The sequence below is a fragment of the Gastrolobium bilobum genome, unplaced genomic scaffold, assembly GCF_033153095.1.
Source record: "Gastrolobium bilobum isolate Gb01-03AN ecotype WA unplaced genomic scaffold, APGP_CSIRO_Gbil_v1 utg9887, whole genome shotgun sequence".
NCBI lineage: Eukaryota > Viridiplantae > Streptophyta > Magnoliopsida > Fabales > Fabaceae > Gastrolobium > Gastrolobium bilobum.
This window is the reverse complement of record NW_026899295.1, coordinates 743047-799427: the sequence shown is the minus strand read 5'-3', so window position 1 is coordinate 799427 and position 56381 is coordinate 743047. Positions and strand designations below refer to the sequence as shown.

General features: G+C 33.3%; 5 protein-coding genes across 5 annotated transcripts; all 5 read right to left on the bottom strand.

Moving 5' to 3' along the window:
- Positions 1-1186: 1186 nt before the first annotated feature.
- On the bottom strand, positions 1187-4296 carry LOC133289281 (cytochrome P450 CYP82D47-like). Its single transcript, XM_061487177.1, has 2 exons — positions 3322-4296; positions 1187-1816 (listed from the first exon to the last, which is right to left on the bottom strand). Exons 1-2 carry the CDS (start codon positions 4294-4296, stop codon positions 1187-1189), a joined length of 1605 nt encoding a protein of 534 aa, XP_061343161.1.
- A 2897-nt stretch (positions 4297-7193) lies between these two features.
- Positions 7194-10856, bottom strand: LOC133289280 (cytochrome P450 CYP82D47-like). Its single transcript, XM_061487176.1, has 2 exons — positions 9897-10856; positions 7194-7823 (listed from the first exon to the last, which is right to left on the bottom strand). Exons 1-2 carry the CDS (start codon positions 10854-10856, stop codon positions 7194-7196), a joined length of 1590 nt encoding a protein of 529 aa, XP_061343160.1.
- A 12748-nt stretch (positions 10857-23604) lies between these two features.
- On the bottom strand, positions 23605-25405 carry LOC133289279 (cytochrome P450 CYP82D47-like). The gene is made up of 2 exons (XM_061487175.1): positions 24461-25405; positions 23605-24258 (listed from the first exon to the last, which is right to left on the bottom strand). The coding sequence occupies exons 1-2, from the start codon at positions 25403-25405 to the stop codon at positions 23605-23607; spliced, it is 1599 nt and encodes a 532-aa protein (XP_061343159.1).
- Positions 25406-44227: 18822 nt separating this feature from the next.
- On the bottom strand, positions 44228-46329 carry LOC133289316 (xanthotoxin 5-hydroxylase CYP82C4-like). Its single transcript, XM_061487232.1, has 2 exons — positions 45373-46329; positions 44228-44851 (listed from the first exon to the last, which is right to left on the bottom strand). The coding sequence occupies exons 1-2, from the start codon at positions 46327-46329 to the stop codon at positions 44228-44230; spliced, it is 1581 nt and encodes a 526-aa protein (XP_061343216.1).
- A 2384-nt stretch (positions 46330-48713) lies between these two features.
- Positions 48714-51857, bottom strand: LOC133289331 (probable transcription factor KAN4). The gene is made up of 6 exons (XM_061487246.1): positions 51359-51857; positions 51157-51233; positions 50907-50943; positions 50551-50665; positions 49009-49116; positions 48714-48837 (listed from the first exon to the last, which is right to left on the bottom strand). Exons 1-6 carry the CDS (start codon positions 51855-51857, stop codon positions 48714-48716), a joined length of 960 nt encoding a protein of 319 aa, XP_061343230.1.
- Positions 51858-56381: the final 4524 nt, after the last annotated feature.

Below are 56381 nucleotides of genomic sequence, written 5' to 3'. Positions count from 1 at the left end.
GACAATTCCCAGTAAGTGAAAATATAAAAATTGATAAAATAAATAAATAAATAAATTATAGGGAAAAAAATCTAAATAGTTGAAAATTCTAAGAACAAAAATTTATTTAAACCTAATTTGGTCAACATTATTTAAACCTAATTTGGTCAACATCAATCATGCATGAACTGAATAGCTATTTTGATAATAAAAAATAAGAACAATTTGAGAACAACTTGATGTATTTCCGCCTTACCTCTCAAGTTTATGTTTTTCGGAATGTTTTCTCTATACTGTATATGGAGATATTTTAAGAAAGTGTAATTGTTCCTTTTTTTTGTTTTTGCTAGATATGTTATTTCTTATTAAAATTCTTTTTCCCTTATAAATTAAGAGTTCTACAATATTTATTAAGTATAAATTCTTAATTTTTCTCGACATCATTTTAGGAATGTGGTACTATTTTCGTAACTTTGATATCTACCACAAACTTCCACCCGTAAACCTCGTGCACTTGTTTTCGTTATTTAAAATCTCAATTTATATTACGATTTTACTTTGATATATACACTAGAGATTCATGTAATCCCAATCCTCTGTCCCCCCCTCTTAAAGAATTTGCTCGTTGACACTCTAATGCTTGCATCACCAGTTTAGTTAGTTAGGAGTAGGTTTTTATTATTATTATTATTATTATTATTGTTATTATTATTATTTATAGAAGCTAAGATTGGCTTAATTAGTTAGAGATTAGTGATTAAGTCGTTCAAGTCTTTGCTATTAATTTGTTGCTTTGTGTAACTAGCTACGAGTTTTCACTCTCTCGTTAAGTTTGTCAATATGGTATAATACTCACCATGAAAAACTCTTTTAGTCTGCATTGAGTTCCCATGGGACTCGTAAACTCTTCACTCGTTTTCCTTCTCTGCTTTTCCACAGAAAATAATTTCGATTATTATTCAAACATGTATATGATATAGACTATAGTATTGAATTTAGACATGAGAGATACATTTAATCCCAATCCTTAATCTTCTCAGTGAAAGATTTTATTCGTTGAGTACTTGACACCTCCTAGGCTTCAACATATTTCTATAACTATAACTAACAATATGATCACACCAAATCATAAAACATGAGGGGAAAAACACAGATTGATAAGAATATCAAGTGGAGTAGCCCTAATACTTTCCATTATCTTGGGCATTTAAATTTCAAGGTAAGCATGGGCAGAGAGACGCGGAGTAAGAATGACTCGGAGCGGAGAGGCTTTGTTATTGGTTAACCCAACACATTCAAGCATATCGACTGGTCCTCCATCAGGAGTCACAATGTCAAACCCATGTAGCAGAGTAGCAAATGTTAGGTGCATCGTTTGAAGAGCGAATGAGAGACCAGGACATATTCTTCTGCCTGCACCGAATGGAATCAATTCAAAATGTTGTCCCCTGACATCAATGTCCTTGTGTGTTGTGAGGAATCTCTCTGGGCGAAACTCCAAGGGGTGCATATATAACAGGGGATCTCGTTGAATTTTTGAAATGTTAGTCAAGAGACGTGTGCCAGCAGGCACATGGTATCCACCAATGGTGCAGTCTTCCATGGACTCGTGTGGCACACTGAGTGGTCCTGGTGGATATAAGCGCAGTGTTTCCTTGAGAATGGCTGGGAGATACTCCAACTTCTGCAAGTCTGATTCCACAACCATCTTATCCTTCCCAATTTGTGTGTCTAATTCGTGTATGGCTTTGTTTAGAACTTCACGGTTGTTGAGAAGTAGGGAGAGAGCCCAAGTCAATGTCCCTGAGGTAGTGTCTGTGCCAGCTAAAATTAGTCCCTGCAAAATATAGTATTTTTTTTTTTTAATTTTTGTACTCCTATACCAACCCCGTTGAGAGAAAATGAGAAAATTAACGATGGTGAAATTAAATATTGAAGAGAACAAGCTTTAAGAGTTTGGAACAGTGACCATTTTGCCACGCCTGGCCAAACAAATTACCAGACTGCCACGCCAACAATAAATTTTCCCAGAATGCCACGTGGGATAATTCGCTACACTGTGTAGCGAAATATGCTTGCAAATAATTGGCTACACAGTGTAGCGAATTATGCCACGTCAGAATGCACAGTCAACAAAAATGACACGTTTCAAGCAGGTAGTAATTCGCCACCCTGTATAGCATATTATGTTCGCGAATGATTTTTTGACACGTGGCACACTTTTGCAGAAAAAAACTGACGTGTCATAATTCACTACTACTTAAAGCGAATTTGGTCTGCAATGTGACCACGTGTCACGAAATTATTGGCCATGAAATTCGCTACCAGTGGTAGCGAATTATGACACATGGCAGTCTGGTAAAAAATATTATTCGCGTGGTATTTGGATAAAAAATTTGACAAAACGTGACATTTTGGTTATTGTTCCTGAGTGTTTTATCTTCACATTCACACAAGTGAGTTGTAATTGTTATGAAGAGTAATTATAAATTTGTTACTTTTAAGTAGCCATGAGATACAAATATTTGTGTAAGTTCCACATATTTTAAGCATATGACTTTGTATATATTAAAAAATCTAAATTCGTATATAAGCTATGTTTAGTATTTATGACTTTGCTAAAAAATTATTCTTTCAAGTTACAAAGGGGTGAACCTCACCCTAAACTTTATACAAATCACACAACTATGAAAATTAAATTTGTAAGGATGCCGAGTTAATGATAAAAATAAATCAAATTTCACCGTGGAGGTAGACAAAAAAACACAAAATTCAAAGGAGAAACCAAATCGAGACACATAATATTGACCGCTAGAGAAATAAATTTAAAGTACAATTGATGCACCGAAAATTCAGTACATTTGTTATTTATTTTGTAATACGTGAACAAAAAGTATTACATTATCTGAAAAAAGAAAAAATTAAACGACAGTTGATCAGATGATGTGCTATTTTTTTTCACATATCACAAAATAAATGAGAGATGCAATTGCACTAAATATTTATACGATTCGACGACGAGGATTACATGTCTCTTATCCTATTTTTCTAAATGAAATTTGAAACTTCAACAAAAAGTTTCTCTTCGCTCAATTTATTTTTTCTGATATGCTATTTTTTTATTTTGTAACATGATATGTTATTTTTTAAGGGTTTTATTTTTCTTATGTTACTTAAGATAAATTTTCTCTCTGATTCTCACAACAAAGATGAGACCCACTTTATTATTTAAAAAAAAAAAATACAAAAATCGAGATATAAAATTTATCTTACGTTAAGAAAAATAAAATTCATTTTTTAATTATAGTAACAGGCAAGGAATTGACTCCTAAATATACATACCTGGCACGTAGCTTTAATAACAGTATCCGCATCACAACCGCCAAACTGTTCACCTTCGTCAACATTGGAAAGAAGCGCATCCATGAAGTCATGCTTGCGCTTCCATTCCCCTAAACCAGAATTCCTGTTACGTTTGTGTTCTTCGAGCCAAATTTGAACAAAGCTGTCTAACTCTTTTGCTGTCCTCTTCATTTCCTTCTCTTTTCCGTCCAAATCCAACCATCTCAAATACGGCAGTGCATCAGAGACAACTATTGAACCCATGAGATCGAAAAAGTCTCTTACTGCTTTCCTGATCCATTCGTTCTCTTCATGGTCACCATCACAATTCACCCCACCAAAACGTTTTCCTACCGTCAACCTAAACATAACGTTTAGGATTATGTCCCCGAACCATTTGTTCATATCAGTCACTGCATTTTCGGAACCACTCTTGTTCATCTTTAACCAATTATCGTGACTCCCTTTTATTGCTGCCTTCACCTCCGATTCGATGACGTGCTTGAGCATCTCTATCCGCTTGGTAGAGAGGAGCTCCATGGTGGCTATCTTGCGTACGTGACGCCAATAGGAACCGTAGGGGCTGAACCCAAACATGGAAAAGTTGTATCCCAACACTTCAAAGGCTACAGATTTAGGACGGCTAGCAAACGCTTTGTCGTTTACAGTAAAGCACTCTTTAGCCATTTCCCAATTGCTCACAATCAAAGTTCGGTGAACACCAAGCTGCAAGGTGAATGCCGGTCCATACTTGTCAGCCATGTTGCCCAAGGTTACATAAGGTGGTTGTGAACCACCTAAAAGGTGGAGATGCCCAATCAAAGGCAACGCACCGTTAGCTTCTGGTGGTGCTTTTCCAGCTGCAGCAGTGCGCCTTCTCGATATTGACGAAAGAACTAAGAGAAATAACAACAGCCCAAAGATGGTAAATGCCAATGGTACTGTTGATTGGGAGAGGGAATTTTGCAGGTCCATTGTGTTGGAAGATCTTGCTGTTTATGATTATGGGTCTATGCTATGGGCTTCTTGATATATTTTATAGAAACTAAAAGCAATTCGGTTGGCCACAGCACACAGACACTAAAATCCAAACGCTCAGCGATTCGGTCCCACATAGGAGGATGAAAAACGTAAGGCTACTGATGCCTTTGTGGATCATGTCAAACACGATCTTTATTTTGACGGCAAATAACAGTGTTAGATATTTTACATTGCATTTCCGCCAACATATAACCAAATTATGATTTGCCTCATCCACATTTAACCGTTGAAAGTCACCGTAAGAATAACAAATCTTATAATCAATATTAACAGTTGATTTTTGATATCTAATTGTTATAATTTATCGAAAATTAATAATTAATTAATGATAATAATCTAATTAATTACTGTCATTAGATGGATGGTTAAGATTCACTCTAAAAGGCAAGGAATTGATCCTATCTCTTTATATATATATAAGAAAAAGTATTTCTACGCCACTTTAGATAACATTATTTATGGGTACCTTTTTTAACTAAGTCTTCTCAGTAAGGCATAGTTATAACAATAAAATTGTTCTTTTTTTCCTTTCCTTAGACATTGTCAGCTGACATGGCGGAGAGAGAAAATACAATTTTTATGTCTTACTAGTCACACTTAGTTAAAAAGAATAGTTATAGACAACTTTATCTAAAGTGACTCCAGAATTGTTTAACCTATATATGTGTGTGTGTGTGTGTGCGTGCGTGTGTGTATGGAAAAACGTTTGTCCTTTTAAAGGATATAATTTTGTGTCATTTTAGATCTTAACCGTTGATTTTCGTCAATCAACGGTTATAATTTACCAAATCTAATTATATAATAAATTAGTAATTCGCAATAAATTATAATAGTTGATTGACGGAAATAAATGATTATGATATAAAATGACATAAAGTTATATCATTTAAAAGGACAAATATTTTTCGCTTATATATATATTTATATATATATATATATATGGGAAATCTACTTCTCATGTTGCTGTAAAAAAAATCTATTTCTGCCACCGATATTAACTGAAAAATACATAATTATAATATTAAAGTTGTTTTGTTTTTTTTCTCTATTCAGAAATTGTCGCTGACGTGGAGAGAGGTAAAATTATAATTTTCATATCATAACTATGTACTTCAGAGTACATAGTTATAAGACATAAGAAGATTTTGTTTGCAGCAACTAGAGAAAAATGGGAGCCTATATATATAGGGTTTATCGTTTTTCAAGTTACTTGAGATAACTTTATCTCCGTCTACTAAATCATAACCGTCAAAGATGGATCAATGATGTTAAAGGAAGAGAAAAAGAGAGAGAATTATAATCATTTAAAGGTGAATCAATTAACAAAATGACGTAATTTTTATGGTGGATGGAAATAAATATATCTCAAGCTGCTTGAAAAATATATTTTTCACATATATATATATAGGGAATATATATACTCCTGAAATACATAATTATGGGGATAGTTGAAGATAATTTTATCTCAAGTAATTGGTGAAATATTATTCCTATGTACAGGACAATATGAGAACCGCTCAACAGCTAGCGAGAGATAACTAATTGTGGACCATGCCCCTACACCTAACGGTGATCTGCCTAGACAACTATTAGAATATGAAAGCAACTCCCCTTCCGGTGTTAACCAGCTGATGAATTAGTATAGTGTTCCTTTCAAGATCTAAAGCATCATCTCGCCATTATTCATTGTCACTGTCTTGTTTGTCCACATTGGATCGTTTCCGGCCTCATTTCATGCACTCAATTATAATTATAAGCCATATTTGGCAAGCAGCCGTATTATCCACTGTCCCATAATAGTTGTGTACAGTTTTTCTTGTGTGATATGTCGGCAATACTATTTTTTTAACAGATTAAGTTTTATTTAAATATTGACATATTTAGGAAAATAATTTAAAAGCCGTTCGAAATTTCTCGAGTATTTTTTATTCTGATTATTGATTATTTTACACTTTGAATATAAAAGTATTTTTTTATTCTTCCACAAATAATATTCAAATTATGTCTAACTTATTTTGGGAGTTTGTTACATAAAACTAATTTCTTATACAATCCAAACAAAGAGGAAGAATATACTTACAACTTATTTTCGCTTATAACCTCTTATAATAATATCTTAACCGTTGATTTCTGACAATCAATAGTTATCATTTATTGCGAGTTAATAATTAATTAATGGATTTGATTTGCGAAAATAATAATCGTTGATTGACAGAAATCAACGGTTAAATTATAATTGTAAGAGGTTGTAAACGAAAATAGGTCGTAAATGTGACCTTCCTTTCAAACAAAACATATTTTCTTAAAATCAATTTTCTAAATTGATTTATATGATTCATACAAAATCAATGAACATAATTTATTATTAAATAAAGATTTTCATACTTAATCCAAACACACATCAAAATAATTAAGATGACAAAAAATACTATCCAACACTTTTATGTAACTATGAGTTTTCACTCTTTCACTTTCCCTCAGACTGTCATGTTGTCAACGTGGTATCATTCTCACCTTCAATTTTCTCGGGACTGGTACGTAAACTCTAACCTCGTTTTCCCTCTCTGATTTTCCTTAGAAAATTTATCGGATTCTTATTCAAACATATATAATACAAACTTGAATTTATACAGGGGAGATACATGTAATCCCAATCTGAAGTCCTGCCTATGAAATATTTTATTCGTTGAGTACTTGACACCTCGTAGGCTTCATCATATTTCAACAATTGTACCTAACAATATAATAATATCAAGTGCAGTAGCTTTCATTTTTGTTTCCCTACGTGGGAGGTAGGCTGTAGGCACAACACTCTCCATTATCTTGAGCGTTTAAATTTCAGCGTAAGCATGGGCAGAGAGACGCGGTGTAAGAATGACTTGGAGCGGAGAGGCTTTGATATTGGTTAACCCAACACGTTCAAGCATATCGACTGGTCCTCCATCAGGAGTCACAATGTCAAACCCATGTAGCAGAGTAGCAAGTGTTAGTTGCATTGTTTGAAGAGCGAATGAGAGACCAGGACACATTCTTCTACCTGCACCGAATGGAATCAATTCAAAATGTTGTCCCCTGACATCAATGTCCTTGTGTGTTGTGAGGAATCTCTCTGGGCGAAACTCCAAGGGGTGCATATATAATAGGGGATCTCGTTGAATTTTTGAAATGTTAGTCAAGAGACGTGTGCCAGCGGGAACATGGTATCTACCAACGGTGCAGTCTTCCATGGACTCGTGTGGCAAACTGAGTGGTCCTGGTGGATACAAGCGCAATGTTTCCTTGAGAATGGCTTGGAGATACTCAAGCTTCTGCAAGTCAGATTCCACAACCATCTTATCCCTTCCAATTTGTGTATCTAATTCATGTATGGCCTTGTTTAGAACTTCACGGTTGTTGAGAAGAAGGGAGAGAGCCCAAGTCAATGTCCCTGTCGTAGTGTCTGTGCCAGCTAAAATTAGTGCCTGCAAAATACAGTAAAAGCCTTCTTATAATTTTATACTACAATACCAACCCTATTGAGAGAAAATGACAAAATTTATAATGGTGAAATTTAAAATTTATTAGAACATGCATGTATGCAAGTGTTTTAACTTTACCTTCTAGTAAGTTTTCAAAATGGATGGAAATTTTCAAGTAAAAGACAAAATCAAACAAAGTCCTGAGTAATTTACTCAAGTTCAAATTGTATTTTCCGTCACTACTTTCCAAATCATATAATCTGAATAAATGGCAAATTCCTTTAAAATTGAGTACATTATCAATTTCATCCCGCTTGGTTCTTATTGTGTCCATATGAATATATCTATAAACGGGTAAACTCAATTTAACACATTAAATATAGCGGATTGAGTTAAACTTGCTTATTTTTTAATTTTTTTATCGGGGCATTATCAATTTATATAAAGATAAAAAAAATTAGGTTCAATCTTAATCATTGATCTCTCTACTCATATAATTAATATATCAAAGTCATTAAATATTTAAGTATCAATAACTAAAGTTGAATGTAGTTAACACTTACACACATGTTTTAAATTGATCCGCCTCTTTACTATTTTCTACGTTTTACTGATCAAATTGAGTACTAAATTTGCTAAGCATTAGCTGAAGCTTTATGGTGCTGTAGTTGTTCGATTCATTATATATTTTATTTTTAAAACTTTTCATAAGTTAATCTATTTAAAACATCAACTCACTTCAAATAAGGCGAGTTGTAATTATTGTAAGAGTGAATAGACCTAACCTCAGGCGGTATGGATAGACTTAAAAAAAAAAACTATGGCTTTTTTAAGAATATTTTGTTTAAAAAAAGTTAAAGTTATTTTATCATTGGATGAAATACATAAAAATTACTTTTAATAAAAAAATAATTTGAATGTTAAAATTAATAAGCACATTTTATATATAAAATTACTAAAAATAATTTGTGATGGTAGTAGTAATAGGGTGGCTTAATTGGAGTAGGATTGAGATAAAATTGAATTTTTATTTTAATTTTTAAGATTGAGATAAAATTGAATTTTCAAAAAATTATTTAACTTCCGACTTCTGTTTTTTTTTTCGAAAGCAAGGAATTCTGACTTTTAAAAAAAATTATTATTTTTTAAAGTCAAACGCACAAAATAATTCAAAAGATTTTTTTTCTTCTAAAAAACAGATTTTTTTAAAAAATAAAAATAAAAATCCGTTCAAACTCCCACTAATTGATCTTCCTCCAAGTGGATAGTCAGCTTTCCTTTCTTTAATTGCTCCATGCAGTCGGATAATTTTAAGATTTGAATTTGGGAATATACCGTGGTAAAAATAAATCAAATTTGGTAGAAAAAAACCACAGAATTCGAAGGACAAATTAAATCGACACCCGTGATATTGACTGCGACAGTTACTTGTCTTATTTACTTGTTTCTTTTCCTATTTCTCTAATTGGAAATTAACACTTTCATAAAAATTTACCACTCTTTTTATACAGAGAAAAATATTTATGTTATTATTGCAAATAAGTTATGTGTATTTATTTTTAAAATGATATTTTTATATTTTTATAATTTGTTTTTTTTTTTTTAAGATCAAAATCCTTTTTGTACAGATTTCGGATGACTATTTTTGGCTTTGGATCTTCCAAATCATTCCCGCAAGAGGTCCGGACCCATTTTTTTATGATCCTTCGATAAAAAGATCTTTAGAAAAATAAAAAAATTTCCGTCGAGCCATTTTTTTAGACAAGGACTCCGTTTTTTCCTCTTTTCGATGCATTTAACATACATTTCTCTATTCCAATCCCGAAAATCTTCTGACCATTCGGGAAATTGAAATAAATTTTAAAAAATTATAAATATAAAGATAATTATAACATTAAAATTATAAAAATATTATGATTTTTGCCTTAAAATAAAATCGTATTGAATTTAGTGCAGATAATATATTTACTAACTATTAAAAAAATGAACTCTTTTATATATGATCAATTTTTCGTAAATTTTTTTTTTTTTTAAATTAAAGTAACAGGCAAGGGTTTAACTCGTAAAAATACATACCAGGCAAGTAGCTTTGACAATGGTGTTTGCATCACATCCGTCAAACCCTTCACCTTCATCATCAACAATGGAAAGAAGCGTGTCCATGAAGTCATGCTTACCCTTCCATTCCCCTTCACCACAATTCCTGTTACGTTTGTGTTCTTCGAGCCAAACTCGAACATAGCTGTCTAACTCTTTTGCCGTCCTCTTCATTTGCTTCTCTCGTCCATCCAAATCCAACCATCTCAAATACGGCAGTGCATCAGAGACAACGAATGAACCACTCAGATCGAAAAAGTCTCTTAATGGTTTTTGGATCCTTTCGCTCTCTTCATGGTCACCAAAACGTTTTCCTAACATCAATCTGAACATAACGTTTAGGATTATGTCCCCAAACCATTTATTCATCTCACTCGCTGCCTTTTGGGAACCACTCTTGTTCATCTTTAACCAAAAACTGTGACTCCCTTTTATTGCTGCTTTCACCTCCGATTCGATGACGTTCTTGAGCATCTCTATCCGCTTGGTAGAGAGGAGCTCCATGGTGGCTATCTTGCGTACGTGACGCCAATAGGAACCGTAGGGGCTGAACCCTAACATGGAAAAGTTGTATCCCAACACTTCGAAGGCTACAGATTTAGGACGGCTAGCAAATGCTTTGTCGTTTACAGTAAAGCACTCTTTAGCCATTTCCCAATTGCTCACAATCAAAGTTCGGTGAACACCAAGCCGTAAGGTGAAGACGGGTCCATATTTGTCAGCCATGTTGCCCAAAGTTATATGAGGTGGTTGTGAGCCACCTAAAAGGTGGAGATGCCCAATCAAAGGCCACGCACCGCTAGCTTCTGGTGGTGCTTTTCCAGCTGCAGCAGTTCGCCTTCTCGATATGAACGAAAAAACAGAGAGAAATAACGAAAGCCCCAAGATGGTAAATGCCAACGGGACTATTGATTGCGAGAGGGAATTTTGCAGGTCCATGGCGTTGGAAATCTGGTTGGTTGGATAATGATTATGGGGCTATGATATGAGCTTCTTGATATAGTTAATAGAAACTAAAAGCGACGGGAGTAGATCTTTTTTACGTGAGAAAAAGTGGTCATGTGGTCATATTATTTGATCACAATCACTAGTTTAAAAGTTATGCACTTTTTTCTCTCGTATTTCATTATCAATGAGTGATTGTGATCGAATAACATGATCACTTTTTTACGTGAGAAAATTCAATCTCAAAGCAACTCGGTTGGAAGTAAAATGATGGCATTGTGTTTCCCGGTCTTTCACTTGTATGATTTTGCTTCCTAACTTGAGTTCATGACACGCAATAATTATTTAGACGGCACAGAATTGGATTCGAAATTTTATATTGCATGTCTGCCAAATGTAACCATGTCATGATTTGCGTCATACACACCTTTTTGCACATGTAAGGCAATAGTTATCCCTTAATACAAGTCGGAATAAAACTTTAGTACTGCCACAAGTAAAATTATAATTATACATTTTAGAGAATATAGAATATATAATTAAAATATTAAAATTATTTTTTTTCTTTTTTATATTAACTAACAAATTCATAAAAATAAATAATTTTAATATTATAATAATATTTTTGTGAATATATAATTATAATACCAACGGCACAGTGCGATAGTGCAAGCATGTGACGGTTATACTAAAGTTTTATTCATGTTTGCGTCTGATTTCTGTGCTCCTTGAGATCTACTCCATTACATTGGAGTCTGTATTCTGTTGCTTTGTAACTTTAATTGGTACTTGACCGTTGTATATTTTTGTATAAAAAAACAAATAATGTCTCCGAGATAAATTATGGCTCTAATTTTGCTGCACCACAGAACGTCGTGATCCGACTCTAGTGTGGGAAGCGCTCAACAGCGAGATACGACCAACTATGGCCATGACTCGCAGCCTTAAGCCGGGAAAAATTTATTATGCTTCTCTCTCATCATTTATTCAGTGATTCTTTATCATAAATAGAAATATTTCTTTCATTTTTATTTTTTTATTTTTTATTTTTTTCTTTCTATCCCTATTTTTTTTTTCGATTTTGAGAGGGACCCCCATATTTCCGCCCACCAAATACTCTCTCCTTAAGCTGACTCTCTGCGCCGGCCCACTTTGACCGTCCGTGTAAAAAGAACGAAAATAAGACTAGAAAAACGAGTACATCAACAGCCGCACGGGTCTTCATTACTCCTCTATGCCGCTTCTGTACTCTTTTTTTTCTTTCTAAATGAAAACATTTTGTTGAAATATTTAAGCAAGATAAATTTTATATTGGTTAGTAATAAACTAAAAAGAATATTATATAAGTGATAAGATTTATGAAACGAATCTTTTAAAATTTTGGATTCTGGGCATGATATTTAATTCACTTTGTATGACTGGTCTAGCTTATTTCATTGATAGTGATCTCCCGCCACTAGCTCGGGTTAGCATGATGATTGGACGAGACGAGTATTTGGGCTTGGGGTATTCAGAAAGAGGGGAATCAGCAAATCAATGTTGGATTTCATATTTGAAGATGATATTATTATATTATTCACGTGTAATGAATCCTGCATTGATTGATAATGAATTAAAGTAAAAAGTATATAAGTAGGAAGACCTATGAACACAATATCTTAGGGTTTGGATTGAGATATAGTGTTAAACTCACTTGATATGGTTGATATGGTATAACTCACTGGTGGTGGTTCCTTGTCATGGGCTCCCTTGGCCCGCCTATTGGGTTCGGGCTCGCCTTATGATTAGTTATACGCGAGTTGAGTACTTGGCCCCTGGGTAATCGGAGAAAGGGGAAGCATACTAATATGGATTTCCTACTTGAGGGAATAGATTGTTAGGATATTCAAGTGTGACAAATTTCACATTGGTTGATAATAGGCTAAAAAGAATTCTTTAATTAATTAAAGAATTAAAAATATAACTTGTAAGGAGAGATTTGTCACCTGTATGGCAGTATCTGACTCGAATAAGTGGAATAATTGATAAATCAATCAAAAAGATATTTAAGTGTGACAAATTTCACATTGGTTGATAATACGCTAAAAAAAATTCTTTAATTAATTAAAGAATTGAAAAAATAACTTGTTAGGAGATTAAGGTTTGTCACATGTATAATGTATGGCAGTATCTGACTCGAATCAGTCGAATAATTGATAAATTAATTAATGATATAAAATAATAATTAATTAATTAATAAAAAAGATTAATTTACTTTTAAAGTAAAAAAAAAATGTTTTTTATTAATTGTTTAAGATATTGTTGGTTGTTAGATACATTATAAAATTTTAAGCGTTAATTATTAGAATTGAATAATAATAATCAGATTATCTTGGGGAAAACTAATAGAAAATGAAACAACCCCCTTAAATTCCAAAAAAAAAAAACACTTAAGTATCAACCAGCTAATGAATTATTTGCGTGTTCCTTTCGACATCGCCCCTCAACTCAAGCACTGTCTCGCTCTTATTTTTATTTTTATTTTGAAGTTAAGTCTCGCTCTTATTTATTATCACTGTCGTGTTTCCGTATCAAAACGTTTAGGTAAATAATTTTAAAGCCATTGATGATTTGTCATACAAATAATCTAATTTTTTTCACAGGCTTTTCTTTTAGTATTTTTTATTCTGATTATTGATTATATTGCACTTTGAATATAAAAGTGCTTTTTTATTTTTTAGCAAATAATATGCAATTAATGTCAACATTATTTTGAGAATCTATTACGTAAAATTAGTTTTTCATACCATCGAGACGTAACATATTTTCTTAAAATGAATTTTCTAAACACAAAACTGACGAAGCGTGTTAAACTTATAGCATCTTGAGAGTAAATTAAACAAGGAGTTTTAGTTTGTATTTTAACATGATCAGAAAAACTTTTCTACACACACAATATTTTGTGGAACCCATACTTTTTAAAGCAAAAAAAAAAATATGACACCCAAAATAAATCTTTGTAACATTACACAATCACTTTTCTTACAACATAACTCTTATAAAACACATTAAACAATAAATACATGAGCTCAACAGAGTGTGTTTTTTTTTTTTTTAGCTGTAGTTATGTGGTGGGGTTGGATGAATTTTCATTTATGGTTGTTGACAACTTGGGCCAAAAAATTAATGTAATATTTTTTAATAAAATAATTACACATTTATTACAGTTTTAAAAATAATTACGGATCTACTGCACATTGTGACGCCCCAATGGAGCGTCACATGTGCGTCACATTGTGCACCCTATATATTCTCCTTCCACTCTTACAAACTCTTCACATCTCTTCTCTCATCTTATATCTCTTCTCTACCAAAATTCCTAACATCATACATACATAATCCTTCATCTTTAATTTAGTATTTGAATTTTATTTCTTATTCTATTTAAGAATGAGTTCAAATCCTAATTTTGTTCGTGTTGTATTATATTACAATGGAAGGAAGGTAGAAGGTCAACGAGGTGTCATGTTTGAAGGTGAAAAAGGGCCGACACATATCCAACGCAACGCAACCATTGGCGAACTGCATCAGAGAATTCGGCAGAAGTTAAGTCTTCAAGCCAACCAATGTATCACTCAGATCACGACAAGGTTATGGCAATGTGATAAATACATTAGTTTGCAAGTGGTTGACGATGAAGACGTTGAGATGACAATGGAAGAATTTTTCAACCAGTCAAGGACAGATTTTCTAAAGTAGTATGTCGACATCGCCGCAACGGAGAATGTTCCATTACCGGTGAGGTCAGTTGATTTAAATTATCCCCGTCTTCCATCAACGTCTGCCGCCCATGCGTCTCCAATAGGTAACATTTCTGAGGGAGATGAAAATGATCCAACTTGGGAAATGCACGACGAAGACAACGATGATGATGAAAACATCGCAATGGAAGAACGTCTTCTGGCGGAGGATGCTAGTGCTTCAGATGGAGATGAAGGTGGTGAGATGGGTGTGTCTCAAATCCTAGTCTACCATGAACCAGTGGTCGCGCAAATGCCGCAATTGCATGACGTTGTGTCTGCCCCATTATGTAATCATCAAGGTAATTGATATAATTTGTATATACCTGAGTTGATACTTGATTTAATATCTGATTTAGGAAGTTTGTATTAAAAACTTTTAATTATCAGATGCAGGTGACGAAGCTGTTATTCCTTTTTGGCAAGAAATTTCGCATTATTCGTACATTGATTGGAGTTATCAGAGTGAACAAGAATCATGCACTGATGGTACGGTTTCAGGATCGGGTTCAATACAAGGTCCGTGGCAACTGGGTGACAATTATTTGTGAACCAAGAATTTGCAACAAAAAAAGATGTCCAAATGGCACTTAAGCACAACCTGATTAGGGAGCATCAAGAAACAATTGTAATTGAGAGTACGCCTGCAAAGTTATCCATGAAATGTTGTGCGTACGATAAAGGTTGCCCGTGGCGCGTTAGAGCGATCAAACCAGTGTTTGGTGAAAATTGGAAGATTACGAAATGGGGTGGAGATCACAATTGTTTGAAAGAGCACATTTCCCAGGGACATAGACAGCTCGATGCAGACGTTATTGTGGATCTCGTTATAGGTACGTATTTATTTTCAATGACATGTCAACGTTTACATACTGTTGTGTCATTAAATTTGTTCTATATTATTGAGTCTGTGACCTTTTCAATGCAAGGATGATAAGGGAAGAACCATCTGTCTCAATTTCTTTGGTTCAAGAAAGGATAACCTCTAAATATGGGTTTAAAGTTTCCTACAGAAAGGCATGGTATGCGAAGCAGAAAGCGATGAAAATTATGTACGGTGATTAGGAAGAATCATATGCTCTTTTGCCAAGGTGGTGCGAATATATGCTTCGCTTTTCTCCAGGTTCATTTTATCATATTCAAACAAATGATTTTTATGTGGAGCATGGGTTAGTTACTGGAAAAAAGGTGTTTCTTCGCATGTTTTGGACGTTTAGACAGTGACGTGAGGCGTTCAAATTTGCCAAACTAGTCATCCAGATTGATGGAACGCATTTGTATGGGAAGTACAAAGGCAAATTGTTGGTGGCCACAGCCCAAGATGGAAATGATGAATGTTTACTGATCGCTAATTAATGGGGCATCGATCTGAAATAAGTTATACAATTATCACGTGTTAACGAATGGTATTGAATAATTACATAAATACAATACGTCATAAATCACATACCTGGATATGTCGCATCCGGGCAACTTGGATAAATCCATCCTGTGTGAGGTAGTCTGTGACCACCTCTGAATAGCCCCGGTAAGTGGCCCCCCTGTGGTTTCTCACGTCTGGTCTTCAGTCTCCTCACATACTCCGTATTCCATACTCGTTGTGAAATATGGGCACGCTGCGTCCTCTTACGAAGGATGTCCCATCTGTAAGGCCCAAGTATGATGTACATGCTAGGATCAGTAGGCTCTGCATCCGATGCAGAACCCGAAGATGATGATGAATCAGCCATGACCCTAAACTCACCATAATATAAAACAACAATGAAATTAATCACATGTAACAACACATTTTATGTACTAATTAATTAAGCAATGCCCTAATTTATTATCAACAAAATTAAGCATAAACCCTACGTTTTTACTAGAATCGACATTAATGAGATATTATTAATACGTAGTACAGTAATTTATTTGTAATTAAATTATAATAAAACATCGGACACAAATTAAATCATACTGACATAATACTTAACCCTAAGTCACTAATAACTTAATAAATATATACGAATCATCACACCTTACTGACTACAAAATTATCAATACACTCTCGCATTAATAACATCATACAAAATTTACGAAGTCACTATCACTATTTTCTAAATCACTATCACAAAATAACATCATAAATATGTATTAATAATCATAACTACGTAACAAAAAAATTACTATATCATTACAACATTCATAACATTGTACAAAATTTCTAAATGACTATCCTAATGTTCTAAGTCTCTAATATACGATAAATCCTAACATGTTCGCAAGGTAGCACTGTAATTTAAACGTATACATAGAAGGTATTACGAACTTATCTAAGTTGGCAAAGTTTCGCTACGAAAATCTTCGCGTTTGGTCAGGATCACAAACCGTGGTTAGAGAGAAGTGAAATGGTAAAAAAAGGGTATATATATGGCACACGTGAGACGCTCCTTTTGGGCGTCACATGTGACGCTCAAAAGGGGTGTCACATTGTGCAATAAATGTGTAATTATTCTCAAAACTGTAATAAATGCTCAAATATTTAATTAAAAAGCATTATTTAAATTTTTTTGCCTAACAACTTGTTTTGTTTTACGGGCTGTAGTCAAGTGGCGGGCTGTAGATGTAGTCAAATCGCGGGGTTTGGATGAATTCCGTTTTCTCGTTTTCTTTTGTCTTTATGGGCTATAGTCAAGTGATGGGGTTAGATGAAGTTTCGTTTTATATAAGTTTCGTTTCATATATATATATATATATATATATATATATATATATATATATATATATATATATAGGGCTTATCATTTCTCAAGTTGTCGGAGATAACTTTATCTTCGGCTACTAAATCATAACCGTACAAAGATGGATCAATGGTGATAAAGGAAGAGAGAGAAAAAAGGAATCATAACCATTCAAAGGTGAATCAATAATATAAGAAAATAAATAATCAAAACGGCGTAGTTTTGGGGTGGCCGGAGATAAACTTATCTCAAGCAGCTTGAGAAATATTTTTCTCATATATATATATAGGGTCAGGATCATTTTACTCCAGTGTAAGTTATACTCTTAATCTTATCCGTTGATCCCACTTATATCTAAGGGCTATAATATTTTAGTAATAGGAGCCATTGGATACAAGTGGATCAATGGTCAAGATTGAGTGTAAGACTTCTAACTCTTACACCGGTGTAAGAATATATTGTCTCATATATATATATATATATATATATAGGATCAACTTACACCGGTGTAAGAATAATAAATCTTAACCGTTGATTTCCGTACATGTAACGGTTAAGATTTATTAGGAATTAAAAGTTAATTAATAATAAGTTAGACCTAATAAATCTTAACCGTTAGATGCAGAAAATCAATGGTTAAAATTTGGTGTAAGATTTATTATTCTTACACCGGTGTAAGATGATCCTGCCCCATATATATATATATAGTAAGGATATTCTAACTACCAAAATTTTTTACTACTAACTTACTACTCATCTCATCATCATTAGATCAAAGAGAGAGAATGTTAAAAAGTTTTTTAAGAAAGAGAAAATGTTAATCTAATGGTGATTAGATAGGTAGTAAGTTGGTAGTGGAAAATTTTGGTAGTGAGAATATCCCTCCTCATATATATATATATAGGGATATGATCATTTGACATCAGTGTTAAACTTTAAAATTTGACTCCAAATCCTAATCGTTGATTTCTGCTAATCAATGTTTATCATTTATTAAGAATTAATAATTAATTAATAAATTTGATTTCCAATAAATGATAGCTGTTGATTGACGAAAATTAACAGTTAGGATTTGATGTCAAATTTTAAAGTTTGACACCAGAGTCAAATGATCATTCCCCATATATACATATATGGCTTTGATTTTCTTGTGTTGCATGAGAATTAAATTCTTATGTTGTGACTCAACTAGTTGTGGAACCCACACTTATTAAAAAAAGAAGGAAAAAAATGCACGCAAATCGAATAGTCACAATATGACAAAACACTTCTCATGCAACATCAAAGTCAAATTTGAAGTTTGACACCTCATCTGAGAGCCGTTAGATCAAAAAATATCAATGGTGTCACTTGCTTACAAATCAGAGTCGTTGATCTTTTTCTAACTAATGGCTCTCAGATGAGGTGTCAAATTTCAAATTTGACACTGGTGTTAAATGATCATACCTCATATATATATATATATGGAAATATTTTTCTTATGTTGTTGTAGATGAGTTATCTTATCTAAGCGAAACAAATTTATAAGAGGGACTCACAAATAATTGGAGAGAAAAAAATAGAAGTGAAATCCACTTTTGTAATGTGTGTATAGAAATTTGGTTTATCTCATGTTGAATGAGATAAATATAACCCATATATATATATATATATATATATATAGGGTTTATATTTCTGCAGCTGCTGTACGTGCAGCAATCAAATACTTGCTATATATATACGTGAAAGTATTAAATGTAGGAAATCTTAACTATACAAAAGATGAATGTATTAGATGTAAGGAATCATAACCACACACTTGTCATTGTTGTACGTAAAACGGCTGTAGAAATGATTTTACCCAAATATATATATATATATATATATATATATATATATATATATATATATATATATATATATATATGTGCAGGATATTCTTACACTGGTGTAAGAGTTAGAAGTCTTACACTCAATCTTGACCATTGATCCACTTGTATCCAATGGCTCACATTACTAAAAAATTTGAGCCCTTAGATATAAATGGGATCAGTGGACAAGATTAAGAGTGTAACTTACACTGGTGTAAAATGATCCTAACCCTACATATATATATATACATATATATATATGGGGTAAGATCCTTTGACACCGGTGTCAAAATTAAAGTTTGACACCTCATTTAAGAGCCGTTAGATCAAAAAAGATCAACGACTCTGATTTGTAAGCATGTGACACCATTGATTTTTTTTATCTAACGACTGTTAGATAAGGTGTCAAACTTTAAATTTGACACCAAATCCTAACCGTTGATTTTCGTCAATCAACGGTTATCATTTATTGAGAATCAAACACATTATTTAATTATTTTTTTAATAAATAACAACCGTTGATTGGCGAAAATTAAAGGTTGAAATTTTGTGTCAAATTTCAAAGTTTAACACCAGTGTCAAAGGATCTGATCTTATATATATATATATATATATATATATATATATATATATATATATGATTAAACTTTATATAAGAAGAATTTGTTTTCCTACACACAATAAATATGTAAGTCCCACTAAATTTTTTCTCTTTTCTCTTTTCAATGGGATTTACATGTTTATTATGTGTAGAAGAAGAAATTTTTTTCTTATAACATGAAAAATCTTTAACCCCGTGTGTGTCTATATATATATATATATATATATATAATATTTTCCAATGTCTCTATCTATTTGTCTAGGAACAGAACCAGCTCTTTTTCAATCACAGCAATCCATTTCTCATATTTTTTGGATTGAGTTAGATGTTGCAAGGTATTTGAAAATATTTAATTTCATAATAAATAAAATTATTTTTGAGATAATAAATTTTTTGTTAAATAAAATTAATTCTAAAATGAGACTTACTGAATTTTAAAAATATAATTATATTTAAATTCCAAAAGTATTTTTATTTTATTATCAAAATACAAAATTATTCTAAATTCACTTTTAAATATAATTTAAAATATAAATTAATTTTTTAGTATTAATTTTTTAAACATAAATTCTTTTAAAAAATAAGTTTATCAAAAACTAAAGTGAACTACGCTGAGAAAAGAGATTGGAAAAGAAAAATTAGATGATAATAAAAGGTGATTTGCTCATTTTCTTTTACAATCTAATGAGAAATTTTAACGTGTGCATAGGATGATGCCACTCTCCTCAGTCCTCAAACTTATCTAAACTCTATAAGGTAATAGGCATTAAAAATAGAAGGAAAAACCAACTTTGCTTGCGTGAGTGAGCACATTTTTAATATAAAATAACAAGAGAGAAGAGACGAGATGAACATTGAAATAAATCTGTATATTGAATTGATTTAGGAGAGTACAATATATAAAGAAACACTAATGGACTTAACTCATACCTAATCTAAATCTTAATGAAATAAAGAAATAGATCTTCACAAACAATAAAGATATTCTTTCCAACACTTTCTTCAAGCGGGAGGGTATAGATCATAAACAACAAGCTTAAACAAGAAAGACTAAAAAATATAACAACAAAATAAATGAGTGGAGATTGTAACAACTAACAACTCTATAACTCACGTTAAAGAAAAATAACAAACATAATAAATTAAAATAAAATATTATAGATGGATGGACACTTCATCCTGGGAAGAAAGAAAACTAAAAATATGTTTTACGGAATATAAATAGGAGAAATCGACAGCAAATCAATTGAAATGAACATCAATCCGAAGAGCTGGATAAGACATCGGCCAAAAAGGCTGAAAAAGACATTGCTGCAACTAAGATACAAGCTGACGGAGCCACTTTAACTAGAATAATCTGCGGATCAGGCAACAACGGAAAAAGACATAAGCCAAAAGAGCTGGGAAAGACATTACTGCAACAGGGATACAAGCCGACGGAGCAACTTTAATTGAAATAATCCGTGGACCAGGCAACAACGGAGAAAGACATCAGCCAAAAGGGCTAGGAAAGACATTGTTGCAACTGAGATGCAAGCCAACGGAGCCAGTGTAACTGGAATAATCCGCGGACCAGGCAACAATGGAGATAAATGCTACAACTGAAATACAAGCTACGGAGCTAGTGTAACTTGAATAATACGCGGACAAGGCATCAACGGAGATAAATGCTCCCCCTGAATGGGAGGCCAAAATAAAGTCAAACAATGATAAAAATAAATCAAATACAAGCCAAATCAGACTTGAATAACACCATAAACATATGCGAGAATAAAATAAATTGGCCAAATACAAGCCATAAAAGAAAATAAAAATAATAAATCACCGAAGAAGAAGAAAACATAGCTGGAAGAATCAAGATTCGACCAGAGAAGAAAAGATGATGTGCTGGAGGAAAGAGACGCGATCAGAACAATAACTTGATTTGGTTGCTGGAGAGAGAGTAAGGGAACAGACGGGGAAGCCAAATCTCTCGCATAGGGTGATATCTATCTACTATTATATTAAAATTATGAAAAAGAGTAAGAAAAGAGGGACAATAGTTTCTCTCGTTAGACTCTGATACTATATAAAATAACAAGAGATAAGAGGAACATTGAGATAAATCTATATATTAAATTAATTTAAGAGAGTACAATATATAAAGAAACACTAATAAACTTAACCCATCCTTAACATAAATTCTAATGAAATAAGAAAATAGATCTTTACAAATAATAAAAATATTTTAAAGATATTCTTTACAACATTTATATTCAAATAAAATAAGTATAGCCTCTTACCGCCAAAGCCTTTTGGAATGACAAGCCAACTTTTCGTCGGTCCTTTCAGTTTACCTACCTCCATCATGTGTGAAATCTTTGGCTTGTTTGAAATCACTTTTCAAAAACAGTTCTTTTGATTTTGAGAAAAAAAAAATCAGTTTAAAAAATATGTTTGGGTTATTTTTTTTTTTATTTTGATTTTTAATTTTTAAAATAAAAAAGCATAAAAAACAACTATTTGATAACTATTCTATAAAATAGTTAAAAAAAAGAACACAATTAAATAAATCCTTTATTTATTTATTTTTCTTATTTCTTCTCATGACATCATATGAATTGTATATATTTTTATTTATGTGTTAGAAATAAAAATTATCGCTTAGAAAATAAGAAAATTTATCCTGTATATATTATACTATGATCACCGCAAGATAATTAGGATTTGGATTCTCTACGTGAAAAAATGATCATGTGAATATATTATTTGATCACAATCATTTATTAATGATGACATAAGAGAGAAAAATATATAATTTAAATAAGTAATTATGATATAATATGATGACTTTCTCATATGAAATGATCCAAATCCAGATAAGTAGGACGACTATTGGACCTTGAACCGAATACGTATTTGCAAAATGCAATAATTACTCACAATGGGTAAAGTATTCAGTCATCCAATGGGTTTGGACGGGAGGATGTGCGAGTACGTACTGGTGCTGATGCTGGTTAGATAGACGTCCAGGATGTATTTTGTATGGCGGTATAAAAATAATAAATTTAATTCTCATTATTGATCATTGATTTATTTATATATAAAGATCCATATAAATAAGAGTAAAATTAATAATAAAATTGAGAATTTAACTTACACGGATTTTATTTGAATTGAATTAGACGTTGCAACTTTAATTAATGTTCTTTAATTTGTTAACTTTTAAAGTTGGTTTTTGACTTTTTGTATTAGCATAGGATTTTTCTTTTACTTAGTTTTAAAAAAGAGAGGGCATAATCCATTAAATAAAATGCAAATAATGAGTTGATGATATAAAAATAATTATTGATAATATGGTATCGGATTTAAAGTTGTTATTAGCAATGAATTTGGCTATAAATCTTTTACTTAAATGTAGTTAAGGACACACATTGTCTTACTTGCGTGAACTTTTCCATTGCCATCTTAAAAATTAATTTTTATTCAAAAAATTGTTGGTCTAATTAATGAGTTCTATTTAAATTTTAGGATTTGACCTGGCCAAATGATGCTTGATTAGATTTTTGAGAGTTGCAATTATGAAAGAGAATGGAAAGGCTCAAATCTAAAACCTTATTAGTCTCTACAAAAATCACTTCTTAACCGGTCATATATCTCAGTGGTGTCGACATCGATCTGTTTATCATCCATTGAACACTCATTATACACCCACTGGATGCGACGTCGACAAATCTGGATTTTTATTACAAATAATCCTCACATAGAGTCTGTTTGTTTATTTATATATACACATAGACTATAGAATGAGCGTTAATGCGTTGGATTTACTTGAGCTTCATCGATAAAGAGAAGGTGATATGATAAACGAGGTTTGACTAAAACCTCAAGTGGGGTGGTTTTGATGTTCGTGAGACCAAAGGTGGCGCTCATATCAACCTGGACATTGGACGGGGTAGTGATCTCAAATGCTTGCAAGAAAGCAGCTAATGCCAAGTGTGTCATATGAAGGCCAAATGATATACCAGGGCAGGCCCTTCTTCCGCCGCCAAAAGGAAGCAGTTCAAAATGTTGACCCTTAACATCCAAAGCCTTGTGCGTGGTCATGAACCTTTCTGGTTTAAACTCTAACGGGTCTGACCATACCCGTGGGTCTCTATGCAGCTTCCAAAGGTTCAAAATCATTCGAGTGCCTGCCTCGATATGGTACCCACCTAAGGTACAATCCTCTGTGAATTCACGCGGGCCTGAGAGTGGCCCAGCTGGATACAACCGCAGTGTCTCTTTAACTACAGCTTGAAGGTATTCTAATTTGTTAATATCCGATTCATTCACTAGTCTTTCCTTGCCCACTTGCTCATCCAATTCATCTTGAATTTTCTTCAAAGCATGACGATTATTCAGCAATAACGACAGTGCCCATGTTATAGTAACTGTTGTAGTATCCGTTGCCCCAGCAATCAGCGTCTGCAAAACAGAACAATACCATCAACGGTTTAAAATTTTTTGAATATCATCTCATTCGATCTTAGCCATAAAATACAACAACAATAATAAAGCTAATTAATAAGATGGGTATATAAACGGGTAAGGTATAAATAATAACATAGAATCATCTATAAAATCAAAGGGGAAGACATGAAATGGGAATTGATGTAGTGTTGCGTACCAAGCAGGTGGCTTTGTTGACAGTGTCAGCATCGTAACCATTAAGGTCAACGCCGTCAAGTACAGAGAACAAGACATCAATGAAATCTTGCTCTGTTTTAGTCTCACCAGAATCTGATCTTCTCTGGCGATGTTCTTCTAACCATTCACAAACGATGCTGTCCATTTCTTTAGCGGTGTTTTTCATCTCCTTGACTTGACCACCCAATAAATCAAGCCATCCAAGAACGGGAATGGCGTCTCCAATAACAGGCGATCCTGTTAAACTAAAGAACTCTCTAAAGACCCTCCGAACCCGCCTTACCTGTTTCTCATCTGCACTTTTGTTGGAGTATCGCTTTCCAGCAATCATTCTCAGAATCACGTTGAGATTCATGTCTCCTAACCACTGCTTCATCTCCACCAAGAAATCACCTTTTTTCTCAACCCATGCTCTGTGTAGTTCTTTCAGCGAGATCTGCATCTCTGAGTCTCTAATATCTCGAAGCAATTCAAATCGGCGAGTGGAGAGTAACTCTGAAGCAGTTATCTTACGCATCTGGCGCCAGAATTCCCCGTAAGGGGAGAACCCAAAATTAGCATAGTCATGTCCCAAGATTTTTGCGGCTGTAAATTTGGGACGAGATGAGACTATGACATCAAGATTGGTGAAACACTCCTTGGTTAGCTCCCAAGTATTGACCACCACAGCTGGGTGCACACCGATTTTGATGCTGAATATTGGTCCATGCTTGTCTGCTAAGGCTCCTAGGGTTATGTGAGGAGGTTGACCGGAACCACCTAAGAGGTGAAGATGACCGATCAAAGGCCAGCCACCAGCGGCCACCGGTGGCTTGCGGCCATCACCTGCTCTATCCCTCTTCGTAAAGTAAAAGAAGTAAGAAATTATTACTATGCCGACAACTCCGGCAACTGCTGCGTTCAGATACTGAATCATGAGACTCATGAATGACAACTTGCGATGTCTCTGTTGAACGCTAAACTCTAAAGTATTTGTTTGTAGCCCTCTAACTCTAATGACAGGGAATGCGTGCAGGCAACGCACTGTGATGTCCTTAAATGTAAGATTCCAACATATAAAAGAAAAAAACAGTTAAATTAAATGTAATCAATGTATACCATTTTTTTTTTTTTTTGAATAGGAATCAATACATACTTAGTCAAAAGTGTAATTAGAATATTACAAAAAAGAAGAAGAAGTGTAATTAGAATATATAAAGGAATACCAAAAATTAAGGACTAATAGGTTACGCCTTAGTGAATTAATTCTTAATATATTAGTAGAGAGTTAATGATTTGATACGCGAACTATATTATAATGGGTTTGTTTTTTTTAATGGATGTAGATAAATTATTTGTATTGAATACAAAATAATATTATTTTAGAACGAAAATTAAAGTATTTTTGCAATTATAATTTATTTTAAGGTTATAATAATTTTTATCATTATAATTTTTTAATCTTTTAACTCAAAACAATATCATTTTGAGAGTGAAAGTAAATAATTTATCTACATTCACCATAGAAACATTAAAAGTATTTTAATAGACAAAACTCTAAGAAAATGAGTTATTGAGAAAGTTTTATAATCACAACAGTATTAAATTAGTTTCATAAAAAGCTTAAAAAAACTTAAGAAAATTAATTAGGACTTTAAGGCCTACAGTCACTTGATTGCAACTTAATCATATATTATATTATGTTTTATGCTTTTTTATTTATATGATCTGAGTGCGGGGTAACTGGGTAAGGTACAGCACCTAGCCTCCATTTTATAGTTATAATATTTTGTCTCTAACAAAGATAGAATTAATTTAAGCATGTCAACACACCCATTAAAAATTTATTAGACTTGGTCAGTTCAGTCATGCCATTATTTAATATCAATTAAGTAACATTTTTCTTAAATTATTGCATTTACTGTAAAAAAAATATTATTATTTGAATAAAATTACATCTATAATTGTATTTTGAAGATTTGTTCGGTACGTTTGTAGTTTGGAGTATTCATATTTATTTAAAACTTTTTTTTTCTACAGTTATATATATTTTTATAAATATTAATAAGGGTAAATTATGATAGTACGCAAGTCACTTTATTAAAAAAAAAACTTAAAATTAAACAGTAAAATTTTGAGAAGAAGTTTTTAGTAAATCATTAGGATGGAACGGGGGTTTGATTGAATAATTTATATGAAATTATAAGTTTAAAGTTTATCCCTGAACGAGTCGGGCATATTTAATTTCAAAAAATAATTCTAGCTCTACCTCAATAAATTTATTTTGAAATTTGCGTTGGTTATGTTATTTAAATGATATTTTTGGGGGATTGACTATTGTGTCCTTATATTTAAAAAATTAACCACTTCGCCCATTTGTTAAAATTATGTATTAATTTTAACATTTTATCAAAATTATAATCAATTTGTCTCTATTTGCTCGTATTGATTGCAAGTTACTCGAATAATTGGGTCAATTACTTAAGTAAATGACTTACTCAAGTAACTGGTCCAATTACTAGAGTAACTCAAGCAAGTAAACAACTCAAGTTTGAATCCACAAATATTTTTAATTCAAAACAAGTTCTAATATTTTGTACATGGATAAATCGACTTGGAATAAGCGCTTGTGAGTCCTTTATAATTGAGGACAGTCCTCGTTCAATTAAAGGTGTCAAAACAATTGAGGATAGTCCCACATATTTGAACTTCATATATGATTACGAGAGTCTAAAATAATTGAAGACAATCTCTATTCAAACTCTTTATACCCTAAATTAAATTTACTAAATTAATTTTTATGTACATATTTATGTTCAGGTAGTGTTGTTTTTAAAATATTTATGCTCATTTATTTTGTCATATCCGAAACCCATGAAAGAAAAAATTGGAATTTTTGTGACCAAATCTCCTCTCTGATTGTCATTGCGTAGATATCGAAAAGTTACATGAAATAATTTTTTTTTTCCAATTTGGACAACCAACCAAAAGTTATGCCTTTATGAAGTTTAAATCATTTTAGGGTTTAAAAAATTGAATGGAGACTGTCCTCCATTGTTTTGGATCCGCAAACACCCATCCCAAGTTCATTAATACATTTGTACGACATTAAAACTTTAGTTTGAATAAAAATTATTCGTGGACCCAAATTTGAATTGTTGAGTTGCTCATTGCCCTTATTTACTCGGGTAATTAAAGCAACTTACTCAAGTAACTGATTTGGTTATTCGAGTGAATATCAGTCATTATGATCAAATAGAGGTAGAGTGAGATATAAATTTCAAATAGAAGCAAAGTGATAATTTAAAAAAAAAAAAACTAGAACAAAAGGTTCAATGACTTCAATCAGCCGGATAATCTTACTATTATGTCAATTCCAATATGACTGGTGCCAATCAATTTTGTAATATTATCCCCGCGGTAGCCGTCAATTTTATCCTCGATAAAGAAAATGAGTGAATACCCTTTTTAGTCCCTGGAAATATTTGCGAAGCACAATTTAGTCCCTCGGTTTAAAAAAGTCACATTTCAGTGTTTCATTTTTGAAAAAAAGGGACACGTTTATCCTTCTGTTAAGTGGAAAGTGACGACCCTGTTGACGGACGCCACCTGGAACGTTAAGTGGCTGAGTCACTAACGTCCTGCCCACGTGGAGAGAAAACGACGTCGTATTGATAGCTGCCTTGTGTCTAGTTGGATGTTTGGACATGTGACTGTTGTATGAAAGGGTGAGTGACCCAATATAGTCCCTGTCAAATTTAGAACCCTAAATCAGCCTAAGAATAAAAAAAAACCCCAAAACACATTTTGTTGAAGATTGAATAGAGTGTCAAGTAGAAGGTGTTTACTGGCTATTTTCTGGTGCATAGAAGAAGATGACTATGTTATCTGGCTTGGGAGATCAAGTTTTCTGGTGCATTTGGGAGTAGAACAACCTGACGGAATTTTGGACGAAGGTGCAAGATGTTGTTCAGCAAGATCTGAGTATGAAGGTGCAGGAAAGAAAGTTGTGATGATTGCAATGGTTGTAACAATGAAATGCAATGTACGAAATGTAGTTTTTCTTGAATGAAATTGAATGACTTGTTGACCATTGTGATGAATAATGTTGAGAAGATGCACTTTTGGTCCCTGGATATTGGAACCTAATGATATAAACTAGAACCCAATTTAGTCCCTGGATATTGGACCCTAATGATATAAACTAGAACCCAATTTAGTCCCTGAATTTTTTATCGAGGGCCAATTAGGTCCTTGAAAAAATATATCGGGGCACTTTTTGGTCCCTGACAGTTAAAATTTGGACATGACCTGTTTAGACTAAATTGGACACAAGCTGCAATTCAAAAGTTGTTCATCACAAAGACATAATGCAGCAATTCAAAAATCAGCAAGCTGCAGCAATTCAAAAGCTGCAATTCATACAAGCTGCAATCCAAAAATTGGACATGAACACATTGCATTCAAATTTGTCCAAACAGCAACGACCAAACAATACCCAGAATTGGACCACCTGCATTGTAGCCAGAATAAAAAAGATTCATACACAAATTAACAAATCAGCATACAGATACAGCTTGCAGCAATGGGAAACAACTGATATAAAAAAGGAAGTTGTAGTCATTTATAATGGAACTTGTAGTCAGTTACAATTGCATACCCTTCCATCATAATTAAAGGCTTGTCAAAAAACAGAACCTATGATGGGCACCAAAACCATTCTAAAACATCCATTTCATACACAAAAAACAGAACCTACGATGGGCACCAGAACCTATGGGGGTACCAAAAAATACAGTCATGAATATTGTTGCCTATACAACAAAAAAGTGAACCCCTATACAAAAAAACTGTATCCAAGCATGATTCAAGCTGGTCTTGGTGGCCTAAACCCAGGTGTGGCCATGAAAGCCATAAGCCTGCTCCTTGTGCCACTGCTTGTTGCATTGATGGTTTCAGTTGACAATTGTTCTGCTGGTGGTGGGGCTGTAGGTGGTGGGTTGTTGCCCCTAGTGGCGCTTTCCTTTGTCATCCACTATCCCATTTTTATAAGTCAGCTTTCCTTTGTCATTCCTAACCAACACACCTCCGTGATGATATCTTATAACTATATAATCTTCCATATGCATACAAAACAGAACATAATCATTTTTTACACTACCATCATATTAATTTACAATATCATACAAGTAATCACTACTTAACAATATTAATTGGGGCTTTTTCAATGGCTGCATAAAACTAATTCCACGACACTGTCATAAATAAATTTGGGGCTTTTTTGGTAATCACTACACACACCAACTTAAAATAACAAATGGGGGACCATATTCCCTAACTTTGTCATTCCTTAACCACACATGGGGGACCACATTAAGCAAAAACACCATTTTAAATACGAAAGAGGGACCACAGATAATAAACAAAGAAACGAATTTCACGTACCTTGCACGACAGTAACCAGAGTCACAACCGTTTAACGATCTCTTCAACCTAAACCACACTACTTCCACAAGCTTCCAACTGCAGAAGCCACGTACAACAACAAACCACCATGGGTCACCAACCTTCACCGCAACTGAAGCTCACGAGCTGAGGAAATGGGGGAGGAAATGGCGGGTATGGACGACTTGTGTGACTGTGTCAACAACAGGTTTAGATCAACTCACACGCCATTCCTCAAACGACGTCGTTCCCTTTCTGAAATACCTGATACAACCTTCCAATGTAAAACGACGTCGTTCCTTTCTCTCCACGTGGGCATGACGTTAGTGACTCAGCCACTTAACGTTCCAGGTGGCGTCCGTCAACAGGGCCGTCACTTTCCACTTAACAGAAGGATAAACGTGTCCCTTTTTTTTAAAAATGAAACACTGAAATGTGACTTTTTTAAATCGAGGGACTAAATTGTGCTTCGCAAATATTTTCAGGGACTAAAAAGGGTATTCACTCAAGAAAAATTGATGATGTTTAATTAGTAGCTTGTGATTTCATGTTTCATCACTTAACCTCTTATGATTTTAAATTTATTGTTCATATTCGTTGTGATTAAATATGTTTATCGCAGACCAAAAAAAAAATATGTTTATCATTTAAGGGCAATGCTAGTCTTATGTAATAGAATTTTTTTTCATCTTATGTCTATACATCGATATTTTTGCCATTTCTTTTTCTTTTTTTTCTATTGGGCCCCACTTTAAATTAAGTGGGCAGGAGACAACGAAATCTTGCTGCCACATGAGACTACAATTACCCATCATTTAAATATGGGAAATTATTTTCTCCAACTGTAGGAGATAATTATCTCATATTACAAAGACATAAAAAAAATGTGCCTGTAATTTTTTCTTTCTTTAACTTGTAGGCTCCACATTTTCTGTTAGTGTAGAAAAAAAACTTCTCTCATATTAAATGAGAGAAGTATTACCCAACAATGTGCTTTCAAACTTTTACTTACACGTATCGTGATTACAAAAATATATCACTTAGACTCTGGTCATCTTATAAATATAGAATTCTTATTTTTATATAATTATGATGTTATCAAACAAAATTAATTATTAAAGAATAAAATTAAAAAAATATTTAAACTTATTTATTTTGAAATTATTTAAAAAATTATCATAATTTTTTATTTATTTAAAAAATATACTTAAAATTATAAATATTGTTTAAAATAATTAAGGATGTTTTATCCAAATAAATTATTTATATTAAATTTAATTTTTTGATAATATTATAAAGATATCAAATAATTAATGAATAAACCGAAAATTATTTTTGCAGTTAATACAGATAAGTTATCTGCATTTACTTTCAAAACGACATCGTTTTGGGACTGAAATATTAGAAAATTATAATTATAAAGACTATAATAACCCTGAAATAAATTAAAATTATAAAAACACCATGATTTCCGCCCAAAACGACGTCGTATTGGGCTTACTGCAGATAACTTATCTGCAGTAACTGCAGAAAAAGTGAACCCATAAATAAAATAAAATAAATTTTGACTTAAATTTATTTTCATGAGAAAAATATAAAAACACAAGATTCAAATGCCTATCAGCTAATGAATTTATTCCAAATAAATTAAAATAAGGGTTTGATGCTTGTCATTTTAAATGACATAAGTTATGTAATTTTAGGAAAGAGATAGACGTAAGGAATGAAAATCATGGGGGAGAAAGTGGATGAGTTTTTTTTAATTTAAACTTTAAATAAAAAATATTATTTTGTGGCTATCTCTCTTTTAAAATGACATAACTTTATGTCATTTAAAATGACAAACACTTTTGCCTTAAAATAAACTTTTTAAAAATATTTATTTTTATTGTGAATCAAACACCTAAGTGATACATTCAAATAAATGAATTTTGTGTATATATATAAGACCATAAGAGTTTTAAGTGATACAATTTTATAACTACAATGGGTATAAATGATATTTTGAAATCATAAGAGCTTAAGTGTCTGTTTGGATTCTTTCTTTTTTAAGCTAGAAGCTATTTATAAGCATAAGCTAGGCCAAACAGATTTTGAGAAAAATTTTTATTATAAAAATCTTTTTTTTTATAATGAAAAAAAAGCTAAAAGCTCCTACGAAGAGCTTTTTTTAAAGCTCTTATTTGATTTTCTTGAATTGTGTGCTTTCTTTTAAGATGAAGAGCTATAGAGATAGAGAGAGAGAGAGAATTTTCTTGAAATATATGCTTTTAAGCTAAACAATTTATATAATTATCAAACAAGTTTTAGCTTATTTTTTAAGTTCTTTTTTTAGCTTTAGCTTATAAGTAGCTTCTAACTTATAAAAGAGAGGATCCAAACAGGCTCTAAATGATACATTTTTATAATCACAATAGATCTAATTGACAAGTTTAAAATCACATAAAGTTAAGTGATAGACCATATAACCACTCTAGATGAAAATGAAATTATCCCTTAATGTTTAATATTGTACTTCAATTTTATTTTTATATCTTTATATGTTTCTATGTTCTTTGCAACGGGAAAGCCTGCAGTCGCTGGATTACAACTTAATCATAATTTATATCTTTTTTTTTATGTTTTTAGTTATATGAGTTAAACACTTCTCAAAGATGATATCTTGGAGGATTGAATACATCCTCTCACCTCCACCTACTCAACTCTCACGTGTCAACTGAGCTACTATCATTTGGTTTCTTCTATTTTTTTTTAATCTTTTACTAAGTGTTCTAAATTTTCATAACATTTGTTCGTATTTTTCTTATTTTTATCACTTTATTTTTTCTTTTAAGAAGGGTATAATACGTATACTTGTTAATTTTCTAACAAAGTTAAGGAGGGACATGGATGAAAAAATCCACAGGGAATTAATGATTAAAAAAAGAAGCATAAGGGTGTAACTAATTCAAAGCAATATCGATGGTGTTTTGAACTTTTTTTTTTTATTTCTAATGTTTCTGTACAATTATCTTACGGTATATATAGAAAGTTGCCTGTCAAAATGCATGATGATCCTGTTCATTAGATTCGATAATTGAGGAACTTTGCCATATTACAATTTGAGAATCTCCTTCTACTATCACCTTTTACAGCCCCATGTCCCGCAACTCCGCAAGTAGTAAGCCCAAGTTGCGCGCCTTGTTTCATCCGAGAGCAATGGCAGACATATACTATTGCCCATGTGGGCAAGTGCATACATTAACTTGTAAAGGTAACTCTTTTTTTTCTATTAAAAAATTGATTTGTTTTGCTTCTAGAGTTGTATAGTTAACTTAGTTTAGATTTACTAAGTTGTTACTTTCTCTTGTCTTAATGGTTGGTATTGTGGTTATGTACCTAAAGTCACATTTTCAATTTTTACATTTAATCTTTTGCATATGTAAGATAAGGCTATCTATCGTATATCCTTCCATGGATTCTGTGCATGGCGAGAGCTTTTAAACAAAAAATTTTTGGGGCACTGCTGACAAACCTCTGTCAATAAATGTGCAGACATAAATATAATTTTCTAGGTCCATCACTGTCTGAGAGGCCAAGTATCTTCCAAGTCCTTAGGTTTTTTTTTTTAAGTACAGGGGTAAGTCCTTAGTTCTTTTGAATGTTATCTCCACAATTACGTCTTACTTAACATTTTTAGCTAAATATGTGCTTGTTTTTTGGGTAATACTTTTCTTATGTTGCATAAGAAAAGTATTATCTCCTACTCAAACAATAAATATGAGAGAGAAAAAAGTTGGAAGTGAGACAAAAATATTATTGTGGGACCCATTTGAAAAATATGAATGTAGGAGATAATATTTCTCTTATGCAACATAAGAAAAATATTACCCTTTTTTTGGGTACAATGGTTACAACTTTCAAGGGAAAAAAATATATAAAGATAGGAAGTTACAAAATCATTACCGTTGATTTGATTATTGATGATTAAGATCCTCTCATATGACATGATCATGTTAATTAACAAATGAGATGATCCATTAATATATATGAAGGGAGGGCCCCAATTGGTAGAAAAGTCTTAGGAGGAGATAGAGAAGTGGTAAGTGAGTTAAAACACTTACCACATTCCCAATCTCCCGATAGGGAGTACAGAACCAGCGTCGGTATCGGCAGCTGCCTGATAGGGGCACCACTCCCGTGCAGCGGGAGTTTCGAGCTCTATTAATTTATATATAGGTTACGGATCTAGTAAGATATGCCGCTACCCCTATCTAGTTCTAGTAAGGGCTTTGCAGCCAGCTTAGAAAAAAAGGTTCAAAACCTGAGCAGAGTCTCTTCTAACGTGGAAATTGACTCCAATTGGAAGACTTGCTTTTCCATAGGGATTGCATGCCCATTTTAGGGATGAATCACTTCACGGGAGAGAACACGAGGGATGAGTGACGATCGGCCTACCTAAGTTTTGACTAGTCATCATCGGTTGACCTGCTTGCTGAAACCACCCTCCATAGCCGATTGGATGGTTGGATAGCCACTCAACTCTTCATTATCCCTATCACGATCACTATAAAAAGATATGTGCTACTACTATCCCGATGCAGCGAAGCTAGGTGGTGCTATTATGGCGGGGGAAGGGTCTACTTCTGCTCCATCAGAATTTTTGAGGTTTAGTGAGGGGATCTTCTTTTTCCAGGAGATATGTACAAGTAGTTGATCTACTTGACTCCGCGATCCCTGAGGGGAGGTTCAGCCTAATGATCCGAACCCTTTCTTGTGGGAGAAGAAGCTTTCGCGGAATACAATGAAGTCTTAACACAGAAGGCAGTGGCCATTTTTCAGAAAGAAAGACTGATATGGTTGCGAGCTCTAAGGATAGGATACAGGCAGGGATAGAAAGATAAGAAAGAAAGGCAAAGGCCAAGGTTCATTAGCTCCATAGTTGCTAACAGGTAGGGGTTGTTACTGGTCCGCAGATGAACTGCCTTGGGGAACTCAAAGGCAAGGGCATAGAGGTACTATAGCTCCATAACTACAAAGCTCCATAGCAGCCAAGTGGTAGGTTTTTATTCGGATTTAGGGTCTAATATATAATATCAAAAAATTCAACAAACATTTAATATTCTTCTCCTATACAATTAGATCATGATTTTTTATACAGACCTTAATTATCTCTTTGTAGCGAGTTGGCTCCTCGGGTATTCGCACAAGTTTCAACTCTTTGAGTTGGTTACGAGATTAATCCCGAGTCGGGGTTTAATCATAGTTAAAGCTCTTTACCCCTCTCTAATAATGTATTTGAGCAGAATCAAATCCAAATTCTCGATTCAGCTTGTATTGTCGACTGAATTACATCTATTGAGTTAACTCTCGCATGGCCAAATCTCATGTATTTAAAAATAAGGTCATAGTGATGTATTTTGACTACTCAAATTAATAATCATTTTAGACACACAATTAATTTTGCATTAAATACTACGAGTGCAAGGTATTGTCATCAACTTAAACATACAAAATAAATAACCTAATCATAAACTATATTTTTTAAGCCAGGTCAAATCTTATATCTTCAAAAACAAGCTTAGTCAAGTTTATAATGTCTTGTATCAGGCTAACAAGTCAAAACAAGTTTAAAATATTTTATATAAGTCTAACCCATTTAGGCTAAAACTTGACCTGCCTCATTTGTACTACTATGTATAGGTTCATCTACCTGTGTCGATTGGACTTTGTTTTTTTTTTTTTGGAGAAAACTAGGAAAACAAAAGAAACTACAACAAACTACGAACCATCCTAAGGGTAGAAACCCCCCATGAGGTCCTTCAAGACTAAGCTACTGCACCCGAGGAGGGCTGCTATCATATAATGCTATCAATTCAATGCAGTTAAGTTTGTAAGTGATATCTATTTTAATTATAATTCGTTAATAATAGAAATTCTCCATGCATCACACAGGCGCTTGTCCTGGCAGCTTTCAGTGTGCACCATAATATTTATAAAAATACCTTTTTTATTTTTAAAAAATTGTTTAATTAAATTAATTAAATTTTCTTTTCCTGACAATTAATGGATAGCACAACAACAAAATTTGAAAAGAAAAAAACAACATATTTTAGCTTATTTGCTCCTGGGTACATGAATAGAAAACAATTATGGAGAACAGAATAATTATCATTCGAATATTTTATGAAAATATAATTTTTCATATTGTATGAGACAATTTATTTCATATAACATATAAAAAAAGTAGATGAACACACTTATTTTCTTTCTTTTTTCTTGACAGGTCTCGTTCATTTTTTGTGTGTATTGCACGAGATAAATTTTCTTATGCAAGATTAGAAACTATATTACCATCTTTTATATATGGAAAATGCTTTGACCATCAGTACAAAAACCCAAAAATATTATTAAATTGACCATATTTTATCTAATAATTAAGGCTAAATTACATAAAACCACCTTGTATTTAGGTGGTGTTTCAAAAAACCACCCTAAACTTTAGATTGATGCAATTAACCCACCTGCACTATCTTATTCCAACAATTAAAAATATCCATTAACTTTACAGGGATAGGATATTGTGACACTCAAGTTATGTTACACTCGTGTGACACCCAGTCAATCTCACCGTTAGATCGCTTATGTTGATCCAACGGTTATATTTATTTCCATCTTTGTATGGTCATGCATGATTTTCCAAATTTAATATTTTATATTTATTTCTACCTTTGTATGGTTATGATTTCTCATATTTAATGTTTTCACTTTAAATTTAGGAAATCATGACCATACAAAGATGGAAATAAATATAACCGTTGGATCAACATAAGCGATCTAACGGTGAGATTGACTGGGTGTCACATGGGTGTAACATAATTTGGGTGTCACAGTATCCTATCCCAACTTTACATTAAACGCCGTTAAGTAAATATTAAACACCCTTGAGTAATCCGGTGCATATGAGTAATTATTCGAAGGTTTTTCAAATTCCTTTTCGCCATTAATCTATTCTCTCCTCCAACACTAACATTTCAAGATTTTCATGTTAGACCCTTCTTTATAGACCGAGGAAGCAAAAAAAAAAAAACCTTAACCCCAACTCATTCTCACCTCAACTGTTCAGCCTATTATTTGTTCCTCTATTCAGACTCAATGCTTTCTCCTATGAAAAAGTTATTTAGGCAATGGTGATGTTAAAGGACTTCTATGAAAAAACTGTTCAGTTGGCGAAAAAGGTATCTATGGAAAAACTGTTCCGTTGGCGAAAAAGGTATTTATTTGGTGTTTGAATTGATGAGTTCCAAGGAGAGGGAAAGGGTATGCCATTTGTTTGTCTTGATGGATTTGAATTCTGATTTGATGAGTTTCGATGCCTTCTAACACTCACCATTTTGATGCTTGGTACATGTTTGATGAAATGATTCACTGAACGTGGTTCCCAATAAGGTTACTTATAATATGTTGGTTAAGGGGTTCTGAGGTGGTTGACATAGAGGAAGCTTTTAACTTGAAAGACGATAAAGTAGAAGATTGGACTTAGGCTGCAACACAAGATTTAGTTTGGTTGTTAAGCTCAAACTGTGAGTGCAATTTCTGGTTGTTGATAACAAGAGTTGTGTAGTTTGAGACATATTTGGTTTTATTTTACACTTCTAGACTGTTGTGTAGTTTGATAAATTGAAAACTTGTATGGGTCTTGACAAGGCTCTACTGCTTCAATGTAATGTATGATTTTGAAAGATTTGAACGAGTTTGGTGAATTGATTGAAATGTATGTTGAACTGGTTGAAATACAATGTATGATTTTGAATTAATCCACCCATTTAGTTGTGGAATCTAATATAATGTTATTGATTTTGCAATATGATACTATTATTGTTGAACAATGGAATTAAAAGTTAAACATGTATTACTATAGCTGAATCAGAAGTATTCAAATGTTCTTGATTTGATTTGGACCTCTAGTATGCAGGTATTGATTTGAGTTTGTCATAACTCTTGATTTTTTTTTCATATATTTTAATGCGATTTTAGGATGAACAACAATAGGCATGGAAATGGAACATCAATTTTAAGATTTTTTACTATCAAGTCAAACACAGGAACCAAGAAATACGATGCATGGAAAAGATGATGAATAATGGTGGTGAGAAAATTAGAGTTGTGTTGTGTTTACCTACTGGGTCTAAAAAAAAGGGTCCAATATTTGTAGAAAGATGGTATCAAATGCTTCAAGTTGAAGAAGAGAAGGGATTTGAGAAATTTTTTAAAACTCAGCTTATTAAACTAGATGCAGGGGATTACTTAACAACGTTTGATATAGATTTAACGGATATGCTTAATTGTTGGATTCACATAATAATGATAGGTTAATTGTTTCAATTCAAACAAAAAGGCGGTTTTTTGAAACATCACCAAAGTACAAGGTGCTAATTTGTAATTTAGCCAATAATTAAAAAAGGTTTCAAATTACAATCAATGATTTTTTTTTTTCTTTTGTTGACACGATTATGATGATTTTATTGTGATTGAAGATAATTGTGATGGTAAAGTAAAATGTTAAGAAAATAATATCATCCTCAATCACAATATTAAGTGTAATTGCACAATTTGAAATCTGACAAAAGAAACTTTAATTATTTTTTTCAAAAAGTATAAGCATTGTTATTGGGTCAGCATAAGCATTATTACCCTTTCTATAGACGTGGTTTAGTTTGTACAATTCATTCTCTTGATAATAAGAGAACGTAAGTCAAGAGTTGAGATTCAGCTTTTGTACTATATATATTCAGCTTTTGTACTATATATATATATATATATATATATAGGAAAACATTTTCTCTCTTGTTGTATGAGAATTCAATTCTAATGTTGTGACCCTTCGATTTGCGTGCAAAACTTTTCTTTTCTTTTTCTAATAAATGTGGGGCCCACCACTAGTTGAGCCACAATATGAGAATTGAATTCTCATGCAACATGAGAAAATCAAATCCCTATATATATATATATAGAGGTAGGATCATTTGATACCGGTGTCAAATTTGAAGTTTGACACCTCATCTGAGAGTCGTTAGATCAAAAAAGATCAATGGTGTCACATGCGTACAAATCAGAGTCGTTGATCTTTTTTAATCAAACGGCTCTCAGATGAGGTGTCAAACTTCAAATTTGACACCGGTGTCAAATGATCCTACCTCATATATATATCAATCTTTTTCAATTTTTGTATTAAAATCTTATATCACCCTTCAAAATTAATTTGATATTTGAAACTTCAAATTTTTCCAAAATGTACATGTAATTCAAGATCAATCAATTAAAGATACGCCATTATTATTGAGTGAGAATTGCAAAGTTATTTTTAATTAGTATTCATTTTTACTTAATTTCTCTCTCTCTATATAAAAGAATTCAAATTTAGATAGCCAATGCGGTTTACTCAACAGAGATGAGATGAGGACTCAAAATCTAAGAATGAAAATTTTATCTTATGTAATAACATGTTAGAATAAAAAATTATTTTATGAAATCTCTCAAACCCAAAACTCAAGCAAAACCTTTACGAAGATCCAAATTAAACAGAAGCAAAAAAAGAAAAAAAAGATCAATAAGTTCACAAGAAAAGAAACAAACTAGCCAAGTGGGGCAGCTCAATTGATTACAGAGGACAAAAATTACGGTTTGAGTCCCCCCAAATGTCACATTGGGGAGTGATAAGAAATACTGTAATCCCAGACCACGGCCCTAAATTCCGGATTAGTTTCATAGGTAGGCAGTGAGGACACCGAGGAAATCTGATTCGTCTCAAAGAGGTAATTATGATCGGTCATAAAAAAAAAGAAAAAAGAAACAAATCCTGATTAATAACTGCTACCTAGCCATGCATGCCCTAGTTAATTTTGGCCAAAACCACCACTAGGAGCAATGGAACTAACACCACTACCACTTGTCCAGCCCCATCCATCATGCCCATTCAAAACCTCATCCAAGAACGACATATCTGATAAGCTTTGCACCGGTGCTGATAATGCAACTGGCAATTGTGGAAGTGAATTAACCTTCTTCTTCCTTTCCCTTGCAGCAGCAAGTTTCATCTTCAAATCTTCTATGGAATTCTTGAATTGCTCAACTTCTTCAAAACCCATATCCTCAACGGAGAGATCACACCATTCTGTGAATAACAAACCATTATTTTTTGCCTCAATGATTGTTTGAAGATGCATATTCTCTTCTTTAAACTTATTTTGAGTGCCTCATATTTCAGCCTTAGGATTTCAATAGCCTCTTGGAACCTCCTTTTAGCAGCACGGTTGTACCGATGGTGATACCCTCCTCTCCTCTGTCGACTCCGTAGTAGCGGTGGATGACGGAGTTCGGTCGGGGTAGCCGCAGGCAGAGAGCTTTCCTTTTTGAGAAGCGATGACCAAAGCGGTTTCTGCTTGGCACAAAAGGGATAGTTCAGTGATTTTGTTGAAAAGCCCTAGTTTGCGTTTCGAAAAGGTCACGCAACGCTTTTTTTTTTCCTCCACTTTCTTGATCTTAACCTTTTCCTTGCTTATGTTTGGCTTTCTTACAGTGTTTGCTTCAGAGGAAGAATCCATTGATATCCAAAGACAACAAAAAAGAAAGAAAGAAAAGACAAAGAAAAGAGGAAGGTTTGAGAGCACAATGAGAAAAACTTTCCAGACAAACATTGTCCGAAGATGTTGGATGAATTTCCGTTTTATTACCTACACATTCAATCTCTTTATTTATTTATTTATTTGTTTCCTATTCTCTGTTTATTTGGATGAGAATAATTCTCTTATGGGCTCAAATAAGAGGTTCATATTCTAGACGGTACAGGAAAAGACAACAGAAAGAGGAAACTTAAGGAATTAAAGGAAAAAAAAATCCTTGATTGACACTACTCCTAGCACGATAGCTATGGACCTAGCATTGGATCTCCATAAAAGTCACTAAAGGTCCAGAATTTTATTATCCATCGATAAACTATAAATAAAAGGTAAAACTTACATATATGTGATTTACTCGCTCTCATATATGCTGTCACTATACGTACGTCACCCCCCTTTGGATATGCTATTACTCTGTGCACAATGATGTAATTTGATAATTACTTTTTTTGAAAAATAATTCAAATATTGATTAAATGATCATATTAAAATAATTTTAAAAAATTTATTAAATGAATGTCATTGATTTAATCATTTATTTACAAAAAAATGAAAACGTTGATTTTTGATTTGGAAATCTTTGATTTGCATTTAGAATCCTTACAAAATTAATAATTCATTTTATATTATTTTATGTGAGAAAGTATCTAATATTATTTTAGACAATTTTACCTAATGTTCACCAACATGACGTTGTTTTAAGGTTGAAAAATTAAAACAAATGTTCACCAAAGTTATCTAAAATAACTTAAAAAAAATAACCCTTATTTTATATTATCGTTTAGAATCCATAAAATATCAATCCATTTAACTTTATTCCTCCTGCATAACAAACAAAAGATGAGCATAACCCTTCGTAGTCTTCCTTTTTATCCGCTCAAAAACATTATATCAAAAGTCAAAACAGAACCTTTACAAGGTATTGGGATAAGATACGTTCGCGTTAAAACATTGCATTGAACCGCAAAATATGGGTAATAGCCTAATAGGTCCGTGATAATAGATTAGTAAATTTGCATCCAGTCTAGATCAGTGTTACCAGTGATTCAGTGAACGACCAAATCTAAGTAATTCTCACATTCACCAAAACCCACGACAATCCAAGTAATTTAAAATATTAAAAAAAAACTTTTAGTACAAAATAAATTAATTTAAACATATTTATAATCATATAAAGTGTAATGTCATATATATATATATATATATTTCTATTTACTTGAAACAATATTTATATGATTTTTTAACTTTATATACATGGTTTAAAGGGAACGATGCCCATATAGTTTATTTTGATTATTTAAGTGAATTTTTATAATATAAAAGATGTTCATAAATTTTACTCTTTGCTTTTTATTTTAGCTCATTGTAAATTATATTTTATTTTTTTCTTACAATTTTAATTAAGATTATTTTCATATAAGCTACTGGCTAATATTTAATTAATTATTTTTCTTTCAAGATAATTTTAAAATTTGATTAATCAATAACTATTAATGTTGTTAAATAATTTCAAGGTAATTTTATGTATAGATAGAAAATATATATTTTAGACAGAACATGATTTTCAATTCAAATAAAGTCAATATGACATTAATTCGCAATTCATTTTATTTGTTTATATTTTTAAACAACATTATGTAATTAATCTTCTCTAAGATAAATTCAAATATCTGCATGATTATTTACTGGAAGGATATTAAATTTACTATAGATAGACAAAAATATATCTATTGTAAACAAAAAGTGAGATTAGTTATTTCTTGTTAATAAATTTGTTTTTATTCTCGTTAGTAATTAATAATTGCAATATTCGATAGCATTTGTAAATGGCTATTATTGTTTACTGAATAATTATTTGTTTCCATTGAATAACTAGTAGTTGTAGATGATCTTCTATATTACATTTAAAAATTTAGTAAGAAATTTGAGATTGGTTATTGCTTGTCATTGATCATTTGTTTTTAGTATAACTAAAATTATTAGATCATGTTCTTTTTTATGAACATACATGATGTTATGAAAGAATTAATGAATATGTATGTAAAGAACCTTGGGATACACACCACTGTTGAGATATATAGTCCCACATTGATTAGATGGGCAACTAATATGGTCTTTATAAGGCCTTGGGCACTCCTACCCCTTGAGCTAGCTTTTGGGGTGGTGTATCCCAAGGTTCTTAACATGTATCAGAGCCTCACCGTCCCCCGCTTTAAAAAGTGGAATTAAAATAAAAAAAGCACAAAAAGGTGAACCAAAAATTGGACCTGTGCAATTCCACGCTTCTAGCCCAAAGGGCTCTTGCGTGAGGGGGGCGTGTTGAGATATATAGTCCCACATTGATTAGATGGGCAACTAATATGGCCTTTATAAGGCCTTGAGCACTTCCGCCCCTTGAGCTAGCTTTTGGGGTGGTGTATCCAAAAGCTAGGTCTAAGGGTGAGAGTGCCCAAGGTCTTATAAACTCCACATTAGTTGCTCATATAAACAATGTAGGACTATATATCTCAACACGCTCCCTCACACGAGAGCCCAATAGGCTTGAAGAGTGGATGAGGGACACCACGAGGCTCTGATACCATTTGATAAGAACCTTGGGATATAAGAGAAAGTGGGGGCGCCGAGGTTTGAACCCGGGACCACGAGGCTCTGATACCATGTAAAGAACCTTGGGATACACCACCCCAAAAGCTAACTCTAAGGGTGAGAGTGCCCAAAGTCTTATAAACTTCACATTAGTTGCTCATACAAACAATGTGAGACTATATATCTCAACAACCTATCTTATGTTAGCTTGTTATCATATTAAGTGATTAAGAATTATAAATAAGGTTTTTTTTTTTAGAAATATTTCATCGCTTTGCGACTAGCCTGATTCAAGATGAGTTCAAGATTAAGACTTTAAATTTCTCTAAATAAGCTGCTGCAGAGATCAAACACATGCTCTCTCAACTGCTCAACTTCTATGCACCAACTTACCTTTGATAAATTATAAATGAAGTTCTATATCACTATATCAGAACGATGATTAAGAAGAATTTTGCGAACTATTTATTCCATTAAATAATTGTTACTCTCTTTTTTTTTTATACATAATAATTGTTACTTTGATTAAAGATATTTTTGTCTTTACGTAGCGGTTATTTATATTTTTTTAAATTTCCCTATCGATGTGTAGATTTTCCAATTACTTGGGTTCTGCAGCAAATTTCTTTCCAACTAGTCCTGTCCGGTTGATTTTGGTGGTACTTATCCACATCTCCAAAATATGTTCTGTGATCCTATTTTACAATTTAAGCAAATTATGTCTCTCAGGATGTGGTATTAATTTCCCTGGAAATTGGGTACGAGGGTAATACCTACATGAATCTATTTTACTTTTTAAATATGAAATTAATGTTTCTCATATTGTGGGAAGATAAACTTTATCTCTTATGCACATAAAAAAAATATGTATTTTTTCTTTCTTCTTCTTATATAAGTTCATACAAACACCATATAATTTTATGTGTGTACGACAAACTTTAATCCATTCAAATATATAAAATTAATATCCCCGTCACAAATCACAAAGGGCCTTGTTGCCCAACATCAAACTACTAGAATTGAATCAATTACTTATTCTAGGAGACTTTATTAAAAATTGATTATAACATCCAGCTGTTTCAGTAGGCATATAATTTGGCTGGAAGGCGGGGAGAAAGGAGAACCTCTAATGGAGTTGCTTTAGGAATGGTTAAACCTGGGCTTTCAGTCATGTCAACTGGTTGATTTGATGGGGTTGCAAATTCAAATCCATGAAGCAGACGAGCAAGTGTTAAATGAAGAACTTGGAGTGCAAACGACATTCCAGGACATGACCTTCTTCCAGAGCCAAATGGAATGAGTTCAAAGTTTTGGCCTTTAACATCAATTGCATGGCTCGTGAGAAATCTCTCGGGTCGAAAAGCAGAAGGATCTTTCCAAATCCTTGGATCCCTATGAATCTTCCATAAATTAACCACCAAGCGGGTGCCAGCAGGGACATGATAACCAGCAACATTACAATCTTCTTGGGCTTCCCTTGGTCCTAGGAGGGGACCAGCTGGGTATAACCGGAGGGTTTCCTTAATAATGGCTTCAAGATATACAAGGTTTCTAATGTCTGACTCCTCAACTTGCCGATCCATCCCAACATTCTGGTCCAATTCTTCTTGTGCCTTTTTTAATGCTTGGCGATTGTTGAGGAGTAAAGAGATGGCCCAAGTAAGCGTGCCTGCTGTGGTATCACTCCCACCAAGTATAAGAGCCTGCATTTCGCCAAGAAAAGACAACAATAGTATAGTAATCAAAATACAAGACTAAAGTATTATCTATATTGCCAACTATGGTGGGGCAATATACCCCGTAAAGAGTGAGTTAAAGATTAGACTTATATCTTACAAAAGTGTGAGTTTGAATCCTACTAGCAGATATGAGGATTTTGTTCATGAACAAGGTATAATTCCTCTCAGAAATTTTTAAAGAAATTAGGATTTGTCTAAACCCTGATGGGATGTTAATGTCTAACAGCATATAAACTTTTTACACAAAAAGAAAAGATAATATCTATACTACAGGCTAGACTTAGTTATGGGTAGGTTGCAAAGTAACTTATTAGGAGTCTATTTTCAATATAATAGGAGTAGGTACTTTCTTATCAAAAAAGAAAAAATAAAATAAGAATACGGAGAAAAATAACTATATAAAGATAAGAGTAGTGTAAATATTTTTTTTTTTATATTTAATAAAAGATGTACAGTGATCGGTAAAGGAAATATTTTGAACTTACTAGGCAGGTGGATTTGATGCTTGTATCAGAATCATATTGGAAATTTGATAGGTGACCACCCTCTTGAAGCGATAACATCACATCAATGAAGTCCTGCTCACCCTCTGCCTTAACCTCACCATTAACTCTTTGCATGCGATGCTCCTTTAGCCAGCCTTCAAGTATGTTATCTAACTCCTTCGCTGTCTTCTTCATCGTCCTCTCATGCCCCTGCACATCGAACCAACGCAAAAACGGAAGCGCGTCTGAAACCACAAAAATGCCAATAAGATGAAAAAACTGATTAATTGCCTTCTGGCACCGCCTTGCTTCATCATCATCACAGGTGGCTGAGGAACCAAAATAGCGTTTCCCTGCTACCATTCTAACCACCATATTCAGAGTCAAATCCTCTAACCATCGGTTTAGTTCTACAAGCACGGAAGGTGAGCTATTTTGGACCCAAGAGTTGTATAGGTCCCTTATACCCATGTTGAGCTCAGACACTCTGACATGCTTAAGCATTTCAAGTCTGCGGTTGGAAAGAAGTTCAAGAGTTGCAATCTTTCTCATTTCACGCCAAAAGGGGCTATAAGGAGCAAAACCAAACACTGCATAGTTGTAACCCATGTGCTTTGCAGCAACTGTTGTGGGACGCGAGGCAAGTGCCTTGTCATTAGTTGTGAAGCATTCCTTTGCCACTTCACAGCTACTCACTACAAATGCTCTGCGACTACCAAGCCAGATATTAAATGCTGGCCCATATTGATCAGCCATTGCTCCGAGTGTTCGATAGAGAAGCTGATCATCACCACCCAAAAGGTGGAGGTGACCAATAACTGGCAAAGCACCAGCTGGTACAGGAGCATCTTCACTCTTGCCTTCTCCTTTAATCCTCCTCTTTCCCACAAAAGCATACCACAGAAATAACAAGGACACCAATATGGCAACTATAGTTAATTCCAAAGAGGGATTCATGGTTTAGAACATAATGCACATAATGGAGATGGCTCAATCATTTTATATTGCAAATCTGACCGAATTTAATAGCGTGAAGCATGCTGAATCTTAATAAATGGTTTCTGGCCAGCCTTCTTCTTACCCTGTTTTCCGTTGACCAAATAAAACAACATCAACTGTAGATCACTCGATATTTCAAACTATATCAGCTAAGCCACTAGGTGAGAACTTGGGATGTGACAGCTTTTTATCAACCACCTACTACTAAAGGCGCACAAATCATTGATCGTGCCATTTCCTATTATCAATTATTTTATATGAGGAAGTAAGCAGGGGATGATGATAAGGGATGATATCATGATCACGGTGTGATGGGTGCCATTTTATCAATCGATTGATTCACCGAGTTAATGATCAGAATGAGACCAGACAATAATTAGTTCAATTAGTGTTCACAAAGCATAATTATCGATTATTCAACCGCTTTGTCTCCTGTGGAAAATGAGATCGAATCAAGAATTGCTCCATCACCCATGTCACTCATGGAGAATGAATATAAACTATAAAGAAACATTAAAATTTTATTAGAGAATAATATAAATTATTAAAAAAAATTCTCACTTCAAATCTTAAGTTAAATTAGTTCTTTATCAACTGTGGTGACACTATTAGAGCTTTGGTAGTGACACCATTAAAAGAGCCCTTAACCACACCTTAAATTTTTGGGATTAAATTTATTCTTTACAAATTTAACTAAATGTTATTCCAGTAAATTGCGTAAAAAAGAGTGGTAGCAAAATATTACATCATCATCTCAGTTGGCGTTACTGTTGAATCCTTGTTTAATCAAAACATTAATAATCAAATAAAGCGTTCTTTGCTTACGTTTTTCTTTTAATCGTTTACATTAGAAATGTAAGTGAGTTAAACGAATATATTACATTAAGAAAAATTCAAGACTTCATCTTTACAAATATTCTTTCATAAAATTCCCATGCAATTTAATAAATTTATTACATAACACATTGGTGCTCGCAGTATAATTAGTAATAAAAGATTTAGAGGCTGTAAGGAGTTTATAATAATAAAATTTTTGTAAGCATCATTTCTTTGGGTAGTGACAACTTCTATAATTAAAATTTTTGACCCTGTTGATCGTAACATAAGTTTATAAATTTTTTTAATGTTTTATCATCGTCCAAATAGGACGTGAACGGCTGGAAGTTTTATTTGTGTTTTTGGACATTTATAAGGCCGAAGCTTAATGGGCTTTCGCTTATTTGGGCCACCGCTGTGGGCATACAAAGAAAAATTGCACAAATGGGCCCAGGCAAGTTGTATGTCAAGACTCGGGAAACAATGAAGTCACGAACGAGTTTTACTAAAACAATGAAGTCACGTAACAGCAGAAAGATTTACTAAATCTTAAATTGTAAAGAACCTTCGAATACACCACCCAAAAGCTAGTTCAAAGGGTGGAAATGTCTAAGACCTTATAAACTACACATTAGTTGCACATACAACCGATGTTGGACTATATATCTTAACACGCCCCCTCACACGAGAGTCCATTGGGCTTGAAGAGTGGACAATGCAACAGGCCCAGCCTACCTGTGTTAAGAAACGTCACAAGACAAAGTGGGGGCGGCGAGACTCTGATACCATGTAAAGAACCTTGGGATACACCACCCAAAAGCTAGCTCAAAGAGTGGGAGTGCCCAAGACCTTATAAACTCCACGTTAGTTGCACATACAACCAATGTTGGACTATATATCTCAACATAAAGTTAGAAGTAAAAGCAGAGGGTGAGATATACAGAAGGAAAGGAATTTTAGGGCCCCGAATATTATTTTTAAAAACAATTAGAAAAAAAAACACACACAGTCAAACATACAGTTTAGGGAGAGTATTGAAAATAAAACTGATGTATCGCTTTTCCCGTATGGATCATTGTAATTTGTGAAAAAAGAAAAAAAAAATCCATCCTCTCTTTTTTTTTCTTTCTAAAAAATATAAATCTCTTGGATACTAATATGATCTGAGAACGATATCATGATAGTCTCGCATAAATCTTGACCCACTCCCGAATGGATATGGGTCCTCCTCTGAACAATTACAACGCATATGGTCCATGGTCTGAAAGAGCCATTATACCTTGCACTGAAAATGACATCAAAGACGATTCCCTGAATTTTTTGGACTAAAGCAAATGTTTCGTAGCAAGGATTTATCCCATATTCCCTTATTTCATGTTCCAGACAAAACTCATAAAGATATATCATATATGTATATCATGGATCAACAAAGCCATTCATACCAAATATATATATAGTTCCTCTCTCTTCCTCCATTAATTTGATGTAGGAGTAGTGCTTAATTAAAAGGGTTAGTATATAGTTAATTAACACTTGAGAAGAGTTAACTCTCTGGATGATTCCGCGTGGTCTGTTTGCAAAGCGGGCCTTCCAAGGGTGAATTCTAGGTCAAGCATCACCTCGGAACGTGACAAAGAGCTAGAATCCAACCTCTCCTTCATGCAATTAGACAGGCCTCCATATTTCCGTCCACCCTCCTGTTTAAATAGTATTACGTACAATGATGTAATAAACTATTTCGTAAATATATATAGTACATATTAGAAAAATCTAAAACGAAACTCTAATCCATGTTTGGTTCAGTTCTGAGTCTATGGGTGCCAACTTACCATGGTTTGGTTTCCTTTCAGATCAGAGTACATCAAACTGACTACAGGTTTTTGTCTATAGTTATTTGTATTTGTCTCCCTTGATGTTTGCCATGATGCCCTGAGTGTGTAAAGAAGGTAAACATGTTTTAAAGCAACGAAGGAAATGGTTAGCCTATTTTAGCACTCAATTGTGGCAAGCAAAACACCAGGCCCGAATTCGAAATAAATATGATTAATCACAATAGCTAGCATTGTTAGCTGTTTATGATTGACTTTTGATGGTAACATGGCAATTAATTACTGTCAACATCCAAATGCTTCAAATTGCCAAGTAACTTGGAGTAAGATTTGGAAACTGGAAAGCACAGTAGTATATTTTGTTTTTATGAAGAGAGAGCCGGAAAGGGAAAAGAAAAATGTTGGCATCTAATAATCACCATCATGAGAGGAGCTAAGCTAATGATGTTGGTAATCTTAATTTTGCAAAGCTAAACTTGAACGTAACCACTTGTTACAGCAACAATTTAATTCAGAATAAAAAACGATTAACAGAGCTGAAGAAAGATTAGGTGAAAATAAATAAATTTCTCCATCATTTCAGCTATGCCTCAAAGGTCTACGTGTCTACCGACCTTTTTATAGTTTAATTATATCACGTCACCCCCGGGGGTACATTTAAAAAAATAAAATAAAATTGTATGAACACATTGATATTTGCAGTAGATGCTGCTGCTAACCAATGTGAGACTATATATCTCAACACGCCCCCTCACGCAAGAGGCTTTTGGGCAAGAAGAGTGGAATAATGTGGGACTATATATCTCAACACACCCCCCCTCACGCAAGAGCCTTTTGGGCAAGAAGGGTGGAATAATGTGGGACTATATATCTCAACACACTCCCTCACGCAAGAGCCCTTTGGGCAAGAAGGGTGGAATTGCACAGGCCCAATTTTTGGTTTACCTTTTGTGCTTTTTTTTTTTTTTAATTCCACTTTAAAGTGAGAGGCGATGAGGGCTCAAGCTCTGATACCATGTAAAAAACCTTGGGATACACCACCCCAAAAGTTAGCTCAAAGGGTGGGAGTGCCCAAAACCTTATAAACTCCACATTAATTGCACATCTAACCAGGACTATATATCTCAAGAGGGATGAATACACAATCAAACGGACGAACAATGCAAAGGAGTCATTAAGGATGTAATAAATGACCACCCACACATACCTATAGAACCCCTAGGTTGTTTGTCAAGATCTATCCACTGGTAGACTAGTTATCATTCAACCCCATAATAAGAAAGATATAATCAAAGGCAGACAGGAAATTGTCAAAAAAAGAAAAAAAAAAAAAAAAGGGACTAAACACGAGGCATTTGTGAATCTTCGTGCATGTACGTTAACATGCTTTAATGTCCCTTTAATTGAATCAGTCAATAATTTAATTTTATGTTCCCATTAATTTTGCAAGGAGAAGACAATATTGACCAAAGTATATCCACGTACGCACACAAAACTAAAAGTAGAGGAGAGAAAAGGTGTAGAATTCAATCACCTCTGGGATGTTTGCAATGGCTGTGGCAAATTGCCTCTCTCACAAGCTGAGACTGATCCATGCAGATCGACAATCCGTGTCCTTTGGTTGAAGCCCATATCTGTCTGCCCATGACCTGCGATTTCATCACCGAAAGAACCATTGCACTTGCTTTATCAGACACCAGCTTAATAATTCACATGAAGACTTACAAGTCAGTCCGATCCTAACCCAACTTTTGTTTTTGATGGGGAACACGGAACTAGGGCGAATCATAGAGCGTCTGTCACACTCGAATCGCCGAAGATCTCAAACAAATAGAATAACAATAATATAAGAAACGAAATGGGGTCATTGAGAGGGAACATGACAATTACCTGTGCCTTTGTCAGTGCTCTTCACTGTTCTATACATCTGCATGAACACCGGCATGAAATAAAAATGAGAAGAAAAGTCCACAAGGCTAAGATTACCAACTAGATAGTAGATACCCCCTTTGTCCTTAGTCCTTGTTCTAGCTTCCCCACTACTGGAGGCAACTTTGTTTCGAAACAACTAAGAAACTTTATTTGTTTATTTTTGTCTATTATATTTAGAAAATAAAAAAGGAAAACTCATTAACCCCACCTGCAAGTGACTCTTGACGTGAGCTAGGGTTAGATCCTTAACATTCATTAACTCTAACACAGACTTAGGAGTTGCCCCTGCGATTGACAAGACAACCCAAAATCAGGCATAACCTAGTTATACTGTCCAAAACAAATAAACTGCATTTCAACCTTTATATAGAGTAATGAAGAAATTGATTATCAAACTTTTATTGATTTACTTTCATGACCACCAAGAAGCTGAACTGCGTGGACAAAATGAGCATGGAGGGTTGTAGTCCATCTCATTCTAGGAGCTCTGATGCTTCTTTTCACACCATGAATGACTCTAGCATTTCGTTTGAAATCGCGGCTATAGATGTGAGGTTGGTAGCTGTGGATGTGATCATTAAAGTTTCTTGAGAGTCCTCGTGCTGGATGGGGATTCAAATCTTCCGTTTCAAAGCCTAAGCTCAATGTTGGTTCATGATGACCAAGTTTATAGACAGTTCCCTTGTGGGAAAAGCCATTTTCATGGCTTGAATCACTTCCACTGCTACCTGAATCAGAGGTTGAGCACATGTCGTTGTAAAGCGTTTTGCTAGTTAATGTTAATCCATTGTAGCTTCCCACTTCTTTGGCCTCAGAATCTGAAATGAAAGGCGGGCTTATGTTTAAGGAGAGGTCTGGCTCTGGCAAAGGCGCTAAAGTTTGCATTACTGTATGGCAAGTAGTGTACATGGGGATGGTAGAGATCTGAGTCAGTTAAAGAAACATAAGAAAGGAAAAGAATGAGAGTTTAACTAAGGATGTGAAAAAAGGATCTAGTGAAGCAAATATAGTAAGCAGGAGGAGCTGAGCTATGAAGAGGAGAATGAAATGAATTGAAAGAGCTGAAGGGTAGTTTTATGCTGTGTTTTCTGTCATGACTGCCTTATGATTTGCATTGCTTTCGTAAGAGGAGCTGATAGCCTTTTAGTAGCATCTCACTAGGGATGAAGGAAGACCGTACTGAAAGTTTTAAAGCAGTGACGAAACAATTGCAGAGACTACTAGTCACTAGTCATAATAGATTAAAAATAAGCTGGGAAATAGAAAAGATTAGAGTTTTTTTGGGGATGGTGGTTTGAAAGAAAAGGTAGTGAAAAGGGAAGTAGTTATTTATGGTAGCTGAGAATTATTAGTACTCAAAGGACTAAGCACAGAGAAAGAGATGGAAAGGAGGAGCCTGGAGCCTGTGGCCCGTTCCCCTTATCTGTATAATACTATAAAGGTACAATACAGGTAATTTATTTATTTTTAAATAAAAAAAAGAAAAAGAAAATGAGGATGGAGAGATATAATGGTGGTTCTGCCAGGAATAGTTGGAATTCGAGAAAACCAAAATGGGTGCTATTCAAGGGAATATTGGAATGGGAATTGAGTCTCTCTTTACGTTGATAGATCGCGACGACACATTAAAATTCCCTGCACTTTTTGTTTCTATAACAAGGTTTAATTTAGTTTATCTCTTTTTAATACCATTTCTTGAATTGGAATATTCCCATTTTATTATGAACGAGGATTGACTGGCAGGCCAAGGTATACCTGTTCTAAACTGATCCTGACACCCATTGCTCTGTTTCTTGCAGATGCGGCATCAAAACCTCATCAGCTTCTGTCTTCCATTGTCTAGCTTTATGTAATAAATTCATGTATGTATTTTCCAATCCATCAAATTAAGAAAGATAGCACAAGTATGGGAACAAGTGATGATCATGTTTGAACAGAATACCTTTTAGACCTTGTTTTAAAGTTTGCGAATAATATAACAAAGTCACAAATAACATTATAAAATGAAATAGAATAAAACGGACGCAATATCCTACAAATAATGTTCTCTTAAATTAAAAGTATTCATAAAAATTAAAGAGGAAATAATCAGGATAGTAAGGTGTATGAATATAAGTCAAGGTGAATAAATATATAAGTCTAACCTTCGCTTAATATCTAGTCTTGGTTGGTAAGCACGTATGGTATGGAATCACCAATAAACGTCGAGCTGTTCACGTGCGAAAACCCCCAATGTAACTAGAAACATATGGAATAAAAAATAATTGTTCCTCGTGAGAAATACAAATACTGTAAGAATTAAGGGAAAGGAATATGAGTATATATATGACTATGAGTGTGTGTCAGAGTGGCTATTATGTCCGGCGACACCAGGTCGCATACCCACATGTGGATTCCATATTTGAAATCTCCTTGCGTTCCCTCTCACGCGCATCTAATGTATTAGTGATCAATGAGAAATGACTGTACTAATATTGTCTAGTCTTAAATTATAATATTAATAAGATGAATGATCCATTTATAAACTTTTTTTACAAATTACACTAAATATGATCGGTTATACATTCTTAGTTGAAGTATGACCGGCCATACTTTGTATAATTCGGAAGAGTCTGTAAATAAAAAATTTGTAAATAAAATCTTCCCTTATTAATAATAATAAAATTAATATGAAGCTACGGTATTCTGATATATATTACGGTTATTATTAAGTGTTAATTCATTTATGATTTTATGAAAAATATTTTTATGCAAAATATTCAAAATATTTTTATGCAAAATATTCAAAATATATTAAATATAACTAATGTTTGACCTGAATACCAAACTAACTAATAATATCGTCAAATTAACTTGCGGTTTACTGCACAAAACTAAAGAAACTTCTAAGAAAAGAAAGGGAAATGAGTTAGGATGAGTTTGTACCGAGCCATAAATCACTTAATGTTTAGACGACATGATGTTCAATTTGTTATTGGTGCTAGTGTAAAATCTGTGTTTTTGGTAACGATAGTATCAGTGAAATCATAAAGATCACATGCAATTACAAAAAATTAAAATGTAATATGCAAGACATAAAAGTTGTAGAAAATCAAACTCGAGCCTAGTATTAGATATTGTGTCCTTAAGATAATTTTGTCCTTTCAATGGTGCCTAAGGTTTGTGGACGAATGCCTCCCAAGATAGAACGAGCTTCCTCTGTTTCGACGGTGGCACTATCAGAAGAAACATCACCGACGAACACAACGATTGGCAATCAATCGCACAGAATGAATGCAAAAGATTTCAAAAAATATTTTGACAGAGTTTCGGTACAAGAGAGAAATCAAAAAAGCCTATTGTTTTTTCTGATTTCTTTCCATATTATAAACCATGACTGGTAACGATGAATGATGTCTATTGGTAGTGAAGAGTCGTGTCTATTCGGCAGTAAAAAGTTTTATCTGTTCACCCGTGAAAAGTCACGTCTCTTAGACAATGAAAGGACACATCTCTTCACACTCAACTCCTTATTCATAACATTTGAATCCAACACAATGATATTGTAACATTAGAGTAGACTTAATACGGATTACTTTACTTATAGTTTAATAAGTAAAATGATTGATTTAATTTCGATCCAACAATTATAAAAATGGTTGTAAGGAAAAATAAATTGTAAATATAACGATCCCGTTGATTTCATTTATATATCCTGATTTTACTACTTAGGCGTGAATGTAAATAGATATGCATGAAGATGAGCCGGCAAGAAGCATTTTTCAATTATGTTATTACTAATCCTGTTAGGCGGACTCCAATATTCTCTCTCCGTGTTCAAATAATTCATGTCTAATGTCTAAAACGCCGTTGAGTAACCAAACTCACCTGTCGTATGGAACCTTCAAAATGAAAATGGAATAACATTATAACAATACCATATTCGTAGGCGTCAACATGGTTTCCATCACGTGACTTGTGGACCTAACCTTGTCTAGGCGATAGGCTCTTGTTATGTTCTCTTCTCTTGGTCTTATATTCTCCCTCGTGGGCCTCAACACTTAATAAAATACGATGGCATCGTTGTTGTACTCACTGCCTCTCCATTGCTTTAATTATGCTTGCACCCCGATGCCATGCTATTCCCTCTTCCTCTTTTGTTTATTACATCCTTCTTAACGTCACAACAAGATCAATGGCAATATCTTAATCATTTCTTAATAGTTTCCAAACGCGGTCAGCGCCTGATGCGCTCTAGATTCTCCGGGAAATGAAACTTACTTTCGTTTATTTTTTCTATAGCACTAGTTTATTCACGTTAATATACTCTCTCTCTCTCTCTTAAGGGGAAAAAAAAAACGATATATACTTATATAGACTTTTCAAAGATAAGTTCTATGGTTGCATTGCGATGTTGTCAAACGCTTTGGCTATATTCCATATGACATACGCTTGTCTCATAAGAACCCACTTTCTAGATATAATGCTTCTAAATCGATTTAGATTCTTTTTTTTTTGTTGATTTGGAATCAGTTTTATATCTTCATGATAAATGCAATAACCTATATGATAATGATATTATAAATCGAAACCCTTCTCAAGGATGAATTGTTGAATTATGTTCTCCCCTTCCAAACATTATAAATTCTAGGGTTTATTATATTTTATTCCTCTAGTTTATCACTTTGACTATACTTTTTAACCTTCATTTATTAAATTTAACACATTATATCTTAAATTGACTATCCTTGATATAATAAAATAGACATGAGTTTGAACATAAAAGTCCAATCCAAATACAAATTTGCTTATATATATATATATATATATATATATATGTCTAAATGTTATTTATCTGCTTCTTTATTTAGCCAATGAAATTTTCTATGGAGTTAGTTTATATTTAGACATTACTAAACCAATACTAAGATGATTTGGAAATTGGAACAACTACGCATAAGGTACGAAAACTATAGTATATAATATTTATTTTGAATGAATAAAAAATAAAATAAAATTTCAAGTCTTTATAAGCGCGGGATAATTTTTGTCATTCAACTTTTCAAGTGTATTTTCCTATTAAAATTGTGTACATGTGCATTTTAAAATATTAATATTAACGCCTAAATATAAATGGACTCTGTTAAATTAAGATGATAAACTATTTAATTTAATAAATTAAAGATAAAAGGAACTTTTTTTGGAGATATATTAATCGATTTATCGCTTCGCGACTAATCCGATTCGGAGCGGGTCCTGCGATTAAGCCTTTAAACTCCTCTCAAAAATGATACTGGAGAGAATTGAATATATGCTCTCACCCTCACTTTCTCAATTCTCTGGTGTCAACTGATCTACTATCATTTGTTAAAAGAAAAAGTTCGTACAAAGTGATGAGTTTGTATGTAAATGTATAAAAAAGCTTAAATTTCAGTATGTGAAGATTATAATGCT

What these genes read in the sequence shown, in the direction of transcription:
- LOC133289281 (XM_061487177.1), bottom strand. Translation starts at nt 4,296, where the DNA reads ATGGACCTGCAAAATTCCCTCTCCCAATCAACAGTACCATTGGCATTT. An exon ending in TTATTAAAGCTACGTGCCAG is followed by an intron (nt 1,817 to 3,321) that starts GTATGTATATTT and finishes TATATTTTGCAG; the next exon opens with GGACTAATTTTAGCTGGCAC.
- LOC133289280 (XM_061487176.1), bottom strand. Translation starts at nt 10,856, where the DNA reads ATGGACCTGCAAAATTCCCTCTCGCAATCAATAGTCCCGTTGGCATTT. An exon ending in TTGTCAAAGCTACTTGCCTG is followed by an intron (nt 7,824 to 9,896) that starts GTATGTATTTTT and finishes TGTATTTTGCAG; the next exon opens with GCACTAATTTTAGCTGGCAC.
- LOC133289279 (XM_061487175.1), bottom strand. Translation starts at nt 25,405, where the DNA reads ATGAGTCTCATGATTCAGTATCTGAACGCAGCAGTTGCCGGAGTTGTC. An exon ending in TCAACAAAGCCACCTGCTTG is followed by an intron (nt 24,259 to 24,460) that starts GTACGCAACACT and finishes TCTGTTTTGCAG; the next exon opens with ACGCTGATTGCTGGGGCAAC.
- LOC133289316 (XM_061487232.1), bottom strand. Translation starts at nt 46,329, where the DNA reads ATGAATCCCTCTTTGGAATTAACTATAGTTGCCATATTGGTGTCCTTG. An exon ending in GCATCAAATCCACCTGCCTA is followed by an intron (nt 44,852 to 45,372) that starts GTAAGTTCAAAA and finishes GGCGAAATGCAG; the next exon opens with GCTCTTATACTTGGTGGGAG.
- LOC133289331 (XM_061487246.1), bottom strand. Translation starts at nt 51,857, where the DNA reads ATGTACACTACTTGCCATACAGTAATGCAAACTTTAGCGCCTTTGCCA. An exon ending in GCTTCTTGGTGGTCATGAAA is followed by an intron (nt 51,234 to 51,358) that starts GTAAATCAATAA and finishes TGTCAATCGCAG; the next exon opens with GGGCAACTCCTAAGTCTGTG. An exon ending in AACCAAACCATGGTAAGTTG is followed by an intron (nt 48,838 to 49,008) that starts GCACCCATAGAC and finishes CATGAAGGAGAG; the next exon opens with GTTGGATTCTAGCTCTTTGT.